This window comes from Daktulosphaira vitifoliae, unplaced genomic scaffold, assembly GCF_025091365.1.
Source record: "Daktulosphaira vitifoliae isolate Bord-2020 unplaced genomic scaffold, ASM2509136v1 Scaffold_2, whole genome shotgun sequence".
In the NCBI taxonomy this organism is placed as follows: domain Eukaryota; kingdom Metazoa; phylum Arthropoda; class Insecta; order Hemiptera; family Phylloxeridae; genus Daktulosphaira; species Daktulosphaira vitifoliae.
The window spans coordinates 38191000-38263088 of NW_026099573.1; the positions used below are offsets into that span (position 1 = coordinate 38191000).

The window sequence follows — 72089 nt, forward strand, 5'->3', positions numbered from 1 at the left end:
ATGTCATCTAATTTTTTTTTAAGGTCCTGAAAAAAAAACTAAAATTCCAGACGATGAAGCCAATAAAATAACAGCATATCATGAAGGTGGTCATGCAATTGTAGCTTATTATACCAAAGATTCTCATCCTTTACATAAAGTTACCATAATGCCAAGAGGATCGTCACTTGGCCATGTATGTGTTAAGAAAATAATCTTACTTTATATTTTTTTTTTATAAATTGTATGATAAAAAAAAAGAAATCCATATGTCTATAATCTAATACAATGTATCTCAACATATTGAGATCCCCTTTATTATATATTTAATTTTTTTAGTATGACATAACCACATGATAACCAAACCAAAATATCACTGTTTTGTGGATTATTACTATTATATTTTTAAATTTGACGTTTTTTATTTAATATCAAAAATTGAATATTTATAAAAATAACTAAAAAATATTTTTCCATTAACAAATTATATTAACTTAATGTTTTTTGCAGACAGCATATATTCCTGCTAAAGAGGAATACCACATAACAAAATCTAGAATGTTGGCTATTATGGATACTATGATGGGAGGGCGTGCTGCTGAAGAATTAATATTTGGTGCTGATAAAGTTACTACTGGAGCATCAAATGATTTAAAGGTTTAATGTTTTTTTATGCTATGTATATTTACTTAATTTTTTTAATGATTTTTTAAAAAATTATGTTCACAGCAAGCAACAAATATAGCCACTAGAATGGTAAAAGAATTAGGTATGTCTGAAAAAGTAGGTTTACGAACACATGATTCTCATTCTAATGAATTAATGAGTCGTGGTGATTTAAGTCCATCAACAAATGAAATAATTGATCAGGAAATTAAGAGAATTATGCAGGTAACATAAAAAATACTGAGTAATACTATGTAATATTTTATTAATATAATTATTTCAGGAATCATATGATCGTGCTAAAAATATACTAATTGCTCATCAAAAAGAGCATAAACAATTAGCTGAAGCACTATTACAATATGAAACTTTAGATGCTGATGACATAAAAGCACTCTTAAACAAGTCCCGATAATAGTAAACCTATTTTTTTTTTTTTTATATGATTATTTTTTAAACAAATTTTTATATTTTTCTTATGTTATAAAATTCGTTATTAAGAAAATAGTAAAGTTTGATGTATCTCATCTAATACGGATATATCTTTAAATTAATACCTAAGGTATTTTTTAAAATTGTAATATAAAATATGAATTTCTTTTCTTTTGATGCGTTGTAACTCAATAAATGATTTATTTTTGGTTACAAATCATGTAAAAAAAAATTTTTTTTAGTGATGTTAAAATTGACTTGGATATATCCTCATTATAAGTTGTAACATTAGATTATTTTTGTTTTAATGGATTATAAGAAGTATAGTTTCATATTTATTTCATTATTATTCAGATTTACAAAAAAGTTGTGTTTACCTCAAATTTATAATTATAAAAAATTTGGAAGTTTTATCTCATATGCAGGCATAATCTAATTTATTATATTGTTTATTGTTATTAACTTAATTCATAATTTTTTTTTATGTTAAGAAAATCATAATTTACGTTTTTATTCATAACAATATTGTCATAATTATATTTAGTAAAAACATCACCATAGTTTTCTTTTTAAAATTTTAAACTGTTGACTAGAAAAAAATATTTACAGATTACCTATTGTAAAATATTAATAAAACTTATTATAGACTTATAATTAAATTTGTCAATTTATTCTTATGATTATGGTTCAGTAGTCAAAATAGTTTCTAGTGTTAAGCTACGTTAGCTTCTGTAGTTTCGCAGATAATTTTTAATTACATTTATTTCTATTTTTATATTACAGTGTAACTTAAGTAAGGGTTGTTAATAGTATTAGGTCAAAATAATGTGAATTGAGTAATAATCTAAAAACAATCAAATTATTTCGAATAAATATTATTCTAATAATACAATTAAAAATTGAATTGATATAAAAATGTGTTTACTATATTCAAAAAGTAGTGACTCAAAACTGGCTATCTACAGGTTAATTCCTCAGCCAATCACATCAAAATAATTGTAAGTCCGATTAATTTTTAAAAGTAACCATTCAAATTTAAATCGCAGACAATATTTTTGTACAAAAAAAAAATGTATTCTTTATAAGATTGATAAAAGTGTATGAAATACATTTTGTTTGTAATCAAAATTATTTAACTTAAGTTAAAGGTAATAGAATTATTAGATCACATTTTTGTAGATAATTTTTCAATCTTAGGTTTCAAAGTTTTTGTTTATTTTATACATTTTAGAGGAAACAGATTTTTATTTTGTTTGGCAATTCAAATAATTTTAACACTTCTAAGATTTAAAATAAACGTGGACACATAACAGTTTTATGTTCTCTGATATTTTAACAATCCACAGTTAATGTTATCAGAACTATAATTTCAATAATATGCAAGGCCGGCGTTAAATTTTGCGGGGCTCGAGATAAATCAAAGTACCAGGAGGGGAGGGGTTGAAGTGAGATAAATCCCCCGTATAAAATAATTCAACATTTTTTTGTTTAGAGGAGATAATAAACATTTTTCTTATCCTCAATATCCTAAAAATCCACCGCTACGTGCAGAACTCATTAGTCACGTGGCCCGCTCATATCTATGGAATTATTACATACCCTAAATAAAAAAATGTATTTATACACTACTGACTAGAATGATAGTTAAAATATTGGATTAGGTTATTTGAACCGAAGAGAATGATTTCAACGATTAGTTGAGTAACGGGTATGAATGAAAGTCGGTAGTACGATATTTTTAACAGCTGACCAACGTTTATTAATACATACATTTTAATTCCCAATATGTTAGATCGCCGTTGGATAGTACAAAAGATACAGTGCTATTGGATTGCGGTGTGAAATTAGAGAGTGGTGGAAAAGAGGGATTTACTGAAAATGCTTAGTGCTGTCCGTTGTCGCCGTCAGGTGGGCGAGGAACGCGCGCGCGTTTGGGCCAACGTTGGATCCGAGTGCGGCTGAGCAAAGGCAGACAGGATCTCGCTATTCAAGACGGCGGCGGCATAGTCGAAAAAGAATTATTAACAACATTGACGCATGCGTGACGGCATACTTGACGCCGTCGCTGATGATCGCTGATCGGCGGCCAACATCATGCGGCGTCAGCAACAGAAGCACACTGCGTCTGAGCTTAATGGGCGCCCCATAGAGTTTTTATTTAGAACTTCGCACTACTGCCGCCGGCCAGTCGCTGTGCCACTGTCGTTGCTAACGCGCCGTTATCCGTCCGTAGAGTCTGTTTTGCTATTCATCTTCAACAATTGTGATTTTTTATAGTATAAAATTTTTTTTCGCATGACTCCAAAGACAGCTACCGCTATCTCAATTACTTTCCTCAACAATCATCATAATCTATCGGTTTGTATCAATTCATTAAAAAAATTTCTTATGCAGTAATAAGTAATAGTACAGTGAATTATTACCGTTATAAATGTTCTCGATAGTCATTACTGTTTAATGATATCTCTAGTTTGCAAGCTATTATTAAACTCATTGATTCCCCAATACTTGGTACTATGTAGTGAACAATTTTCTGGCAAAACTCTAAGCCTATAAATGCAATTAACAATGTTATGAAAATAAAACCGTTGCTACATGTGATAACGACCCCGATTAAAGATCATTATCAGGTGATTAAGTAATTTCCGAAAAGTAATATTGACCGTTCATGTGTATCCATTCGCCATTTAAAACTTATCTTATCGGTTTTGTGAAATTTAATTTTTTTTTTTTTTTTTTTAAAAACTAAATATTAACTTTTTGAATTAAATACTCACTTTAAGCAACTTATGGAAATTAAAGTGTCATTTATTTCGAGCTATTGTTAAAAATAATCTACCAGATTCACTGAAGTTGAATTTGATTACATTATATAATTTTTAGAAATATTCTTTAATTATGGAAATTACAGATAGTGATCAGTTGATCAAAACATCAAAGTTTTAGTTGTAAAGAAGATTCCTTCATTATCTGTTGGGACAAGTAAGGTAAAATACTTAAGGACAATCGACTAATATCAATTGTTTCGTTCCCAAATTAATATTAAACGCGCACAATCTACTTTTAAGGAAACCATAAGTTTTGTTAATTTACGATGTTAGAAATCCTCCTATTAGACCTTTATAAACAAATAAAAGCGTCTGTCAGGATATAGTTACAAACAAATACATAAATTTCAAAGTTTTCTATGTATTTGTACATAATGCGTTTTTTTGGTAGAATAATTAAAAAAAAATCCATTATTGTTACAGAGATCTTTTAATCCTACAATATTTAAAAAAAAAATTGAATTACTAAATAATATCACTTCAAAAGGTGTATTGTAAGTGGGCAGCTTCTCTTCTCAAAATAATAATATCAAAAAATCATTATCATCTATTATACTTATTGTACTAGTATTGTATAGATTGTAAAACTCAAAAGAAAAAGAAATTCATTATAAAATTATTTTTCACAGTCTCAACGTTTGGTAATACGGCAAATTTTACAAAGTGTGAAATGGGAAGTCAATCCTTACAGTAATATGCTATACTTAGACAAAAAGTATTCTAGTTATTTTTATTTTAGCGAAGTGGCATTAGGCGCACCTTTAGACTATTTATATGGGGGGGAAGGGTACAATAAACATCATTTCAAAAGTTTAATTATTTTTAATCGTATGACTTATTATTTTATTCAAACTAAACAGTACCTTTATAATTATAACGCTTTAAAAAATTAATTCAAAATATTTTAAATTCTACTATATACATGATCAATAAATGAGACATTCGTTCTTCGCCTATCTCACGAAAACGCCAAAATACTTCATTTGTTTCAATTCAAATACATGTATTAGTTAATCCAAAACATTTTGGACGGTAAATTAAGTTTTTTATGAATTGAACATTTGAACTATAAACAATTTACTTTTATTTATTTTAATAATAATTTGCTAATTATAAGTCGCTCAATCAAGATATTTATGTGACACCTTTGATTTAAATTATTAAGACTAAGTCATTTGTATGAGTTAAAAATTAAGTATTGATTCAATAAATTACTATTACAATTTTTAAGCCAAAATAATTTATTCGGTTATCTTTAGTGTCTCGTTTGTTATAGTTAAGCGCGTTTAACTTAAATAATAACAAAATTATTCTTTAAGATGATTTAAATTTCTAAAAAAAAAAAATCGTTATGCCAATTGTCTGGTAATTATTAGTATTAATTAAGCGCTTAGTGATACAAACGAAACGTTAAAACAAATCCTTTTATGGTACAAAAGTATGTATTTTTATTATAATTTTTAAAACTTACATTAACACTAGCTGAAATTAAAAAAAATGTATTTTCCAGCACCATTATGTTTTAAGTAAAAAAAAGAACATTTAGTTAAAAAAATACAATTAAAAATATTACTTTGAATTTTGCATGAATAAAATGCTCTTGATGGGAAAATACATTTTTTTATGAACAACATATATCTTAAAAATAATAAATTTTTATTAAAATTTTTAAATATTTCATCAAGTTTAACGTTAAATTAGAGATCTTTTAATATACCAGTGTTTTTATGTGAGGTTTTCTCAAGTATTTTTTTTAAATATAAACATTTCTTTGTTATATCCTCTTAACCTAAAAAATTATACTATTTTAGTATTTTCATCTCGAGGAGGATCTAAACCAAATACATTTTTATGTATTTTACATTAAGTGAAATACAAAATTAAATATGTATAGTATAAATTATTTTTAATTAATTAAGTAATGATATAATATAATCTTATATATTTTATATCGTTAAATATGATGGTGTGTTTAGATTTTACGTATGACAATTGTATAATTAATTATTTTATAATTATAAAAAAAGGTTTATACGCGAATTGCTGAATACGATTTGATATTTGATTTTTTTACTTAATTCACGTCAACTTACCGAATAATTTAGTAATAACTTTATCGACATTTATCCGACAGACATAAATTTTTACGACGTTTAGGAGAATATTTATGAAAGATGACGTGTATAAAGTATAAATAATTTAAAATAAATTTAGAAAACGATATCCAAAATAAAAGACTACCGTATTACTAGTGAGTGTTGGGAAATGACGAATATGAGATTGTTTTAACGTGTTTTTTATCAAATAATGTATTTTTTTATTCAACTGTCACGTAATTAGGGCGTATCCAGGAGTCTCAAATGGCTAATCCTATCCTATTGGCAATGCAAACATTTTAGAAAAAAAGTTCTAAAAAAATATCACTAAATTTTTCTTTGATATTAGATCCTCATCGAAAAATACTGGATACAGTATAATTATATACATAAATACAAAAAAAATATAATTATAATTTATCATCAAGATTATATCTGCTATATTCATTACTGACCTATATATTAAACTTATTCCATAAATATTACAGACGCTTTAACACCAAAGCACCTGTATCATTAACTATTATGTTTAAATTTTATAGAATATATTATAGTTAATGTAGAATTATGGCAATATGTATATTGATTTTACTCAATTACGGGCAATGTAACTAAAGCTCAACTTGGTCCGGTCAATGTAGTACTGCCTGGCGTAAAATTGATGCAATGTGTCAATATCATATTTTTAAATATTGTTGTATATTTAATTTTTTTATTTTCAATACAGTCGATATAATGTCGGTCGCCCTGGAAATGCCTCGCAGCAGTTCCAGGGCGACCGACGTCGCATTAAAACTCACAACACGGCGTGACTTCCCCGTTAGCCGGATTCAGAGTGGGACCGTCACACCACATGGAGGTGGGGGTAGGGTTTTGCTGTGGGTTGGCAAATAATTCACAAACAGAAAGACCAAATGACCTAGAGATACCTTAGAGAGGCTTTTCCGGCACTCCCGTCTTTCTAGGACAGTTGGTGGCCCACTGCTCTGCATACAAAGCACACGTGCCGATCCGGTCGGGAACCCTACATAATGTCTGCACATGGCCTCTTTTGAGGCACCTGTAGGAGTCGTGTCAGACCGACCAACAATGCTGTGGTCCTAATGGTCACCTTACACCATGTAGAACGGCCCTTACCTCTCTCATGCAGCCGAACTCAAACTGAACCGGTCGGTGCGGCATCATCCTCTTTCGAGAAGATAGTGGTCAACGTCTCTTTGACATCCTCTTCCACTATCCACTCCTCCATATTCAACCGCATGAATGCCACGGACATCGCCAAGTGGTGCACGTTGACATCCATGCCGTTCAACGCCTCTCTGATATTGCAGGCCACCAGATCAGCCTGAGCTCCGGTTCCTCGAACTTCGAGGAGCACGGCTCCCGTTTTTGTCCTCCGGGTGCCAGAAAGTATGACGCCCAACGCCTGGAAGTCAATTAATTATAATAGTTTAAAAAACACTAATAAAATAGCTCCCTTTGCTTAAAAAACGTTTTGATTTTAAAACGCTTATTCTCAGGGTTGGTTTTACAAAGGACAGCTTAATCAGAAAGTAAAAAAGAAATCTTGGTATTTCTAAAAAGGTTGTAACCGGTAACATTAGCAAGAGTGAAGAAGTTAAGTTTGACTAGCTAGCTCTAGAATATTCCTGAAACTTATTTATGGCAAATTAATTGGTTCATACCAGCAAAATACAAAGGGATATATATTCTTACACAAAGACAGGACAATTCAGTTAATACACGATTAAAATACATCTATGAAAATGTATTTTGAAACGACCTAATGAAAATCATAAACAAAATGGATTTTACACAAAAATTCATATTCAAGGAATTTACTATTTTGTATTTTTTTCATTAAGCCATATTACAATATCTATTTACCGGGGTAACACCATATTGCCCGGTCATGTAATCCAAATAAATAAATATATTACATTGAATAAAACACAGGGCAAATATATAATACCCGGTCAATGTATCACACTGTCTGTAATTCTATATTGATCGTAACATATAAGATATATTATATTTGAAAATAATTTTAAATATAATAAATTGTTGACGTTATTGTAATTATAAATCACATAACTATAACACTGAATTCTATAATTCATATATTCGCGCGTACTAAATCTGTTTTATTAACGATAAAATTATTAAAGATACGTCAGAAGTGATACGGTTTGATGGGCGAGTACCGCGAGTTTAGTAAAACTATAAAGGAAAATATTGAAGTTGAGTAAAGTAGAGTAATTTATTTTAAGAAAACTAAACATAACTTAAAGGATCGATAACATTATTATGAAGTGTAAAACCGTAAACGCTAATACTAATATTAACTTAATCTTGTACTCTAAAAAGCTTATGTGCACTCAATTTTAAAATTAATTTAAACGAAACAACCTAGGAAAACAAATACTTATAATTATTGCATTATCATCTATGTACTAATAGTGCAAGAATATTTACAAAAATAATACTTAACAACTGTTCAAATCTAAACAAAATCTTATTAAAATAAAGTCTTTTAATATTAATTTAATAACTGAGTTTTGCAGTCTAAAGGTGATTTATCATCAAAATCAATTGTTGCCAATCATACAAAAAATGTTTAAATCAGAGAAAAATTTATTTTTCATATATGAAAAATAAATAATCTATAAATTTACTTTATAGATCATTCAAAAAAAAATTATAACGAAAATAATAAATTGTTGACTTTATAAAAGTATACAGGCAGAAATTTAATTCATTATTTTTTCTAAAGACAAAGTAAAGAGTTGTATTAATTGTATAATTTTAATATTATTTTATCTCAGATTTTCTTTTCTATGACTAAAATACTCTGTTTTAGATTTAAAATTCCATTCATTGCAGGTTAGGTTTTGAAAAAGATTGAATTAAAATTATAAAAACCCATACATGGAATGTGCTATTTATAATAGTTATTCTAACAATATGTTTATAAAAATAAAAGTCGTGACAAGTAACTAATGATGGAGACTATCACAAAACGGAAACTATGCTCATAAATAACAGCTTTGCTGTCGGAAAGTAAAATATTCTCAAATGTATCGATTTAGCTTAGACAAGTTGACGCGGAAAGTCAAATGATAGGAAACTTATCGGGATCAGCTTAAAGTGTTTCAGTTAAGGACAGATATTTTAAATTATCAGTTTATTAGTTATTTTTTACTGTAATTTTTTTTTTAAATAACTTATAATCTTAATTTTACATTTAATTTTGAATATTAAAGTACTAAACTATGAGAGTATAAGTATTCACAATAGTTAACTAGATACAATAGAAACGCTAGATATTTGAAATATTTTAATAATCTTAAAATACTGAATGAATGAAATATCCACTTAATATAATATTATTTCTTATATCAGAATATTTTAGTTTTCCAATTAATTTTTACAATTTAAAATATATTTGTTTCCAAAAAATATAAGATGGTTAAATGTGAGTGAGAGGTGTATTTATTTTGTTAAAAAATGTTTTTCATTACTGCAATAAATTCCTTATATTTTAAACATGCACTAAAGGTAGGCTTTTAGTTTTTAAACAATACCCTTATTTTTTAATAGCAATTAGTATGAGGGATTCTCATTAAGTTAACGGCATTATTATTTATGTATTTTTAAAATAATAATATTGATATATCAAAGGTTATATTTAATCTTTTATATTGATTAAGCTCAAAATTAAATCTCTTTTATTTAACTACCCGTTAGCTGCTGTAATGATTTTTCATTAATTGAGAATTAGTCACTGAACTCTCTACAGAATTAAATTTCTAGTAAAATTGAAGCATGTCTAAAAATGTAGAACGCCAATTCAAATCTAATTCATTTGAAGTAACTCACTTTTTAAAAAAAGTCTTAAATCTATAATTACATTAATTTTTATTGCAAAATATTAATTTATTCAACTTGTCTTTATAATATTAACAAGTTATTTTATATTTTAGATTACATAAAGTACTTAAAATTCAAAATAAATGATTTATAAAGAATTATGAGTGTTATAAATGACATTAATGTCAATCCAAAGACTTCACTTAACAATATCACCAATAATAATCCAGCTAACAACGTCAATACCATTAATAGCAATGTCAATGCCAATAATAACAACAATAATGCGGCGACAAACAATCAGACCAAACAAGTGGTAAAAAGGCCTGCCAGGAGACCTGGAAAGCAACTACCAGACCGTCCACAGAGGGCATTATGCTGTTTGACTCTTAAAAATCCGTTGAGGAAGTTGTGCATAGATGTAATAGAATGGAAGTATCCTTTTTAGAAAACAATTATTAAAACTTATATAAAATCGATTCAAATTTTTTCATAAAATATTTCTCTAGAATATTATTATTTTTGACGCTTTAACAGATTGTTAAAGATAAAAATTGATTACATTATATTTTTCGTTTTACTAAAGTTTCGTTAAACTATATTGTATTTTTTTTATTTTATAGCAATTAATTATTTGTACTGGTTTCATTATATTTAGGTGCCAAACATATTATATGTATGGTTTCTCTGGGGAGAAAAATACATTTTTCTCTTTATACTGTCTGTGTGTTCAAAATGTTACTTTAAATAATAAATAATAATAAATAAAAATTTTTGAAATTTAAATACTAGGAAAGAAATTTCAATAAATAGGATTTTTTAATATGATTTTATTTTAAATCTCATTAAGATGGTTTTTAATAAATGATTAAATTTTATGTAATAGAAAAATGTTTTTATCTAAATATTTAAAAAAACACACGTGTCTGATGAAAATTACATGTGTTTATTAAAATATTTAATTAGTTAGTGTTTTAGCTGTTGTGTAATTTTAATAATATAGCACTTAAATAAAATTCTCGTTATTTAACTAATAAATTAAAGATGTCCCCTCTTAGAATAATACTAATTAAGTTGATAAATGAAAGTTTTATTTAGTTTGATTTATTTTCCTTATATCTATAATAAGACCATTCGAATATTTAATTTTGTTAACAATTTTTGCGAATTGTGTTGCTTTAGCAGTTTACACTCCCTATCCATGTAACGATTCAAATACAGTTAATGGATATTTGGTAAGTTCGTAAAACAATTTAAAAAAAAATTAATTTTTGCATTACATAACATTAATGTTTGTTAACAGGAAAATATTGAACGTGTATTTTTGGTTATATTTACTTTAGAATGTATTATGAAAATAATTGCTTACGGATTTGTAGCTCATCCAGGTGCTTATCTAAGAAATGGATGGAATTTCTTAGATTTTACCATCGTCCTTATGGGGTGCGTTTTATTTATTCGCAATTCATTTTAGTTAAAATTCGTGATTAATGTTATGTGTTTTTAATATATTTATAATTTGATTATTACAGAGGTATAAGTTTCATAAATAATTTCGATGTAAAGGCCCTGCGAGCTTTTAGAGTATTGAGACCATTGAGACTGGTATCGGGAGTTCCAAGTAAGTACCAATAATTAACAATAATAATAATAATATAAGATGATCCGTTTATCATGACCCACTCTATTACTTATAAACTATAAATAGTTTTGAGAATATAATTTTTGGCTCTTTTTGAGTTACATATCTAGGTAGAAGAAGGAGTGCGACGAAGAAATAACTAATGATATAATTAGTTATACTCGCACCTCATCTCCAGTCTACATTTAAAAATTGTAATAACTTCAGAAATATATTAGTTATTATCAACCAGTCTTTTTCTTAATTAAATCATTTTCTGTTTTATAAGTTAGTTAAATATGTATTTTGCCATTAATATGGGATAAACCGAGAGGGTACTTAATAATTGATAAATTGAGAAGTATATACACTGTAAGAAATGATCCAAAAATTCTCATTTGTCAGTATTATATTTTTATATACAAATGGGAAATTTGGCATATAATGTCGAAAATATATAAAAATATAACATTTTTATTACTATTTATTAAAATTTTCCTTTACATTGCATCTGTTAAAAAATTCTAATTCATGTAAAAATTAATATATTTTTTTTGAAATTAACATTTTACTGTACCGGAAAAAACATATTGATTATAATAAATTATAATTGTAAAATTTTAATAGAAATGTGTCGTACTCATTTAATATTTTATCTCGTAGGCTTACAAGTAGTGTTAAATTCTATTCTTCGTGCTATGGTTCCTCTACTACACATTGCTTTGTTGGTTTTATTTGTTATCATCATTTATGCGATTATCGGTTTGGAACTATTTTCTGGAGCATTGCACACAACTTGCTATAAAAATAATACAAGTACAATAGATGATGTAAAATCTTCTATAAAGTTTAAATTTTAAAATTTATTTTGTTGTCAGGAATGGATGATCCCCATCCATGTGACGACGGGCTTTCTGGCGAAATTAATGGATTTGATTGTAGTTCATACGGACCAAATTATTACTGTGACTACTGGGATGGACCCAACTGGGGAATAACAAACTTTGACAATTTCGGTTTATCTATGTTGACTGTTTTTCAATGCATTACACTTGAGGGATGGACTGACGTTTTATACAATGTAAGTTTAGGTTAAACGTAAATATTATGTCAAATTAAATCATTGTAATATTCCTTTTAATATTTTTAATTATTAAAGATCGAAGATGCATTGGGAAGTAGTTGGCAATGGATTTATTTCGTATCCATGGTTATTCTTGGAGCCTTTTTCGTCATGAATCTCATTCTCGGTGTGTTGAGCGGGTATGTTTCACAATTATACATTTATTTTTATTTAAAGAAAGAACTGTATTATCTTAAATTATTTTAGAGAGTTTTCGAAAGAAAGAGAAAAAGCTAAAGCAAGAGGAGATTTTCAAAAACTCCGAGAGAAGCAACAACTTGAAGAAGATTTGCGTGGTTATTTAGATTGGATAACTCAAGCAGAAGATATAGAACCAGATCTAGATGATAAAGACGAGTCTACTAATAGGCAAAGTAAATTCAATTACTTAAAATGACATAATTGTGTTTATAATTTTATTTGTTGAATTAAGATGTATCTCTATGTATTTTAACAAATATCCTAATTTTTTAAACAGACAATAATTTTAATGAAAATAAATCTACCAATCGAGTTGAAGGTGATGAATTGGATCACAATAAATCTTGGTGGAAAAAAAAACGAAAAGAATTTGACAAGTACCGTTTTTACTTGGATTTAATAAATTTCCAATTCATTATTTAATATTATGTATATTTTTAAGACTCAATCGTAGAGCAAGGAGAGCTTGCCGAAAAGCTGTCAAATCACAGGCATTCTATTGGTTAATTATAGTTTTAGTTTTCTTTAATACTGGCGTTTTAGCTACTGAACATTATCAACAAGAAGAATGGCTTGATGATTTTCAAGGTATTTAAGTGGAATTTTATTAAAAAAATTGTTTAATTTAATATATCTTTTTAATTATTTAGAAGTTACCAATGTATTTTTTATTACACTCTTTACAATGGAAATGTTACTGAAAATGTACAGTCTTGGGATTCAGGTATTTAATATCCTCTATCTTTTAAAAACTTCAATTAACACGAGTCACTCAAATGTCCTTTAATAATTATTGACAGGGGTATTTTGTTTCATTATTTAATCGTTTTGATTGCTTCGTTGTTATTGGAAGCATAACGGAAACGATTTTAACAAGATCGCAACTAATGTTACCGTTAGGAGTATCAGTATTACGTTGCGTTCGATTACTCAGGGTTTTCAAAGTTACTAAGTAAATATACCACTTAATTTTATAAATGATTATTTAACCATAAATATTTATTTATTTTAACTAAAAAACAAATAAAAAATAACGCAAGTGCATGTCATGTATATACACGAAAGTAGTCAGTAATTGTACTTACTAGCATCCTATAACAGTTTTATTCGTTTGATTTCATTAAAATTAGCAGATAATTTAGTAGTTTTAAAGATATCGTAGGAAAATATGTGCCGTATATTGTTTTATGTCCAAAATGTATTAATTTACTTTTTTTCGTTTTATTTAGGTGTCAACTTTCCACTATTTGTTAGTGCTCTGTAAATGGTAGAAAATTTCTGATTTACGTAGTGTCTAACGGTTGAAAATTTATTGTTTCATTGTTGATGAGGTAGCCTCGGTATCTTATATTACTTTCAATGTACTACATTGAGATTATCTCATCAATAACATAGAAGTATATAAAGATTTTTTGATTATATTTTAAATATTAATTCATTTAAGAAAAAGATTTGGTTGATATTTTTTTTCAATTATAAATATTTAATTAACGTTATATTATACATTTTAATAAATAAAACAGAAGTGGTTTAAAGAAAATAAATGTATATGATTTCTCACGAACGAAAGGAGTACTTTATTAACGTAATTTGGGATAGTTAGAAAATGAAGTAATACCAACAGTAGAAAACTCATTTCTTATAACAATTTGTCAAATATTTATAATTTGTATAAAAATTCCAAAACTGTCACTAACACATGCTATAGTCTTCTTATTAGTATAATTAAAGGGTTCTATACAAAATCTCCATTATTTTCAAAATCAAATTTCTATGGATCTAAATTCACATTAAAAAAAGGAGTACATTTATCCAAGAAAAAATTTTATGATAAATATGTTGAAAAATATAGTGTATTTTAAATTTACAGTATAAGTGTTAAAAATGTGTAGTTTATTCAGCTTCCTGGAAAATTTGAAAGATAGTGTTATATTGTTTTTGCAGAGTCTTTTAAATAATATTTTGAATAATATTTGTTGGTAAATTTTATCGTATATAAGAATATAAATATTTTCCGTTTGTTCATCAATGCGGCTAAGAGGGGGAACTAATATAATTTACGGTTATAAAAATGGGATTTGGTAATATTTCTTTAAGTAATTTTCATATTTTTGGAATGATAGTTACGGATAATATGTTTTATGATCACAAAAATCTTAAGCATAGTTAAAAATATTGTTTGAAATTCTAAAAATATCGATATAACTATTCAAACTATTACCACTATACAGAGTGTCTCAGACCTAAATAACAACGCTTATAACTTTTGATACAATTATCATACTATTGAAACTTTTAGCTTCGATGCTAAGGTGAAAAGATATTAATTTTGCTTTGATGTGTTTTTGTTCTTTCTTTTCCAGCTCTCACTGGAACGATATCTTTTAACCATACTTCAAAAAATCACAAATCTAATCTAGTTAAAGACATTGTTCTTAAAAATTGAAAAAAAATTCCCTCGTTCCCTGTAAATGGAGAAAATCTCCAAAAAAATTAAAATTTTAAAATTAGTAAACTTTGACATTTTTTTCCTTAAAAGTGCCATAACTTTCTTAAAAATGTACGAAGCAAACATTTTTTTTATATTGAAACATTAAGTATTTTCCATTTATTTTGTATAAATTTTTTGATAATCTGATCCTTTACCTGCCCACAGGAGCGGATTCAAAATAACAACTTTTTCACAAAAAACCGTTTTTTCAATTTATCTTTTGAAAATGTTCCCGAAATACTGCGCCTTTTGAACTCATTTTAAATGAAAGCTTATGTTACGTAGTATAAATTTAAAAAAAAAATTTGTCCCGACGACTTATTTTTTATTTTTTGTTGTTTTTGTGTTAAAATTTTTGATTTTATATTTTCAACTTTAAATTAATATAACTTTTTGAAAAATGTATAGATCAGCATACATTTTTGTTTCTAAATACTTTATAAATACTACTTTCATCCGAGATACTTTTTTTTAAATCGAACCATTTCCCTTTATATAGGAGACGTTTAAAACTTGAAACATATGTATAAAAAGTAGAACTTTTTTATCTTAACTTTTGAAAATGTTCCGGAAATACTGTGTCTTTTAAATATATGTTAAATTAAAACTTATGTTATGTACTATAAGTAAAAAAAAAAAAATTTGTCCCTATTGACGACCAATTATCTATGTGCGAATGGCCGTCGAAGTTGAACTAAAAAATAGGAGTTAATTTTGCTTTTGGATTAATTCACCAATTTTTAAAAATTAAACACGATCTACAGATTTTCATCGAATCGTTTTTTATAATAGTCATTTTAATCTCTGTTTGAACATTTAAATGTTATAAGAGTTGTCACTTAGGTCTAAAACATTCTGTATATAAGAGTGAAAGGCAATTATTGCTAAGAGCTCTTTGGTAGGGAAACAATTCATATGTTCTTTATATTCTTTGTAGCATTGAGTAAAAGATTTGTCAACTACTCTTTGAGCCCTTTCATCAATGGAAATCTTCTTTCGTTCTTTATATTTTTGTTACGTTGAGCAGGCTTTTTTATTACTGTATATTGATTTATAATATAAATTAATAAATTCTTATTAAACTGTTTCAGATACTTCCAGAGATTGATTTTGAGTTTTTGAAACTGTAATTTTTTATCTCTTGCCTCCTATTTTATCTTATTAATCGCATTTCGTTTGTGTGTAAAAACAGACTTAACTATATAGTGTAAATTGATAATTTTTTTATTGATATTATACTCAAAGAAATAAAATCAAAATTTTAATGTATAATTTTAACTACCAAATTGTTTTTGCCAGTAACTTATGCACATGATTTTGACTCTTATGCAAGTAAAAGATGTGCACTAAATTATTTTTTCTACTATCCATTAAAATTTCTATAAAAGGTTGTGCTTCAATAATATTTAATTTAATAAATTTTTTAATTTATCTCTCGATGATCATACAAAAAATAATGTTTTTCTATAACCAAGAATTTTTTTTTAGATACTGGAGATCTTTATCAAATTTAGTCGCTTCGTTACTCAATTCAATACAATCAATAGCATCTTTACTTCTATTGCTCTTTTTATTTATTGTAATATTCGCCTTATTAGGAATGCAAGTATTTGGAGGAAAGTTTAACTTTGAGCTTACTGAATATAAGCCCCGTAGTAATTTTGACACTTTTTGGCAAAGTTTACTTACTGTATTTCAGGTAATTATTAGTTATATACTTAAGTTTTCATAGAACTTATGTTTTAGACATAATAATACTTAAAATTTTTAAATTTATACAGATATTAACTGGTGAAGACTGGAATGTGGTGATGTATAATGGTATAAGAGCATACAATGGGGTTTCATCACCTGGCGTTTTGGCTTGCATATATTTTATAATTTTGTTCATATGTGGTAATTGTATCCTTTTTTACACACTTACTAATAAAATAATTGATTGATTTGATGCTATTATATATGTCATATATATTTCATGAATTAATCCTGATTATAAATTAGATATATTACTAAACGTTTTTTTGGCTATTGCTGTGGATAATTTAGCTGATGCTGAATCCTTGACGGCTATTGAAAAAGAAGAAGAAGAAGTAAAAAATTCTTATTTCAATCATTAATTATAATATAATCATCGTTTTTGTTCTGCAGCAACCAGATAACCAACCAAAATCTCGGAGTAACAGCCAGTCTATTGAGAGAGAGGATGAGTATCAAGGGGAAAATTCGGAGAGTATATCTGTCGAAGAAGAATTATCTGAAGAATCGTACGTATTTGTTGTATCTTGATATCTTCTAAATGGGTGCTTTTTGACGATTTTAATAAAAAAACATTAAAAGAGTAGATTGTTTCAATATTTTTATTTTATTTCTTATATGTTATCATCTTTTTGATACTGAGAAAACTTATTTTTAGTTAAGGGTAATTTATTACTAATGGTAATGCTCTAAAGGGGTCTCTTATGAACGCATATTTTGTACGTCTATAGTTCTGACCCAGCAAGGAAGAATATCTCCAAGTAGAAAAATAGTTTACCACTGATGTCCTTTACATACGTTGATATCCATGTGGTCATTTTTAAAATACGATATTACTTATTTTTAGTTCATCGAAAAAAGAAGAGGATGATAGCAGTAGTAATATTAAAATTGATTTAGAAGGAGATGAGTCTGACTATGAACCCGAAGAAAATCAAGGTATTTAAAGTATACACATTGTGTGTTGCACATAATTTTTTTCTTAAAACAGTGCATTAAGATTTATTTTTTAAATTTGTCATCTGTCATTTTGGTTTTTAAGCGTGCTAAGTAACTATTACTTTTCTGTATTTTTTCTCGTTCATAAGCTACATTACTCTCGTTTTTACTGAACCGACTTTGATCAACTATACGTTAAAAGACATAAAATGTATATAATTGAAACTATCAACGCCATAATTTTGATAAATTCCCCTCAATCAAAAAATAAATATCCCAATAATTTACAATTTTCATAAAATAATCAATATTGATATTTTTAGTTTTTATTTTTAAATTGAAATAACTTTTTCAAAACAGTACAAATTGTTGCAAATACTTTAAAAATTCTTCTTGCCAACGATATTCTTTTTTTTAAATTTAATCATTTACCAAGGTTCTGCAAGGGCATAATTATCATCAACATTTTTCCTTTTAAATTTTTATGATGTCTTAAAAAACCTACCTTCTTTAAACCTACATAAATTGAGAGTAATACAATGTAATTTAAGATTAAAATAGTAAATCTCGAAATCTCAGTTCTTAGGAATAATTGGCCATTAAAGCCAAAAATCACACAAGTTGTACTAAAATATATGTAATATTTTGCATAGTTATGAAATGCTTACATCATTCTAAATTATTTAAAATTAAAGCTTGTTTAAAGTAGTGTATGATTGAAAAAAAATAGAAGTTAGTTAACCTTGTGAATAATCAACCTCTTAAATTAAAGACCATGTATTTTTGATAGGTAAGTTAAATTTTTTGTTATTTGTTTTAAATACACTGGATGACCTACTGTACTTAACTATTTTAAACTTTTTATTTTAATTATAATAAAAAATAAAATATAGATGCATATAAATATTTATATCTATATTGACCTAATTTGTTGTGATAACTAACATCAAAATACACTCCTAGAAATATTCAATATCACAATAATAATACCAATATTATATTTGATATTTGTTCGAAAATTATATCTTTTGAATAAAACAATATTTCCTTTGTAATAAATTTATAAGATGAATTTAATATTAGTAAAATGACTTTTTTATTTTATTAGAGTATGAAGATAATGGTGAAATACGTTTACGCCGAACTTCTGACTTTAACGACGTTAACAAAACATTACCTATTCCTCCAGAATCATCTTTTTTTGTCTTTTCCAATACTAATCGGTCAGTAACTTTTTAAATTGAATTATTTCATAAAATGTGTATCATAAATGTTCTTATTTTATAGTTTTCGTGTTTTCTGCCATTGGTTTCATAACCACGCGTATTTCAGCAATTTCATACTGGTTTGTATAATGGTCTCCTCTGCGTTACTAGCCGCTGAAGATCCACTAAATGGCGAGTCTGATAGAAATAATGTAAGGAATAATTTACAAAATTTAAATTGTTTTATGTTTAATAACTATACTTTATGTTTAGGTACTGAAAGGATTTGATTATTTTTTTACGGCTGTTTTTACTGTGGAAATATTTTTCAAGATGATTTCTTATGGTTTTGCTTTGCATGATGGCGCATTTTGCCGTTCTTTTTTTAATCTTTTAGATCTTTTAGTTGTTGCTGTGTCATTGGTTTCAGTGTTTTCAAGAAATGCTAAGTCAGTTTTATACATATTAATTGTAAAAATTTATTAAAATTATTATCATATTTTGTTATGCTTTATTTTTAATTTCAGTGCTGGAACTATGTCGTTGGTAAAAATTCTGCGAGTCTTGAGAGTATTAAGACCTTTACGTGCAATAAATCGAGCCAAAGGTTTAAAAGTGAGTACTATACAATAAACTGATTAGCTAAAATATCAAAAACCAAATTAATACATTTGAACATACGCACTGTATAACCCCAGAGATACACACCATACTATTTTCTAATATTTAGATAATATAATAACAGGTAATGTAAAGTAAGATTCTATAGTAACCTATTTCTTCACACAAAAATAAGTCTACTTCTGTAAAATTTCATTAGTTAAAATTATTGAGATATTTAAAACATTTCTTTGGTATTCTTTCTATATAGAATGCTGAATCTATAAGTAAATTGACAAACCGAAAATAATATTATAATTGTTTATAGTATTAATTAAGGAAAATAAAATGTTGATCTTTTTTTAAATTTTAAAATAGATTAATAATGAAAAATTAGCTGAACTAAGTATGTATATGAAGGGTACAGGGAAAAAACCGACTAAGTCACTTTTTTTTTAAACAGAGTTAATGCAACTTTTATTTTTAAAACGCAATTACAATTAAACAATCAACTGAAATTAAGTACTGCAGTGACTTAAATGTCGATCAAAAATACGCCAAAACAGGGCAAAACATATTTTTTGCTTATAATTTGTTGAGGCACTGTAAATGATAAAATTGCGAACAAAACCCCATTTGTTCCGGGAAAAAACGAACTAAGTCATCTAAAACAGACAAGAACCAACTAAGTCATCTAAAACTAACAATAACTAAGTATGGCATTTTCATAACAGTTATCTTAGTTTGTAATTTATAGTATTATCATTGTTGTTAATATAATAATGAAATATTATTACCTTGTATAGTAAACAANTATTAATTTCTTACGGTGCTCATTATGAAGGTTCTTAATTTTCATTTAGTTTTGGTTTGAACTATAGTATTTTAGATAATACAACTAGAAATTATTTACACTAATACTTAAAATATTTATGCTTACCTTTGAATGATATATGAGAATAATGTCATAATTCTAATTTTTATTTTAAAATATCACTCCTTTTAAAAAACAATACATGTAAACTAATTTAATTAAAAATATAATATTTAATCTAAAAATATAAAGATTCAAAGCTTTTAACTACCCCTTTTGAAAATTAAATCATTTCTAAAAAATGAATAACCTTCCTTCTTTTTTCTTTATTTTGACCATTATTCTTACTAACAAAATGAACATTCTGACGATAAATGTCTGCTTAAGCTGTATTACAAATCTATTATATTTAGAGTTCTTATCGAAAAGTATTAAGTTGCAGACTTGCAATGAGTTTAAATTCAAGTGTAATATAAGAAAACTAATTAAAAATTATTAAGTTATTTCGATTATATGTATGAAAGACTGAAATATTAAACGAAACTACTCTGATGGTCTCCACTGTCGTGCTAAACATTTCAGTTAATAATTTTTTATAGAAGTCAGGTCCAGATTAAGTGGAACCATGGCCCCCATGTCTTAAGATTTTGAATTTTAATTGGGAAATTTTTATTGCGTGTTCAAAAATAATATACGATCTACTAAAAACGTAACTAAGTAACTATACTATTAAATTTTTTTTTAATTAATGTATACCCTACAAAAAAATAATATTTATGTGAAATTTATATTGAAGGGTATATGCTTACAAATCAGTGTATTCTTCAAAATAAAAAAAAACCGAGCACAATGGGATTACGGCGTCGTTGAAGTAAAATTAAATGATATCTATTAGTGATTAACATTGCTATATTAAATATGTTTCGATGCAAATTTCTTATATTTTATAATAATTTGTAAATTTGCAATTTTACACTTTTAACGTTTTTATTAAAATATACTCTAAAATACTATTTTTGTTAAATTATTTGCTTCTTTAAAATATGTTTTTTTTTTTTAAACTTGCGAATTTTTACAATGACAGCCAATTTTACAAAGTAGAATAATAGTAAGATTAATTTTTTTTTACTCTAGTACACTTCGAAAAATTAAATTTAATATAGTTTAAAAATTCCGGAACAGTTTCAAATATTGAGTTAACATTTTTTTTTTCATGAGTGGAAAAGCTTATTATCTCCAAAATACTTCAAAATTTTATTAGAATCATAATTTAAAAAAAAAGTTTTAGCAGTTTTAAAATGCAGATAAAAAAGTTGAAAAATAACATATTTATGGTAGCATAACATTGAGGTATTTTTATTAATGTCTAAAGATGAGTTTGTTTTTTCAAATTTTTACCGATGATTAGTTAAATTAGATTAAAATCGTATTATTTTGGTGTATTATTCATTAAAATTAGTATAGGATAGCTGAGAATTTTTGTGGGCAGACATAAAAAAAAGCACATCATATCTTGTCAATTTTGCATAAAAAATAAAAAGGTTATTGCGAAAACACTACTACTTAAACTATAACTAATGAAAAATATTAAATTTTTTTATAAGGATATAACATTTTATAAAAATGTGTAATTTATGTTAAAATATGTTTATATTTATACTATTGTTATTCATATAGATAAGGGATAAGAATACTTCCATGTCTCTTTTGCTAGTTGTGAGAGACCACTAATGAGGATGCATTAGGTTGACAGCTGGTATAAAATTTTGTCAGAAAGCATTAGGAATAATGAACAGAACTTGGGCGGATTGTCCTATCTCAGAAGTACGTGGTGACAACAGGTGAGAGGGAATAAAGTAGTCAGAGACTAAAAGATTTAAAGAATAAAGTGTTTGATACCCGCCGGATAACAAGATCAATACAAATAATGTTGTAGGGACAATAATGGATGAGGAGGTTAAAAGTAAAGTAATAGAAATAGTTAGGAATAGTGTCAGGATTATAATCGTAAATTTAATTTTTGAGGAAGAAGTGTTGAATGTAATAAATGCCTATGCAAAAGTAGGATGTGATGAAACAGATAAAGAAGTGCTTTAAAGAGAGATGGATGAAATGATGCAAAGAATACATGGTAATAAAGATGCAGTGATCGATGAAGATATGAATGGACATGTAGATAAGAGAGGAGATGATATGAAAGAGTTTATGGAGGGTATGGTTTTAGTGTGAAGAATGAGGCTAGAGAAAGAATCCTGTATTTCATAGTGTCGTATGATCTTGCTGTGGTTAATATTTATTTTAGAAAGAGAGATTGACATTAATTTAAGGATGTTATTGAATGCAATATGAGGACAACTGATGCGGGAGATCGTGTCAAGTGAAAGTTTAGGATAAGGTGGCGGACCCCAAATAGTTTGGATTAATGCGAGGAAAAAGAAGAAGAAGGGATGAATACGAAATAACTTATAAGGGTGGGAGTAATAGATCACAAATTGATTATTTTATGTGGATGAGAGAGAATGTAAAGCGAGTAAAGGATTGTAAATTTATACCAGGCGAGAGTGTAACTACACAGCATAGGCTGATGGTAATGAAATCATGATGTAGTGGTAAGAGAGTATACAGAAATAGGAAAAACACAGGAGAAAATGGAGGATCCGGTGGTAGAAATTGAATGGGAAAAAAGAAGAAGAGTTTTTAAAGACGGCGTGGAATGACAATGGAGACATAAATGAAGTGTGAAATAGATTTGTTAGTTGTGTAAAGAATACTGCAAAGGAGATTATTGGTGAGAGTAGGATTAGAATGTCAGGAAACAAAGTAACCGGGTGGTGTAATGAGGACGTTGAGAAAATCGTAGAGAGTAATAAAAAGAAGTTAAAAAAATATGTCAATAAAGCAAAAGGAGAAAAGATTGAATAGAGTATAAACGTTTATGTAAAATGCTAAGTGTGCGGTAAGTTAGACGAAGTTTAAGATATATGATGATTTGTATGATAGGTTAGTAACAAAGGAATTTGAAAATGAATTCTATAGACTTTGAAAAGCAAGAAGAAAACAGTTTAAAGATTGTCACAATGTAAGGTTTGATGAATAGTAAATAATAATGAGGGATGTTTTTGAATGCGATATGAGGACGGCTGATGTGTGCGTAGATCGTGTTTACTGTCGACAGATAACTATTTTAAATTAATTTTGATTAATGTTTTATTTGTGTTGTTATAAATAATATTTTTTTAGTGCATAGCTTTTTATGAATTTTTTGTTCATCAATATTTTGGTAATTATGGTTATACAGAGAAAGTTTTTTATGTACAAACAAAAAAAGTCTGTGAAAAATTATGCGCCACTTCTTGTGATCTATTAAAAAATCTAACCCTGGGGCTACAAATAGGATAATCTGGGCCTGATAGTAGTTCATCACCACAACTATTTTTATTTTTAATATTATTAATTGTATAAGTTTTATTTCCTTAAAAAAAATTGGCTATAAAATGTTTAGCATGTAGTTCAATGTGTCATCGTTGCGGTTAAAACGATTGGAAACATAGTTCTGGTTACGTGCCTCCTTCAATTCATGTTTGCCGTAATTGGAGTTCAGTTGTTTAAGGTACGGCTAATGAAGCAATATCTTTCTAAATCTAATATTAAAATTTCATACAAAATTTGATATATGATCGTATTTATGTTAATTTCAATTAATAATAATATTAATTAATAATAGAAACGTTGGTGTGTTTATAATATCTAACACTATAACAAAAAATACAAAGTTCTATTTTTTGACGTAATATATGTTGATTTAATTAACACAAATTTTTGTATTTTACTAATACTGACCGTTTGATTCAAATATTATTTAATCCTATGAATGCTTAAATTTTTTATTGATTTATGTTTAAAAATCGTTTGATGTTTTTAAAGAATATCGTTTTAACTTGAGTTAATAGAAATTATAAATTAATTTACACATGAGTTTATTTAATTTAGACTTAAGTGTTATCTACACGATATTAAAAATACTCACGTTATGATTAAATGTATTTGAAAAATTATTAGTGCACAAATAAACATAAGTAGTAGAACTAGTATAATTATAAAGATTATATTTTATAAAGATAATTGTCACTTTTGTTTTAGTTATATCGACTATTTTGTTCGAGTTATATTTTTAACTTCAAAATACATTGAGTACCTAGTATCTAGTACTTAATAGTCTCCTAATACTATTACCCTGTTACATAAATTAATATTGAGATTCTAAACGATTTAGAGTAGTTAATTGTACACACCTCTTAATTTATTTTATATTATAATGAGCACTGAAACTAAAAAAATATTTACAGTAATGTAACAATCTATAAATATATTTATCAACATTAAAATATTAATTTTTTTTTAGAAAGTTTTTATCTATTTTGTGTATTTTATGTGTTCTTTTAGTTGTCGATCAGGGTTGTTAAAAACATGTTTTTTTTTAAATCTGTATAAAACATAAATAAATAATTTAAAACGTCACATAAGACTAATGTAAATTTTGACATTTTTGATGTTTTAAACGTAACAACCCTGGTGTTGATTAAATAAGTACTTAATTTTAGGTTATATAAAAAAAACATTGATATTACAAATTATAATTTTGGTGTACAATAAAATTTTCGAGTATTTATGTCAATGCGTAATTTCCTACGTTTAAAACAGAACAAATTGGCCTTAAATTAATTTTATTTGATAGTTTCATATTTGTTTATAGTATGTAGTGAAATGCGTGATAGTTGCAATTAAAACCATCGGAAATATCATGCTGGTCACATATTTACTACAATTCATGTTTGCCGTCATAGGAGTACAACTTTTTAAGGTAAATCTACTACTTGTACAAAGAAACACGTAGATAGTTTTTCCAAGTATTTATTTGTCACCTTTAAATCGAAAAATAAATAAGATTATTTGTACACTTTTTTTTAATTTTTACTATTTATATGAATTCAGTAGATTTATTTTATGTCATTTTTTTACAAAATCATATCACCTATTTTAGTTGAAATGCGTTCTTAGCTAATATTTTTGCTCATTTTTTTATTTATTCCTAAATTGGCATATTATGTTTTTTTTATCTAACTTCCATGGGAATGTGTATTATAATTAGGCCATTGTATTTTAAGAACTTAGTCTATAATTTATTTTATTTTGTATACAAAAAATTATCTACGATTGATCAACATTTTAAGATTATGATTAGGTTTGTTTAACGTTTAATGTGACTTAAAAAGTGAAAAAACCGAAAAACAATTCATAGCAGTAATGTTTTGTTATTGTTTTTATGACAATAATGTTATTAAAATGGTTAAGAGTTAAGGAGTTGAAATCTTTAAGTTGTTTTTCGTTGGACCTACTTAATTATTTTGTTTAGATGAATCGATTGCTCGCCTACGCTTTATTACCCCGAAGGCATCATTTATAATATCTTATAATAAATTATTCTCTTTAAAGAAAACAAATAAGTTAAACAATTACAACATTATTTTTAATAAGTTATATTTATTTTGGATATGGCTGTATAAAAAAAATATACATTAAGTATATTTTAGGTAATTATGCGTAGTTAGTCTGATTTTTTTTTTTTTGTATTATTACAAAAAAATAAGTATATAATTTTTATTTATTGTATAAACATACTCTAATTATTTGTTTATCTAATATAATATCTATAAAATTTTAAATTTTAAATCGATAGTTGTCAAACAAACACAAATTTTCATTTAAAGTAATCAATAAATTTTGTCTGTGTTGAAAATTGTTTTCAACTTCAAAAAAAAAAAGTTATTTAAAATATAAAAATATCATATACTATATAATATATAACAGTGTATGTACATGAGTATATATATTATGTACACAGTGGTCTAGAATGTTTTGATCTAGTCAATATTTTGGTATTAAATTTTTTTTTAAATTATTTTTATAATTTCGCATTATAAACATTTTATAATAAAACATAGTTTTTTTTTAATTTACGAAAATCGTAAAGAAAGTTTCAAGATAATCATTTTGTAGAGTTGATTTAAAGAAAAAATATCTTATTATTGAACTATATGATACTATTGAATAGTAGTAAATTATTTGTAGTGTTTTGAAGTGTGTGAAAAATTTAATTTTTTAATTTTTACGATATAAAACATTGAAATATGAAAAGAAATGGAAATACTTTTTAGCTAAATATTATATATGTATCTTTTTCCATTCAAATTATCTACGGTTGGAAGAGCGCCTATAGTTAAACTTAAAAATGTAATAGTTAGATAATGGTGGATCTGTTTGGTATTTGTTTCTTATGATTCAAAATAACGAACGAAGATGAATTGACTGGACCAATCAGGCGATTAAGTTTTGTTATTCATTTTCTGTAGAAGGGGGAATTTTCATGAATCGCATCAATTAATTGTTGGGAATAATTGTTTGATTCACATTATTCCACATGATCATTACATCGATTATTTATAAAATTAACGTTGTTTTTTTTAATCATTAAATCGTATTTGATTACATATAATTGTAATATTGTTTTTCTATTTATATACTCTGTTCTTATTTATTTTATTAAATTTCATAAACTGAATTTAATGAAGTGTATTACTTATAAGTATTTTTTAATAAGGTAAATTTATTAAGAAGAAAGCTGTAACATGTTCATTCTTTTTACATTTTCCACTAAAATAATTTATGTAAAAAAGTTGTTAAATTTCTTAAACAATCATTATTCTCTTTAAATCTATCAATTAATTAATATAATTTTCCAAATATAATTATACTTATTTGGTTAGTTTTGTGTAATGTATATAAATATATAAAAAAAAGTTGTAGAGAAACTGATATTTTTTAACATTCAAACATTCTAATCATTTTCTCCATTCAAACAATACCAATGAACTTATACCTTAAAATATTATTAAAAGCAAATATATTTATTAATATATTATATTAATTATATAAATTTATTAATATTAAAATGGTTAAAAGATCCATAATATTAAAAATTGTTATAAACTATTGCCTTATTTTCTATAAATTATTGAAACAAAAGTAATGCTTGATTGATATTTACCTTCAAACGTCAGAAATCATTTATAAATGTTGGTAAGAATATATTATAAATTGATTTTTAGTATTTACTTTGATCGATTTGTATGTTTTAATACTAAAAAAAATTTAGTATTAATCAACATTATACCATTTTTTGTTTCAAAAAAAAAAAAAATTAAAGAAAGAAAGATTTGCAAACTATACAAAACATTTGTTATTATCTACGATAGAATGCATAAAAAAACATAAATAAGATATTTTATGAAATTAATTAAACTGTAGTTTTAATACTTTGTACTTGACATTAGTAATAGTAGAAAAAATTTCAAATTTTGCATTACTTTATTTTAATAATAATAAATATAAGTTTTCGAGTTTAATAAAAAAAACATACCTTTATTATAATGCACAATTTTTATTCTTAACAAAATAAGTAGTTATACTGCTTGAATTTTTATGTTGAATTACAGGTGTTCATTTAAGCGTACATAATTTTTATATAAAAAGGTTTAATAATTATAACTAATAATTTGCGTGAAAAGATTTTGTTTTCTTTAGACCTTTTTTCAATTGAATATTATAATGTTTGATTTTATAAAATAACACGTTAAAAAAAGATGGTACTGATGAGGAAGTAATACATAGGATTAAGTGTGGATGGTAAAGTGGAAAGAAGCATCTGGTGTGTTAGAAAATAGGAAAAAAATTAATCAAAGACTAGAGGTGTAGAGATCAGCTCCAGATAAGTTCTGTAAGGCTGTAGTAAGGCCAGCTATGATATATGGTTTATAGTATACAAGAGGTTTGACAAGAGAATAGAGCGGAGAATGAGTGTAGCAGAGATGCTTAGATGGATGAATGGAGCGACTAGAGAAAATATGATAAGAAACGAAAAAATAGGAGGGAGTATAGGTGTAGCGTCAATCGTGGATAAGATGAGAGAAAATAGACTTCGATGATTTGGTCATGTTATGAGGAGAGAAGAATTGGAAGCTGTAAGAACAGTTATAGAAATGAATGTTGAAGGAAGAAGAGATAGCGGAAGACCAAAAAAAAGATGGAGGGATGCTATTGAATGCGATATGATTACAGCTGATGTGGGAGATCGTGTCAAGTGCAAGTTTATGATAAGGGTGGCCGACTCCAAGTAATAGGTATATAGGTGAGGAAAATGAAGAAGAGTATCATCAAAAAGCACATGAAAAATTCAAATTTTCATAAACTATAAAATCCTGTAGATTACTTGCTACTGGATATTAATAAGATATATTTAATCAATTTTTTTCTGATAATGGCTATCTTGAAATTTTATTAAATTTTTTCAAAAATTAAAATTTTAAAAATTATTCGGGTTATGTTATATTATTTCATATTTTCGTGACTCTCTTAATATATCCCATATACTGTATATTTTCTACAAATAGGGATAGGGTTTTTTTCGTTAATATAGTTAAAAAACATTTTTAAATTTTAAAGACCGTAATTTTAATATCGTGTAGAACAAGCTTAGAGAGCATTAATTATTGATTACAAATTATTTGGATCAATGTAATGATTAAGTCATGAAATCATTTTTCAGTTTAAAAAACGTAAAGAAAACTACTAATACTATTTAAAAAAAAAAATATTAAATTTAAATTAAAGTAAGGTGGGGTAAGCGTGTAGGCTTTTTTTTATCTTTAATGGTAATAAAATAATTTGTGAACTATTCCTTCGTTAAATAATTATCATTCATAAAAACTCTTAGAGTACCTGTATCTATAATAAAAAATCAAATAAACTAAAATTCAACTTTCCAGTGCTTATTAAAGTAAAAAAAATAAATATCACACTTTCCCTTTTATTAGGGCAAGTTTTATTTTTATAAATATATTATTTACTTTATATTTAAAGTCGTAATAAAATTAAATATAATATTGTATCTTAACCTTATGGTTTAATAAAGTTCAAAAATGATCTTTAGGTTATAAACAATTTGAACTCAACAAATTGAATTTTCCGTATAATAAAGGTTGATAGCATGTGATTTAATATAGATTAGGTACTTTAAGAATTTGCATGAAATAAACATATTTTTATGTATTTTTTGTTTTCTTTTTATACTTGCATGAATAAGTTTGTGTAAACCACTAATACGTATATGTTTCATAATAACTGAGGTTAGTGCCTATCTTCTAGTATAATTCTATAAAAAAAATGTTGGTCTAAATTTTATTTTAAAAATGCAGTTTCTTAACGGATAATTGGACACGTTATTATAGTAATAATGGTAGTAGAAAAATTATTTCTAGTATTGATTTGTTAGAAATATATACTCTGTTAACTTGTAACTGGAGCAAGTTTATTAATTCAGATTCATTAGTACTAAAGTTTATAATTACAGTTAGAGTAAATCTTTGAAAATCAACATTGCAAAAAGATGAAGCCGATAATGAGGGACGACATAGGGACGACCTTTGTATTAAATAAGTTAACTATTCTTTAATATATCATTTATTAATAAGTTCATTAATAATGACAGATTTCAATAATATGAGTCTATTTCTTTTTTATGAGAACAGCATAAAGTTCAAATCATCATAGCAATTTAGTGTATTGAATAGAAAAACTTGGTCAAAAATACCTATAATGTGATAGGATAGAATTTCTTAAATTTCCATAAATGAGTGATGATAGTTTAAAATAATTTTACCTCAAAAGATGATCATAAATACCACAAAAATGCTAAAACTACTTTATTTAAAAGTTTAAATAATCATTCAAACTCTGAAATTCAAGCACTACTCTCAGTATTTTGGAACAACCTATAAGTTTGGTGAAAGTTTTGACAGTGATAGTTTTCATTTTATAAATAAAAAATAGTTCTACAATTTCCTTTTTATTAATGCTCAAAACAATAAAATGTAAATACTTAATTTTATTATAATACTAATAGTAAATTGACAATTTTTTAGGGAAAATTTTTTAAATGCAATGACATTTCCAAAATGACAGAGGCCGAATGCCAGTTAGTATTTTATCTTTAAATAATGGTGCAGTAGAATGTTAAAATGCTTACTGTTCCAAAATATTATATAAGAAAATATTAATATATTTTAATTATTAAGATTATAAGATTGTTGTGAAATTATTTTAAGTTTTTGATAATATATTGATGTCCAATTTTTTTTTAATTTCAAAGCTGGTAATATCCAAACTGTTATAAAAAACTGCCTTACTCTTCAAAATTAATATTATATAATATCAAAAGTAAATTAAATTCTATAGTTGATAAAAGATATAATGATAAGATTTAATGTAAATTTCAGGAATTACAAGAATATATACAGGGTGTTCAGTAAGTCAGGAAACGGGTTTCTATTGTTCTCATTGTTACAAACAATGAGAACAATAGAAACCCGTTTCCTGACTTACTGAACACCCTGTATATTNAACCCGTTTCCTGACTTACTGAACACCCTCTATAATATTATACATGTATTTACACAGAATTTTTAAGATGTTTTTTCTTTTGAGTAAATATATATATATATTGCATGTCTTTTATCTCATTATTTAACTTCAAATATAGGCAATAAAGGTATATTTCGTAATATTTTACATTTTTGTGAATTTAATAAGTTTTAAACATTAGCTTCTCTACTGTTGAATAAGTTATTTTTTTTTCTTTGATGTATTTGCTTATAGTGAAAGTCACATGCTATTGTTACACTACTTATTAAAGTCTAATAGATCGTTTAAAATAAAGTATATCTCAAATTATATGTATCCTTTAAATTGCCTATAGAATTGCTTTTTGTTAATTTTTCAGTTATTTTAGCATTCTATTGCAATTACTTAATTTATTTAAACTAAGAAGAATTACTACAATCAAAACTTTCTTTCTAATTTAACTATTATAACTACACAGAGGTATTTACTTGACATTTGAACAAGGTGATGTAGAGCATCCTAAAGCTGAAGATAGAAAATGGGAAGCAAATTCATTCCATTTCGATGATGTTGCCAAAGCTATGCTTACTCTCTTTACCGTATCAACATTCGAAGGATGGCCATCGTATGATTTAAAGCTATAAATTTTAATGATCTTTTCATACCAAACTGGAATGTAAATAAACTAAATAAAATATCATACTTTTTACAGACTTCTACAGACATCAATGGATTCAAATGAAGAAGACCGTGGACCAATACATAATTATAGACCTATTGTAGCGGCTTATTACATCATATATATAATTATTATTGCATTTTTCATGGTCAATATTTTTGTGGGTTTCGTCATAGTTACTTTTCAAAATGAGGGTGAACAAGAATACAAAAATTGTGAACTTGATAAGAACCAAGTAAGTTTTGTAGTCGTATATTTCAATACATAAAAATATGTTAATCGTTTAAAGAAATATTATTTTAATAGTTATATAAAATTATTCAATGAAATAAAATATATTTTTTATATATTTTAGAGAAATTGTATTGCGTTTGCGCTTAAAGCTAAACCTGTTCGACGTTACATTCCTAAACATCGGTGTCAGTATAAAGTATGGTGGTTTGTCACGTCACGACCTTTCGAGTACACTATATTCATGTTGATAATGGTCAACACAATTACGTTGGCTATGAAATTTGTCAATCAGCCTGCTTATTATGATGATATACTGAACTGGCTAAATTTGTTCTTTACAGCGGTGTTTGCTTTAGAATTTGTTTTTAAACTGGCGGCTTTTCGTTTTAAAGTAAACTATTTTATAAAATTATATTAGATAACGAGTTTTAATAAATAAATATTTCTTTCAGAATTACTTTGGTGATGCGTGGAATGTACTTGATTTTATTATTGTATTGGGAAGTTTTATTGATATTGTAGTTGAAAATCTATCAGTGAGTGGTGTAAAATTCAAGATTTGTCTTTAGATGATCTCCATAGTACCTAAAATAATATATTTACCATTGCTAAAATTCTATAATATATACTGAAATAAATAAAAACCCAAGCATAGTGAGGACGTAGTAAAGTATAGATGATGTCTAACAGTGATTAACATTACTATAATAATAAAATGCATCGATGTAAATGTGTAATTTTTTTGTGGAATATAGTGCATTATTGTCTATTATTATCAAATTAATTACTCTAGCTACTTAAAATTTAGCGTTATAAATACTACAATGAAAGTGATACACTATATTAATAACTTATGGAAATTTTGGCTTTTAATAATCAATATATAATTTTTTTTTTTGCAAAAATTGCGTTTATTTTTTACTTTGACGGTCAATTTCTCTTAGAAAGAAGGTGTTAGGAAATTTTTTTTTTGACCATTAATTACGTTACAAAAGCTTTAGTTTTAGATAAGTCTAAAGAAAGCAGTTTCAAAAATTGAAATTGAAAGTGATGCAATCAAATTTACATTAACACTTCTATAAAGTCTTAACCCCATAAATAACTAAATTTTAAACACCTTATGTTTTAATGAAATATTATATTTTTAGCCAAATACTGACAGTGTACCTAAGAAAAAGGGAAGGAAATTATCAATTAATTTCTTCAGATTATTTCGTGTTATGCGTTTAGTAAAGTTGCTCAGTCGTGGTGATGGTATCCGTACTTTGTTATGGACTTTTATTAAGTCTTTTCAAGCTCTTCCATACGTAGCTCTTTTAATTGTCATGCTCTTCTTCATTTACGCTGTCATCGGAATGCAAGTAAGGATTCATAGTAAATCTAATCTAAAATGGTATATATATAAAATATAATTATTTTAATATTTATTATCATTCAAATATTAAAATTTATTTTATATGAATGAAGCAAACATAATTAAAGTAGGGTTTCATAATATTATTAAAAAAGGTTTATAAAAGGTTACCTGGAAAAAATGTCATTTGAAATTGAATAACTTTTCTAAAAATTATTTAACTATAAAAGTATTAATTAAATATTTTAATTATTATATTTTTGTAAAATAGTTTCACAATCATTTATAAATTTTATTTTTTAAAATCCTATAATGAATTTTTCGGATTTTTGATCTATTCGAAAATGTTTTACAAGTTGTAATATATATATATATGTGTAATATGTGTATTAAAATGGAGACACAATTAATGGAAAAGTTGAAAAAGTAATACTTTGGGGCGTCTGAGTTTCAAAGTCCTAAAAGATTTATAGTACTAATTATGTCTAGTTACAATAATATAATTTAAAAGAATGGGCCATTATGATTTACCCGCGTATCTTATTATGTTCAATGTGTAATGGTCTAAAATTTATATTTAACCGGTCTGAAGTACAATTTTTAAATAGTTAAATAAGTTTCTTTTTTGCAAATAAATTTAATCATGTTTAATTATATTTTAATATAACGTGCTGAAGTTAATTATAACATTTCAAACTCTTAAATCAATTTTTGCAGACTAAAATATTTGCCTTGCTGATGGCATGTATTTTTAAAAAATTAATTACTAATAAAGGTTAAATTTCTATTTACAGAAATTGAAAAAATGCGTCATTTTATTGGATACCAACTTTACTTTTTTTTTAATTTGATTAAATATAAAATATTGGTTATTGGAGATAAAACCTCCTTCCACAAACTGTATGTCAAACTAGAAAAGTGTTTATTATTTATCTATGATTCTCTTACTACCATCCCTTACCCTGTGTGTATTTAACACACACACATATACCTGTAAGATATTTAATAAGGGCTATATGATTAAATAACGTGATTCTTTTATTATAACTATAATATACTATTTTTTTTTAATCAGTATTAATTATTACAATATAGTATAATTATTATTATTAATTGTATAATAAATAAAATTATTTATTTTTTATAATAATATTTAATTGTATATTTTAGGTGTTTGGTAAAATATCAAAAAGTGGAGAAAATGATTCAGCTATTACAAGAAACAATCATTTTCAAACATTCCCACAAGCAGTTCTCGTTTTATTCCGTTCAGCTACGGGTATGCTTTACAATATAAGAAATAATGTAAATTTTATAGCTAATATTTTGGGTGAATGAGCATTTTTGTTTAGGTAATAGTTCTTATAAAAACCTTCTCGAGTTCGATCTTCAAATATTTCAAAGTTTATTATAATATTTTTTACTCACACTAAAATACTAACTGTTTAATTAATAATTTAACATGACCTAAAAATAATTATTAGCGTTTTCATAATAAAAATAAATATTTCTTTTATTAATAAATTCTCAGTCTTTAATTCATATTTTTACCTGATTATTTGTCACGAATAGGTGAAGCGTGGCAAGACATTATGATGTCATGCTCGTATAGACCAGATGAAGTTAAGTGCGATGAGAAATCTGATATGTATAATCAAGTTCCTAGTTGTGGTTCAGATTTTGCGTTCCCTTATTTTATATCATTCTATGTACTTTGCTCATTTCTCATCATCAATTTATTTGTTGCTGTAATAATGGATAACTTTGACTACCTAACAAGAGACTGGTCTATTCTTGGACCTCATCACTTAGATGAGTTTATTAGACTTTGGAGTGAGTATGACCCGGATGCCAAAGGTAGAATAAAGCATTTGGACGTAGTAACATTGTTGAGAAAGATATCACCGCCGTTGGGTTTTGGAAAACTATGTCCACACCGTGTTGCTTGTAAGGTATGTAAAACTCTTTTGTTACATAAAAGTGCTTGTACCTAATTTTAAAATATTTACCATTTTTTTGTGATTCTTAGAGATTAGTTTCGATGAATATGCCTTTAAATAGTGATGGAACTGTACTTTTCAATGCCACGTTATTTGCGGTGGTCCGAACATCTTTACATATCAAATCTGAAGGAAATATTGATGATGCTAATGCAGAGCTTAGAGCAGTTATCAAGAAAATTTGGAAACGAACAAGTCCAAAACTTCTCGATCAAGTTGTTCCACCGCCCGGAGGTGAGATAATCTATTTTAAGAAATAGTTTTTTATTAACACGTAACTAATATTTTTGTTGTCATAATATTATCAGTCGATGATGAAGTAACTGTGGGCAAATTCTACGCCACGTTTTTAATCCAAGATTATTTCCGGCGATTTAAAAAACGCAAAGAACAAGAACTGAAAGAGGGCGACAAAGAAGCCCGAAATACTGTTACTTTACAGGTATAAAAATTAATTTATAATATTGAAAAATAGATTGAACAAATAAATACTAGAAATTTTTAATTATTTTATATAATATAATTTAATTTTTTTAGGCTGGATTAAGAACTTTGCATGATGCTGGACCAGAAATTAAAAGAGCTATATCCGGTAATTTAGATGAGTTAATTGATGACAATCCCGAACCGTCGCACAGGGTATTTATTTATTTTTATAACAGTTACTAAAAATATGCATAAAAATTTATTTTACTTCTCCTCTTATTGGTTGATAACCAATCATTGAATGTTAATCACACAATTTTATCGGTCTGATGTTAATAATAATCAAATTTATTTAAAATTTGAAGAGAAATCACTCGTTATTTGGCAGCGTGTGGTCGTCAATGAGACGTAGGACAGGAAGTTTAAGACGGTCATTTAGAATAAGCAATACGCATTCCAAAAAAAACAAACACGTAAGATACATGCATAAAGACAGTATAAACCTAACCACAGCTGTCATAATGATATTTACTAATACGAATAGTTTCTCTATTAATACTAAAATGCGTGAAAATGTTTTCATTTAAAAATAATAGTTATCAGAGTCATTAGGACTTAATTATACGCATATACAACAATCTATTTTCATTAGTAACAATATAAATGCCATCATAACTTATAACATATAATATAGTAAAATTACAGGATTAGCTTTTTTTTTGTTTTACTTAATATCAATTTTGCAATGTTTGATTATTTTAGGTCTTTAAATATAATTGGTTGAATGAATAATTATTGAGAATAATATTAATTTTACATAATTGAAATAAGACTGATTGTCTGAAAGTTACTGATCATATTTATTAATTAATAATTTATAAAGTATAGTTATTCAATCTATTTCAGCTTGTAAATAGCTAGTTTGCATAGTATATTCTTATGATATACTTGTTAGTCAGCTTTATAATATAAAATCAATTTTAATAAATTATTATAGCTGTCTTTAGTTAAATAGTTGGTTTATATTGGAATGTAGTAATTTAGATTATATTAAAATAAGAAAATTAATAGTAATAATAAATATAATTTAAAAAATTTTTATTTATAAATTTTAAATTAAAAATAATTATGTATATTATTTTCTTAACATTTATGAAATAAATAAAAAATTTTTGGTGTTATGTTTAAAAATAAGTTAATATTTTGATATATTTCTATTGACACGAGAAAAATTTCATGATGAATTTCATATGAAAAACAATTACCGGGCAGAACAGATCTAACTAATACTCTTATAAATTTTGATACAATTATTATTTCACTGCAATTTTTTTGTCGACAATTTTTTGTATTTTTTGACTACGTTAAAAACATATTTTTTATTATTTGTTTTTAATAAAAAAATTAATAAAGATTTAAAATAGCCACTTTTTAGGAATTTTCTTATCGAAAAAGTGAATGGGTCAATAACAATCTTAGAGCAATTACTTAATATTACAAGCATTTTAACATTTAAAGTATGTATGTAACGCGGGCAGAGTATAATTTTAAGTGTACACCGGTATATTATTGCAAAACAGTTTGTATACCGGCGCATTTTATTTTTAAATAAAATTGCTAAATCATGGCTAATTTTAAAATTTAAAAAAATTCCAAAATAAAAAAAAAATACTTTTATTTATTTTTATTTATTTATTTATTTATATAAGTTTCAAACGGGACAAGCCCAATTACAAAAAAATTTTAAGTAAAAGTAACATCATTCGTAACAATATTATTAATAAAGAAAAACAATTTATTTTATTATTAATGACAAATAATAAAAGTTGTATTTAATGTATTCTAAAAAAGAAAAAATTAATAAAAAAGAATTACAGTAAAATGATAATGATATCAAAAGTTATGAAAGTATCGTTAGATCTGTTCCACTCAGTATATATGTAATTGTATTATAAATTTAACGAATTTAACGTTTCGTAACTTTTATAATAATTTATACCTTAAGTAATTCAATAACATAATAAAACATTAAAAAGTATACCATAATTACTCAATATATTGGTACAAACATAAACATTGTCTCCGCCTTAATATCAATGTATGTTACTTTATACACTTATGTTGTATTTATATTTTCTCTAAATCATATCAATTCCCAAATATTATGATACAAAGCATAATATATCAATATATATTACTTCATCATTCATGTATACCTAAAAAATATTGGCATGGGATTTGGAAAAAAATTTTTTTTCAAAAAATAACATGACTCGTATTTGAATTTTCAACTAGATAAATAGTATACACTTCAATATAATACTTAAATATTGAACAAAATTATGAAAAATACTTTTCTTTATTTAACAAAGTAATTGATTTTTTTTAATGTTTCAGTATAAAGTATAATTATAGTAACTAATAATGATACTATTAAACTGTTTAACAATTAATACAAAGTGTTATAACTGAATTGAACAATGTAATATATTTTTTATATAATTGATTGACAAATCATCCAAAAATTCAATATTTTTTATTTTATTAATTAAAACCAATTGTTTAATTAATACTATGTATAATAATAGTAACATTACAATTCACGTATCGTCCAATCTAATTACGTAAACACTATCACTTATATTCAATAGGATTTTCGTATTTTAAGCAATGAAAATAATTATCTTTATTACTTTAAACAAAATATTATTATTTTTTTAGAGATTTTATAATATACTTTTTCGGATTTTTTGAAGTCTACGATTTTCTGTTTTAAGAAAAAACAAGTAGTTGTCATTAAATAATACTTAGATTATTTGGCGTAATAATAAATTTAGTTAAAATGTTTCATTAAAAAACAAAAGGAATAGTAGAAGATAATAATTATAGTTATTTTATCTAAATATTTTTTTTTCAGAAAAATTACTTACAAGTTTCTGGACGAAATATTGTCAAGGTATATTTATCATTGTATAAAATAATAAATTTGATGGCTTAAGCATTTTTTTTTTTTTTTGGTTTATTTTTTATCAATATTATATTTTATAAAAAAATATAAAAAGAATGCTTAAGATGTTTATTAATTTAATATAGTACGTTGTAAATCAAATTATTATAATTGTTCTCTAGTTGTCTCCTACAAGCTCAATGGAAATAGATTACTTACCCAACAATTTTACGAAAGAACAAATGGATGCCAAAATAAAAAATGGAGCCGTTTCGCTTCATAGGTAAATCTGATTTATTTAAAAATTGTTATTACCTATTTAACAACTATAAATCAATTTTTACAAAAGACCTATTAAAATTCATTATTAAAAAAAACTATGTCTATATTAAAGTTTAAAACAAGTTAAAAAATGCCTCCCAAAAAAAATTTGGTCAGCTTTTACTAAATAAATTATTGAATCTATACATATGTATAACGATATTTTTACCATTTATTATACTAGTATATTATACTATAAATGCTTTTTAATGCACAACTAAATATTTCAGTTTCATTTAAATCTTTCAAATTAATTTCAAATAACATTATAAATTTACTGAATCAATATGCTTAAGTAAAACATAAAGATTAAAATATTTACAAATATATATTATTTATTTATTTTTAACAATTGTATACAATATTTTATCAATTTCATTTATTTTTCATATCAAATTCCATTTAAGATGTCTTAAGTCGATACTCTTAACAAAGGGCACTTTATCTTTTAGAAAAAAGAAATAATGTTTTTTGTAAACAATTGACGCAAGATTACTACTTATGTGTGTATATTTCAGACGTTTACCCGTTCAAATGCGTAATTATAATGGTAAGAACTACAAGTCAAACGCGGTTTTTTTACTAACAAAAAATAACACGTTTGATAATAAAAAATCTCTCTAAATCTTGTTTTATTCAAAGTATGACAAGAAACATTAATACCATCCCATTTGTTTTTTATGATCTGAAATTGAGTATTTTGACACTCAACCATAATACCATAAACATTTGTTCCATTTATGTACAATAAAATATTACAATTTTTCTTAAAATTTAAATCTATAATTTTTTATCTTATGAAGGATGATATTTACCTACTTAAACGACAGTATTAAAACAGCTCTAATCAATATAAGGCATTATTTTTTTTTATTTAATGCTAAATCTATTTCTGCTTCTTAAATGAAATTTAAAAATATATTTGCGTCTTATTTAAAATGTATTTACGATATCTCAATAATAGTTTTGTGCACAATAGTCTATTAGTATATTATTTACAATATATACTGTTACAATATATTACTGTTTATATTCAGTGTTGAATTTAGAAATTATCTTCAGGGAGGCTTATAAAACATTAACAACAAAAAAGAAGTTGTTTTTCGGTTATAATTTAATAAAATTGCTTCAAATCGATGTCGATGACCAAGAAGAGTCACTGAGTTAGTGACTCTTTATTTATTAACTCAATTATTGAGTTAATAATTAACTAAATACACTTAACATCAAAAATAATTAAATTAATAGAGAGACCATCAAAATTGTTTGAGATTGGGTTGCTCTCCCTGAAATATACTAAGTTTCAACATTGTATATATTATATAACTATATGCACGTAATGCTAACAATTAGAATTTTTGTTGTGCTTTTTTGTGACTTGTTTTGCCAATGCTATCATTAGAGGATATCCTCGTAACAAATGGCTACTAAACAGAAGCTCTCATGCCGATGATAACTTGTCCAACATAAGCAAGCTAAGTGTATCAACGCCAAAAAGTAATGCTGCTAAATTGCTAATTGAACACCGCAATAACCGACGATCCGTTCACATATATCATCGCGCTTCGTTTCATTTTAAAGGTATAACAATACTAAAGAAATTTAAGGGTAAATACTTTCTTTTAGTGAATGCTGATTGTTACATTGATCTTACAATTATACAGTAAATTTTTACTATATTATAAACAATTCATTGTATATAGTATTTCACTTGTAATTCTAATAATTTTTTTTTTTTGAAAATTAAATATTGGTCAAAATTATATTTTAACATTTCAGATTTTAAGCGGGATAAATTTCATAAATTTCATAATACCAATATCTATATTAAATTTAAATAAAAAAATTTTCTTCGTTATAGTTACACTTTTATCCACTGTTATTTTAAATAATTATCGTGTACTTATTGCTTTGTATTATTAAAATGCTATGTGGCTGAATACACATTAAATTATTTTTGCTGTATAACAATTTGTACTCACAATTTATAACTATTTAAATATATTAAAGAAATATTACAAACTGGAAAATCTGGAGTTGGTAAAATATTTTTAGTTAAATAAGAATTTATTACAGGCTTGTGTTTAAAGATTAAAGAAACTCAGCTATGAGCCACGTAGACTGTCTAAACGATATAAACTTCTGTAGTCAAAAATGTTTTTCGTGAAATTTAATCATGTTTTGAATTTTGGAGTTTTTCGATAGTAGTTAATGAAAAATTCAATAATATACAGAGTAATTATTTATTATAGCCCACTCAACTACTCTCAAAATAAATTGAATATTGCAAAACATTATTTTTTAGCCGTATCATTCCTTAAAATTTTTAGGGATGTCAAATTTATTTTCAAATTATATAATAAATAGTTAACGATTAGTTCGTCGTATGTAGTTATTGAGTTACAAGTATTTTAATACATAGAATGGGTATGTAGCGCGAGTGATGTGCACATATATTTACCCAAAAATACACATAGTGTACATTCCCTGTGGTCAATATAATTACCTTTTTTTAACTCCATTAAGTTTTTCAAGTTTGTTTTAGATTAGAAACCTTGGAATATATGTTTATCATTTAGGTACTAGAGACGAAATGAGCGAAGCCGCAATTCCTTTAACTAGATTATCTCATTCGATGCCTGGTAGTCCTGTAGATGACGATGGGTTAAATGGAACTGGAGTAATTGGGTCTGCGGAGAGTCTTGTAGGAAGGGTGAGTATTGTTTATACTTTAATAGGTATAATGTGTTTGTGTAAAAATCATAAATTGCGCATTACGGTGTATATTTCTATTTTAATATTTAGATATTAGTGGAACATGGTCTTGGAAAATATTGCGACGTTGAGTTTGTACAAAATACTTCTAAAGAACTTCGTGAAGCGTTGAACATGACAAAAGAAGAAATGGATTCTGCTGCCCATCAATTGCTGGTACGGGAACAGCAAGGCCGTCCTATATCTTTCCACGATGAAGACGGCGAATACGTTTAAAAAATAGATTTCATCTTTCCAATTATACTTAAATTATAAAAAAAGAAACGAAAATTAATTTATTAATATTAAGGAATTAAAAAATATGTAGATAATTGTTATAGGCTAAGTATTCTCTATTCATAATAATCATTCAACCTGATGTGTCCAATTTAAGTGCCTAACAAAAAGAAAAAGAAAATAACAAAAGTAGGGATCAGTGGTTAATGTGATAATGGATTTTTTTCCATAAAATAGTATTAAATTTTTTTTTTCAATTATCTTAATTTTTGCTTTAATCCACTTAACCCATTCGAATACGTAATTCCGTATGGGTAAATTTTACCATGTGTGCCTAGTCATACGTTTTTCGTTAAAAATTTTGAGTTTTATTCGGATATTATAAGGTATGTTGTTATTATAAATATATTTTTATCGTGATTGCTAATTTTTGTAAATATATATTTTATTGGTTTGTACTGTGATTTTTAATTTGCTTTACTGTATTCATTAAATTGTTTTGGTGCTGATAAGTATAATATTATACATTGTATTAGGTTAATGAATAAATTAGTATGTTATTTTGTTGTTTATATTATAAACTTGAAATGTTTAAAAATTAAAAAAGAGTAGTAAAATTTGTTGTAACTGCCTTTAACCTTCTTTAAAATGTAAATATACTTTTCAAAACATAACTTTACAGGTAATGAATAGAATTTTGTATATTATATAATGGTGTTTGTGTAAAATTTGTCAGTCTATTCGAAATATCCATGAAATTTAACTCGGTTTTATTGAAACCGTTATGATATTGGGCGTCTCAACGAAAATGCGTTATATCATATAATGTGATGTAACTATCATGCAAGTGTTTAGTATGGCCACAATCATATTTTTGAATAACCAATAAAATAAGGCTGATATAGTTAGAATTAGTTAACGTGGATGTGTGTATAAGGCCATTTTAGCAGGTAGGTATGTGCGTTTCGTCATTGCATTTCCTTTCATTAGATTTAATACAGAGATTTTACACCAGCTTAAGTATGCTCAGAACTCAAAAATCAGAACGAAACCTCCTGTGGATAATACTATGTATGTGGGCATATCCCTAGATATTCATAAAAGGGCCCCGTAGCCGCCGGAGATTTGGGTTTGTTTTGCACATTTGGCTTTTCAATACAACGATTGATAGTTCAATAATAACAACAATTTTTATAATGATATGTTTCCTTCTGGCACCGCCGCTGACATGAAACTCATTCAACAATGGAAATTATAACACCTTATGAAAATACATTATAATACGTTTCCTTTATGGTTCAATTTTTTTTTTTTTAACGATGAATAACGGATTCATTTTTTATGAATGATGCTTTTTATAAAAAATTGTATCATAGTAGTTTGTGAATTTGAAATAAATCTCTTCGAGAGGCGTATCTATAACATAAAATGATTTTTCATTGAACTGAAGAGATAACTTTTAGTCAGTAACTCATAATATGTTAAAAAATATTCTTATTTTATGTTTGTATGCGTTTATTATGACTGGAGTTTTGGCAAATATCAGTTGTATATTGTATTAATTAAAATATTTAAATATAGTAAAACTTAGTGAGAAATTTAAACAGATTCTTCTAGTAATCATGTTTAATAATTTCTAAAACTAGTTTTATTTTGCGTGTAGTCAATTGAATTTATGAACCTTGTAAAACTTGACATACTAATACAATATTTTTTAAGAAATTGCTATGGATGTCATTGTAACAGTTATGATTTATACATTTTACCATAACTTCTGTTTAGATTTCTTGTACAAAAACAAATACACTGTTGTATTCGTGTATTGATAATATCTCTTTAAAATTCTAGGACAATCTTTATACGGTGTTTCCAATTGGCTCCGACATGCGGTGTATTTGTCTCTTGCCACTTCATTGCACATTACGCCAACGGTTTGAATATCAAACATACAAAAGGATTATTCGAACGCACGCTAAATGTTATTATACGGTTATTTCAATAAATTATGATAATCGACAAAAAATAAAGCAGATCGTATTAATCCTATTAATGCTAGTGTCGCCGTACCAACAACTTGGGTTTAATCTTGTGTATTAATTTGATTAGCATAATATTTTTTATCGCCTCGCAACATTAATCAATCGTGTCAAACGATCGTAATCACTGTTAGGTTCCAAGAAATACCCCCTCACGTTAGTGATGTTTCCTAAATATTTTCGTTTAATTATTGTCATTTTTTATCAATTTAAACAAGAATTTCTAAATAAACTCATTATATATTAATGTGTGGGTACCACAAGATGCGGAAAGTTGAAGCGGTATTTTTTTATTCAGTGAGCACATTAAAAACCCGAAATTTATGTTATCATTATTTCACATTGAATTTAAGCATTCATTTTTCTCTGTGCATTTGACGGCCGTCGTTTATTTATGGCTCTATAATTTTCTGTAATTTAACAATAAAAATTGTATCAACGCGGTTGCAGGCACTATATGGTTCACGAACTCCACATGTTCGTCTTTTATTCGAACTTAACCTATCGCAACCGTTAGTCTGAAGTGGCCTAAAGGGGTATAGTTTTTAACGGACAGCAGCCGAGCAATATGAATATATTTTTTATGAATTATTATGTAAAATAACTGTGCTAAATATGCCGGAGTATATGTTTTATTATCTCTGTCGAAGAACTCCGATTATTGAAATCAGGCACTCAGACCCGTCTATAAGAACCCTGTCCACGGGCTGTGCCCAATCTTCAATGACATATTATATGAGCCGAGGGGTCCGCTTACACGTTAAAATATACATAAATTCGTGTGTGGCATTATGCGGATAAATATGATGTGCACTTGTATACACAATAATACACGTGTACATTATACGTCTAGATATTGACGGAAACAATTGAAATATCCACTTGGCACATGTCACGTTTCAGAGTCATTCTTTTGCCACCACGTCCTGACTGCTTTTGTTATAAATCATAGTGATCGATGTTTTGCGGTATCTTATTGAATACATTTTGTATTCGTCAAAATCATACCAATGCACAAACCGTTCACTTTAAGGTAAAACGATTTTATCAATTTAATAACCTTTTTTTGACGTTTGCATTTTTGTTTTAAATAAGTCACTTGCATACTGTTAGTTTTAAAATAACATTTTAATATTTTTATTTTATAACATTTCGTTATAAAATAAAATACTTTTTTAATTTAATTCGTGTATGTTATAATTCAATGGGGTGTTAACTGTAATCTTAAAAATAATCAAAATATTTTACTCTAGGGTTACAACAATTACTTATGCATTTATTTTATAATCACGAAATTTATAATTACCTTCAAGTACATCGACACTATTAACACTTGCAACCCCTTAAAATATACTACATTATTATTATTATTATTATTATGAACATTTTACTGAATTTGAATACATTCATTGATAAAAACAAATACTATTTTTCTACATAAATATTGTTTACGGAGAGGAAAAATGAAATTTCTTAAATATTTTCATCATTAACGTCTTTAGCAAAGAGCTTTCGAAGTAGCTGTATAAGATTAATATAAGAATATTTATCGTTTTGAGAAAATTTTATGTCAAAATCAAGTACATTTCTGCTCGAATCGACATTAAATTATTTACACGTGACATAATCTACAGAGCAAATGAAAACAATTATCTATTCTCGATAACCGTTGTGAACAAATACGTATTCAGATTTTATTTATTGTTTTTTAAATACTTTTGGCTGCGCGCGTTGACGGCCAGAGAGTTAACAGCGCAATGACGGAATGGAAGTAATTCATCACAAGTTACCATAAAACTTATAGTGATAAAATATCTTCATTCGAATGTTGGAAAAAAGTCAGCACTTTGAATGTTGTGCGTTCGTCGGCACTTGTGGGCCGTGTACCGCCGACTGGGCATGTACAATTATAATGTGTGATACTCGAACTGGCGGCATCTTTGGGCTGGTCGAGGCAGTTTGTGCGGACGGCGCAGATGAGATGCCATGTATATTATGACGCGGTGGCTTTTTTATGCTCTGCTCGAACGACCTGTGCACAATCGCGGCCCGGAACGGTTAAATCTGCGGCGGAGCACCTCCAGAAACCGGTATGCACCTAGGAACGCTTCAGGAAATTCCGAGCGAACAGAATAAACGAGTGGGAACGTTTGCTCGCCATACATAATAACATAATACAAATTTATAATAATACGTGTACCGCGAGTTTTTTCTGTGGCCGATTTCAGACAAACAAAACAATAACCGCCGCCGCTTATTGTCAATAATTCACTTCACAATTATCATCACGATATATTATCCCACAAACGAGTAGGTCATGCCATGTATATTTACATGAACATCGCAAGAATGGACAAACGTTGTTCTAGTAATTGTTCCGGCAGACGGTACACAGCACCACCAAGTGTTGGTCGTATAATTTAATTAATGACACAGTAACACACGCTCGTACACACTCGCCGGTAATCGCTTAACTTAACGTTTGTTGTATGTACGCGCGCGCGTTTGTGTGTGTGTGTGTGTGAGCGCATCAAACGATTTTTTAAGCCGGGCCTCTTGTCTCTCTACCTGTAACTTATAAGATCACATCAGCCGAACGTAACGTTTTAACATAATGTATCGAGTCTCACGCCGTTGTAATGCATACGTCCTAGTTGTAACATATTTTTCGGTCATGGCCGTCACAGGTCGTTTTTACCAAAAAGAAAATGATAAATAATGCACAAAAAGTATATATCTGTTACGTTAGATTATTGTATGCGAAGGGAAAAGGTTGCGTGAGGAGGGTGCGTCTTGCGTATATGCATTTAACGATCAACAATACACCAACAAGAATGTTACTAAAGGTGACATAAAAAAAAAAAAAAAGGTCAAGGACCAGGATCAATTCTTTTATTGTTCCCGGAAATATGTACATTGATCACAGTTTTAAACTGATTGCTTCATAAAAAGACAGTGTCATCCAAAACTTATTACAATACTCCGGCGATCTTTAAGTATTTGCTCGCCGTACCTATTTATCACATAAAACATACATTGTATACGTCAAAAAAATCACGGGTTACCACCATTTATTTGTCGACTACAGTTTAGCCGAAGCTCAGATTTGGTTAAATAATGTGTTAAGAATGTTGTCGTGGAAAACGGCACAAGAAAATGGTGTACCTCACAGAAAGTAAAACTTGTAAATTCTTTAGAAATATTAAAAATAGAATTTGAACTGATGGCCAATCAATTTAGCATCAGCTGAAGAATTCAAATGGTGTAGTTAGTGTAAAAATTTAAGACATCAGAAAACATTATATTTAGTCGCACTCCTACGTCCATGACCGCAGTTCGAACATTTCAAACTTTGACACATTACAAGTGTGCCAAGACTATCGAATCACGAGAAGAGTATTTATTTATTTTTTAATTTGTTGTCTACCCCGTTTCAAAAATTGCTTGTACGCCTGTCAACAATGTTGCTTCTTCTAGGCGACAGTGTATTTCGATTCGGTCCATTCCAAAAGGACCGCCCAACAGTTGTATCGAAAAGAAAGGAAAAAATCCTGAAGAGATCCCCAGAAACGTTTCAACTCGGCTCGTCCGGAGACCTATAGGCTATGGTGTGTCCTACGGAAAAAGGTACAATTCATTGTTGTACGGAACGGTAACGCGAGCGGCAGTAATGTGGGTATTTTATTATTATAAGCCGAAAGCCTATTGACAGCAGTTTGATTTTAAATACGACCACGGTCCTTAATGAATACTACACCGTCCGCATATAGTACCGGTCAGTGTCGGTGTACGTAATGTAATGTGTACAACTCATCGATTCCGATCGCAGACACCAATAAGTCAAAGTGCTCCAACTCTGTGTACAGTATTAACACCGTGAACAATGAATACTTTACAAAATAACATTTTTCACTCGAGACGTTTTGTTTTTGTTTACGATTACATCTTCTTATTTCTCGAGGGGCATAATATAACTTCCCACGTCGAGTTATTATCGAACTTCGGAAATCTAGAATATATAAAAACTGGTTTGTCGTAATACAGAAATAAAAAATTAAAGAAAATATAAACACAAAATTATTGTTAAACGCATTTTAACGATCAATTAACCCATTACCAAAGCAAATTTTTATAGTCCCCTATCGTTAGCTACTTATTGAGTATTCAGGCGCCTATTGTCGCCTTTTTTTTCTTATTAAAACTTAACATTACCGAATCAACGTGTTATATGTATTTTTTTTTTTAATCAAAATAGGAGACGAGTTAACCGTGAAGAGAGTTTATTTAAGTGTTGTTTGGGCTCTTCAAAAGAAAACGCGCGGTCTAAAACTACATTATAACAACAACCATTTCTGTAATAATTTGTATTACATTGATTAAAAAAAAATGCAAGTTCAATTCCTAATTATTTTGTAATTCTACACTACAGAAACATAAGTATCCAAGATTGTTTTTATCGAATATACTTTTTGGTGGATTCTCATATGTATAGTTTTATGGCTTTGTTTCTTTTGCCTCTTAAAAACGGAATTTACAAAAAACACTTCTACGTAAAAAGTTGATCTCATTCCTAAAACTCCTTTTTTAAAATTACTTTATAGTTAAATATTTTAAGTGAATTTTGTCCAGTTGTAACAAAATGTATTTAATTTCAAAAATTGCGATTTCATTCTATTTAAAATCTATTTTTAATGATTTATTCAACGTAAATAACTATTATGTAAACATTTTTGAAGCTTAAAAGTGAAAATAAAAATATCTCTAAACATTTTATCGAAAATGCACAAAAGCATACTTAAAACTCTCAAGTTTTTTATCAATAGGCCAATATATCAAACATTTTATGAGTAATAAGAAAAACTGTCATTAAGTTTGAATAAAATTAGCAAAATTATTAATTCAATTCTATATAGGGGAACTATTATTTATTAGTAAACTAAACGAAAAAGTAAGATACTAGTGCATTTTTTGTAAATCTTTTAATATTTTTAAGTTTGCAATAGAAAGCAGATAAGAGCGCCAGTCACGTTGGTAGTTTTGTCGAATTCCGGTAGCTTCTTGTAGTGATCTTTGGCTGTTCGCGCGGTCGTGTTGGCCGACGGCAGTAATGGTCGAGTTGGTTTACAGACAGACAAAAATACACGGTCCAGCGGATGCCGTTCGCCACGCTGTACGGTATTCCACCTCCCACCACGGAAGACGTTCGCTTACATGCTGTGTGTATTAAAAATAATAAAGATTTAAGCGACTGTGTATTATCGTAAACGGTCCGGAGCCAACGAATGACACAGTACCAACTGCAGTCTAATTAATGTTGGCTACACTGATACGACTACGGCGCGGTAACCCGTCGACTATCCCCTCCACTGATCGACCGCCCACGATAGCCTTCAATTATTCCATAAGCTACGCGCACCGCCGCCGTAGCCAACAACACACTAAAACGCGTACAACAACAAATACCTGTTGCCGCCGCGATTGTGTTTCGTCTCGTTCGTGGTTTATCAATAAACCATTGTTTTGTTTTTTGTTTTTGTTGTTTATTAACAATTTTAATGTTAATAATTGTTACGACAACGACAGCTGTCATGTTTGTGTTCCATTAAACGCTAAAATTTTCGTCGTTGCGTTGATTATTACGGTTGTTTGTGTAGTGGCGTGCACGCTGAGTATCTACCAACGCTATGATGCAGTCGACCGATGACGGATATTTTAACTGTTCATTCCACATTTAGCAAGGTGAGTTGTAATAGTAATTGAATTAAAATATTATTCGAAACAACATGATCGACGTATCATAAGAAAATGCATCTTTACTGTCAAAATGACTGTACACAACATTTTACAATATGGAGGTATGTGTAACACCAGAAGCTATACAATATGGCACCGTACTCCAATGATTTGATGTATTTTTTTGTACATTCATCTTAAAGGCAACTGTTTTAGCTTTTTTCATTTATATTCTTCTATTAGGCAACTTTTCAGTGTTAACTACTCTTACACTTTTCTCTGTAAATTAGTTATTATATAGCTTAAACTGATATTGAAATATTAACGTAGACCTTGTCTGAATTATTGAAATGAGCTATCTTGTATTGTATGTATAAATTGAAATTTTATGAACGATAATAAAATAGTTCAGTGTTATTCATATTAAATATTCTGTGTACTTTATATTTTGATATTTATGAAATTGCTATAATTATCTGGAACGGAAAATTTCTTTCTAATTTTGGTAAACTAGTAGCTGTTTTTTGATAAAGCAATTGTTATAGAAGTGGAAGAGTGAGTATTAAGAGCAGTTTTTTATCTTATTTTCCTAATAATAGTAATGATTGTTTAAAACCAATCAATTTAATTATGTAGTCATTTTCAAAAAATTTGTACAGTCAAACTGAAAATTAATGTTCCTTTAAAAAAATATTTTAGATGTTATACTATTCATAATGGTTGTTAAAATTAATTTGTTTTTATATTCAGGATGATTTTTTTAATACTAGCTACTCAATTTATCTTAAAATATTATTTTATTTATGGATTTTGTTAACTACATACAGTAGTGGTCAAAATTATAAGACACCCCCAAATCTTATATTTCATACGTATAGATTTTGGGATTGTACGGAATCGTAAATGTTTAAATCATCAAGTAAATGCATGAAACTTTTTTCTTTATATAATGTGTTTATAAAATGAAAGAAAACCACTTATTTTGCAAGTGTTCCATTTGTAACTTAATTTTTACTTACATTTTCGTTAAAAATGTTATCTTGCAAATATCAGTCATAAAATAATTTGAAAGGATTTCTGAATAAATTTTAATAATATTTAACTGTGTAATTTTATACATATTAGTTGGATAATTAAATTTGATAAAAAATATTTTTAAGTCAATCCAGTTAAAAATATTCAAACCACAAGCAAATAATACAAGTTTTTAAGGAGGGTAAAATATGTTAATTTTTTCAATATGCTAGGTAAAAATCACATAAAAACATATATTTTATATTATTTCAACTAATTTATTTAGAAACGTAATATAGTTATTTAGAAACTTACACAATAAAATAATAAATTATATTTTCTTAAAAATTTACAACATTGATAATATTTAGAAACCAAACTTATTATAATTTAATAAAATAAATAAGTTGAAAAAAAAATTACGCAAGTAGATGTTAGTAAAAAATTTTTAGAAAGCCTTTAAAATGATTTAATAACCAAAATTCTCAAAAATAAAATTTTTAACAAAAATATAAGTAAGAATTAAATTGCAAATAGAACTAATGCAAAATAATCGGTTTTCTTATAATATTATGAACACATTATGTAAAGAAAAGAGTTCCATTTATTTACTTGATGATTTAAACGTTTACGATTGCATACAATCCCAAAATCTATACGTGTGAAATATAATATTTGGGGGTGTCTTATAATTTTGACCACTACTTGTATGTATTTCCAACTATCTAACATCAAATATTTTTTAAACCTTATAAAGTTGACAAGTTTATTTTTTCATAAAGCAACATATATAGTTAATTAATTTATAAAATAGAAAATTTTGCAATTAATAAAATGACTGATTGATAACAACTTTTGAATTATTATTCCAGAAGTTATTAATATTTTTTTTTATCTAGGTGGGTAGAGGAATGAGACTGAGTAATGTCTAGTTAAAAAAATAGCAGAACCTGTGATTAATTCCAGTCAATACTTTAAATTGTTTATAACTTTTGGAATACTGGTACAAAAGTTGTTATCAACCAGTTCTTATTAATGAGATCATTATCTATTAAATAAGTTAAATAAATATATACGTTACCATTTAAAAAATAAAATTGATAAACCTAGTGAATAGCATTAAAATAATCACTTTGTAGGCATATAATATTTTTTTTTCAGTATTAATTATGGTCTAAAATTAAGAAATGTTATTTAAGAGTATATTTTTTAGAATAAAGATTCCTAATACTTAAAATAAAAATGTATTGATTTAACTTTCTATCTCTAATAATCCTTGCTAAATATATTATATTTGCACATGAATTAAATTCAATTTCATTTAATTAATATTTCTCTTATTAATTTTAAAATATTGTTTCATTTAGGTTTTTATCTGATTGTTTCAGGATTTAAAATTATTCTGAAAAATGGAAGAACAAGAAAGTGTGAACAAAACATTACCTCTTGCCAAAAAACAAAAAATAAATGACAATGAGTATCGATTGGTAGATTTAAATATTGATACTGTTAGCTTAAATTTAACCAAACATTGTTTATGTCAACTACCTGAGACATGTATGTTAAAAGAAGTTTTTCAAGTCTCTGACATAAGTAGTTGGAATAAAGATCGTTTGTTAAACTTTTTGAGTTCAGCTAGGTTAACTTGCGATATTGCTCTCAAACAACAAGCAGAAGGTACTATATGTACTAGTGTAGAGCGTCTTAGCAATTACCTAGTATCCAATAGAACTGGAATTGTAAATGAAATAGTAACTTTATTGACACGTTCAGATCCATACATTTCATATGCAGCCAGTTATGCTTTGTCAGATATATTTATTTGTTCAAAAAATCAATTGGACAATTTATGGGTAGAACAGCTTACAGATTTATTTCTTAGGCGGTCACCAGAAACTTTATGTCCTGTTATATCAGTTTTTAAGCGTGTACTGTGCTGGAGAGATGCACAAATGATTGATTCAGAGAAAAATATTAAAATGGCAGAGAATTGTATTAGTAGAAAAGTTATTTTTGAAGATGATGAAATTGAAATGGATGATGAATTTGGATTAAGTATAGTTAAAACAAGAGTTATAGAAGTTTTACAACCTCAATGGAGAATGATAGTATTAAAATTCATAAGATTCATGTCATCTTTTGATCATTGTACAGATTTAAGTAATGAACTATTTGAGCACAAAATGGGACATATTGCTATTATAGAGTTCATTAAATTATGGACTTCAATGGTCTCTATAAAAACGAATTTAAATGTAATGAACATCAAGTACTTTTATGCTGATTTGGGTCAAATGTTAATACTTTTGAGAAGACCAAAAGTACAACCTGTTATTTGGAAAAATATAATCAACCTTTTTAATGAAAGTTTATGTTATACTAGTACTTTAGCGGTTCAAGGTACAATGCAAGAAGAACCGTGCATGTTGGCACGGGAGTTAGTTAAAGTGGTAAAAACTAAAAATATGTTGACTAACATGCCATTCAAAAAAGGATCTGGTGAATATGGTGGAGGTGAAGGAGATGGAGATAAGAAGTTGTTACAAGATACTGTGCTATTAATTTTAAAAGCTGTAGCAACTATAATTAAGGAAACAAAAAATGAATCATCATCTAGTGATTCTTCTTCTGAAGAATCTGAAGATTCCGAAGAAATAGATGCAGAAATGGCTATAATTGAAAGTAGTGTGAATGATGTACTCCGTAAGTTGGATACTTGTGTAAAGAAGTGCATGTCTTATTTACCTGAAACCCCAATAGCACAATGGATTGTACAACTTTTTGCAGATCGAAATGATGTACTTATTGAGAGTATGATTTGTACTATAGATATTTCATTAGTTTTATGTTATCGTCGAAACTCATTGCCTATGCTAAGACATGTATTGAATCCCACTGCAAGTTTAGTTGAATTTTTACAAATAATTTCTTACAATAATGATATTAATGAATTAATATTAGATTTATTATTGGGTAGTGATACTAGTTTTCTACTGTATATTATGAGAATTTTAAAATTTATATGCAATAGATGGACTGAATTCTGTTTGTGTTGTGACACAAAATTACAGAGTACAATGGCCGTATTGATGGGCTTGCAGAAAAATCTTGTTCAACTAATTAGAAATAACTTGACTCCTTACAATCTAAATCCAGTATTGCGATTATTAATTAGGTGTAAAGAGTTGTACATTGGAGTAGGTACTGTTAATATTTAAATTTCTTATCATCCTTCTTATTTATTCAAATGTATATATCAAAGAAATATCATGGATGATATTGTTCTTAGGTAATATTTTTGCTTTTAATATGGTATAGTAAAATTACCTCTATTTTAAAACAAATAAAAATTAGTTAAATTGCATATTAAAAATTAATTTTATCTATTCCTCTTATATCATAATAGACCATCATACTGTTATATTACAATAGTCATCAACTGACATATCCAATATTGAAATATGGCTGACAGAGCAATATATACCTGTATTATTTTCAGTATGTTCACAACCAAATATTTATATTTTATATAAAGTCTATTTTAATTTTTATTATATATTAAAAAATATATATTAATAATTTTGTATTAGCTATCAATTTTTAAAAGTAAATAAATTTACTTTTTTTGTAAGTTTAACATTATTATCAACTATTTGGGACATAATGATCAGGTTGACAAACTTTAAGTCTTCCAGTTTATAGTAATTTGTTTAGAATATTTATTTTGTATAAAGAGAAAGTATTATTAACTTAAAGACTGATAAATAAGGACTATTAATAAATAGCATAAACATAAGTTCATTTAGTGTAAGAGCTCTAGCCAAGTTTAGCCATTGGATAATCAAATTTTATAACACTTAGATTTAATATTAATTTAGCCGAATTTTTATATTTTCATTATTGAGTTGTGAATTTTTTTTACTGAAATAAATATATTTATTTTATATAATTTATTTAATAATCAAAATGTGAATAATTTTCATTGATAATAAAAATATATTATTCATTAAATTGAGCTTAGCCCTAATTTAAAGTTTTTATGTATTTTTTTAAATGTGTGCTTTTTATGTGTTGGATATTTTATACTCAAATTACAATTTTCATTAGCTTTGGTTTTTTATTTTTGAAATATGCATTTTATTTTGTATTAGTATCACTAAATAACAAATTTTTATATGTGAATTATTATTGTTATACGTGTATACTTATTTTATTGTATTAATGAATTGTCATTAGGGTACTATTTCATTTGTAAAATAATTTTACATGTATCAGTAACTTTGATGATAAATAGTATTTGTCTTTTAATTCAAATTGTTTACATCATTGAATATCAATTAAAAGTAAAAATAATTTGTCAACAATTTTTCATTTATGTAGTTATTTTGATTAATACAAATGCATTTTTAAAAATACTATTTATCCAAGTTAAATGTAATGATCTTGCCATAATATAATTTTAAAGACTTAATTAACACCTGATAAATAAAAATAATTTTTAACAACTGAATTTGTATATTATAATATATATTTTTACATTTACTGTAATGTTATATTCTCTCCTCTTTAAAAACTTTATTTCAAACATTCATTGTATCATAATCCGTCCAAAATTTGTATGTATAATATATATTTGTCTTATGTTTAAGAACCCGTATCAAAGACTAGATAATAAATGCAATTTTTCTCAATTTGTATATCAAATTATTTATTTCTTTTTGGCCTATTTTTTTATTATTTATGAAATAAGCCACTGATGTAACACATGGAATCATAGTGTTTAAAAATCTCTTGACAAGAGATTAAATAGAGATTTATTGAGTGCTTTAATAAATATGTCGTAATGAGTGTTAGTTGGAAAAATTTTCAAATGAAATATTTACTTCTTACACATTTTAAACTATGGAAAAAATTAGTTTGATGCTCTAAATTTTTAAATGAAATAAAATATCTTTGATGAGTAGAATTATATAAAACTAATTTCAATAAAATTATGCATTTTCCAGTTCACTAATTATTTACTTTAGTAGCTCAAATATATTTGATCAGTATAATTTAGAGTAAAAATTATAGTCTATTATGTCCAAAGTCGGAATTTAGTAACATTAGATCCTAATGACTCCTGGTTATAGCCTAAAAAAATATTTTTTTAATACTAAAACATTGTTACTTATTTTATATGGGAAGCTATTAGTTATATTCTGCCAAGTATTTTTTTTTTTTTTTAGCTAAACGCCATTAATCCACTCTTAATGCACTGATAGTACTGTATATGTCAAAAGATCACAAAACGTATCTAATTGAAGCTATCGGCACCATAATTTTCAAAAATTACCCTCAATTATCATAAAGGATAATGTCCTAAAAAATGACACTATATTAAGCAATGTTGATAATTTTCTTTTTATATTGATAAAACTTTTTGAAAACAATGGATTATTGTGAAATTTTTATTGATAATACTTCAACATTTATCTTACTTAAAGCATACTTTTTTTAAATAATTCGATCATTAACCAAGGTATTGTGGGGGTTTAAAAATCATCTAAAATTTTTTTCATTTTTGATAATTCTCCAAAATACCTACCTTCTTTAAACCTACATTAAATTAAAGCTAATAAAGGAATGTGAGGTAAAAAGAAACAGCACGTTGTCTCAAGGATCGAATAATTATTAAATGGTCTTTAAAATGATTAATGTTGAATTGATCATTTATAGTATAACTTTTATGATGTGTAGTACATGATGCAATATTTATCAAGCTGTCTGGTGAGTAGAAACAAGAAAATTTCAAGTTTAAAATGTAAGTTATATAATTTTCCTACTCGAAAATTATAATTAACTGTTTATAAACATGTACGAGTTATTATTTTGAATATGATTTGTTTATTTTATAAATTTTATATTCATTAGTTTCAAAAACGTAATTTCATTTGATCCAATATAGTATATACTAAGGCCAATACGGAACTGCCAAGTTTCTCCCGCACGTATACTTTCTTCTTCTTTTTCTTCCTCGCTTTAATCCCAACTACTTGGGGTCGAACACCCTTATCCTAAACTTGCACTTGACACGATCTCCCACATCAGCTGTAATCATATCGCATTCAAAAGCATCCCTCCATCTCTTTTTTGGTCTTCCGCTATCTCTTCTTCCTTCAACATTCATTTCTATAACTGTTCTTACAGCTTCCGATTCTTCTCTCCTCATAACATGACCAAATCATCGAAGTCTATTTTCTCTCATCTTATCCACGATTGACGCTACACCTATACACCCTCTTATATGCTCGTCTCTTATCCTATCTTCTCTAGTCACTCCACTCATCCAACTTAGCATTCTCATTTTTGCTCTACTTTCTTGTCAACCGCCAAACACTGAATCATACATCATAGCTGGCCTCACTACAGTTTTAGCGAATTTACGTTTCACTGCACGTATACTTTATAAATCTTTAATTTGATTTTGAATTAAATAGTTTATTAAAATTAATTTAGGATTACTTTTAGTGAATTAATTTTACATTTTTTTGTAACTATAAATAAAATAGTGATTGTTACAACAATCACTTATTATTGAATTAATAAATTTTATTCATTAATATATTAAATACCAAATTTAAAACAACAAAACCTAAAAAATTAACTAAGTGCACTCAAACTTATCTAATATATAAAATATGTACAAAAATAAAGAATGTATCCAGTGGCGTAGTCAAGGTAATGGAAAATCATTTAAAAATTATTTAACCGCTTATAAATTGAAAAATACATACTACTCAACAAAGCCGGATTTTTTTTTTTTAACTTTATTATTATTTAAGGAGACATCTTGTAATCAATGATAATTCAATCAATCTGTATGTCTTCTTTTTCATAGTCTTTATCTCAACTACTTGGGATCGGGCACACTTCAATCACTCTGTATATAAAAAGAAAATTTAATAAATTAAATACAGTAGTTTATTTAAATAGTTATAGTTTTAAATTATCAATATGAACACGTAAAATTTAATAATAACAGACTTTTAAAATATAACTTAGAAGTCTTTAATAATATTTTTGTGAAATAAGAACTCAATAAACTTCGATGGGAAGCTGTGAAGCTATTTTACTATGATGTNTTTTTTGTGAAATAAGAACTCATATAAACTTCGATGGGAAGCTGTGAAGCTATTTTACTATGATGTGTTTTTTTTGTTTCTGTCGCCATTTTTTCTCAGCTCTCATCATACAGATTTCTTCCAATGGTATCTCAAAAGATTTCATTTGTATTTAGTTAAAAAAATTGTTTTTATAATTTAAAAAACATTTCCCTCGTTCCTCATAAATAGTGCAAATCGCCCAAAAATTTCGATTTTTTAAATCTGTATATTTTGACATTTTTAAACTTTATTTTCTTAAAACTGTTATTATTATTTGAAAAAAAATTAATTTTTTTTTAACATATCTTAAATAATTTCATATCATTTGGTATATATTTTTGGAAAATCTGACCGTTTACCTACCAACAGGGAAGAATAAAAATGGTAAATTTAGCACAAAAAATTTAATTCTTCAGCTTAACTTTTGAAAATGTTGTAGAAATACTGACACTTTAATATTTAACTTGAATTAAAACTTAAGTAATATAATTTAATTTAAAAAAAAAAATTGACCTCTAGAGTTGTGTTAGTGGGGAGAACAAACATGAAGTAATAAAAAAAGCACTTTATTTGTGTAAAAATTAGAATATTAGAAAAATTTATTGTTTTACTTATAAATTTAAGGACTACTAATTTATTTGTTTTATCTTTATGTATATTGGATAATACCTTAATTTATAACTAATTTGTGACAAAATGGAAAAGTAAAAACTTTTATTGTTTAAAAACAAAAAAAATTAATTAACCTCATGTTATTCTATAGTTTTGAATCAAATATTTTATTATTTATAATAAATAAAAAAAATTTTCAATTGTTTTTAAAAAAATGAGTGTCTAACCCAATTGATCATTTTCTAACATAATTAAGGCAGTACTTTAGTCTCAAGTAATCAAACTAAATTATGCTACATTACAGAATTTGGTTAATATTATGTTTTTAATTATTTTTTAATATATAATTTTTAAAAGTTGTAAAAGTGTAAAATGACTAATAGTTAAGTTAATATTTTAAGTGATAAAATTTGCTTATGCAGCAAATCTTACGATTTCTATCGTACAACGTCCTTTTGATGAACTATTGTTATCAAGTTATTTTTGAAATTACACTGACACAGCAAAATTTAGTAATTTATAAGTAAAAGAATTTCTTCATAACAAAAAGTGAAAAGGAAATTGACTTATGATAATTACCACTATAATTATTTTAAAAGCTATTTTGACGTCACATACTACTTATTACAATTAAGACTACTAGGAGTGATGTCTTTAAATTTCATTATACGTTGGGCTTTATGAATTATGACTTAATTAAAAAATCCTTCATCAAAATTTCCAAGAGAATATTGGCATGATTTTGTTTTTTCTATTGAAATATAAAATATTACAAGATCCCCTCTAAGCGTTTAATAGATTAATGTTCGTTTAGTATGAACGTTACCTTGATTTACCACAGCAGTGCATCTGTTATCACATTACATACTATTTTTGTTATCGTGAACATAAAGAAAGACCTTATATCACAAATAAATGAATATAATTAACACTTCACCATTAAATTATTATTGTTCTAATAATTTTTTTTTAATTTTTCTTAAATTAGAAAATAATTGGTTTCGCATTAATTTCTATTATATAAATTGCGAATCTATTATTTAATTATTTAAATTTTATTAGTGTCATTACAATTTATATGTTTCATTTTTTACGTTTTAATATTTTTTTTTACATTCCATTGACTAGAAGGACATTCAGTTTGTTACAATAAATAATTGAACAATTTGTTCATAGCAAGTAAAAATAAAAATTCAATTTATTTATTTATCATCATTTACAATTTTTTTCCATATTAAAGTTCATAATTACATTTGAGTAATAGGAAATTGCAAAGGAATTTAAAAAATGTAATGGTTACAACGTAAGAGATGCTCGTCGATTTTGTTGCTCTATCAATTCAAACACAGCAACAAGTCGTTCGAGTTACATATACTTAAAATAAATGTAATCAATTTTATCTAGCTTTGTAAGTGTCATTATATGTGTTCATTTGATTTTTTTGATCATTTCTATTTGCACTATTTTGTAATAACGTCTCTTTATGTACTTTATGAAATTAACAACATTTTTTCTTATTCTTCTTTTTACACATTTAAAATAGTAAAAAGTAGAATTCTCTTTTGTATTTGTTTGCTAATAATTATCTGCATTAATGTTATTAGTAATAGTATTTTATGAACATTATTATTTATTTTATAATCTGGTAAATTTTAATTGAATAATTATAATTGAAAATTTCAAGATTAATTTTTTTTTTATTAATATTAATATTTTATAGTAATTTAATAGTTCTAATTTATTCCAGTTATGAATGGATTTGAAGAATTTGATCCAGAGACATAGTCGTAAGATTTTGAATAGAATAAGCATGGATTTAATGTTAGAAGCTTACTTAACTCATGAATCGAGTTTATTGGAGTTAGAAGATATACCACAAACAGTTGAGCCTGTTTGGATATTAGGAAAAAAATATAGTGCAATTATTGGTAATTTTATTATATGTTGAAAATAACTGTTATTTCATTTTGTTTTTTCTATACTATTATAAATTTATAAGATTTTTTTGGAATATATCAAAATATCAGAATTCTTTATTAATTGAATTTTTTATTTAATATTAAAAATATATTTTCAAGTTAAAATAATCTTAGTCACATATGATTAATTTTTGTTTGCCAATTTTGAGTCTTAAGCATACACTGTTATTTTATTATCTTATTTTTATTAAATATCTTTTAATGTATCCCGTTCTCAGCTATTCATTAAATATTTGTCAACTGAGCTATTGTTAAATATACTTATTAATCACAAAATTAATATAATTTTTCTGTTTTTACTGATCTTTTATTAATTTTTATATTTTTTTATTTTCCATTGTAAATTTAACAGAAACATTTTTTTAATTTTAGTTTTTTTAACATATTATTTGTTAATGTTTACTTTTTAGATATACAACAGATTCGAAATGATATTCAATCTAGATTATGGTTTACTTATAGAAAAGGTTTTTTACAAATTGGAAATTCAAATTTTACATCTGATAGAGGTTGGGGTTGTATGTTGAGATGTGGTCAGATGGTTATTGGTCAAGCCTTAATATTTTTACACCTTGGTAAATATACCATTTAATATAGTTAGATAATTTTAAAAATAAGTTTTCATATTTTTATTAATATTTTATAATGTTAAGGTTATTATTAAGTATTTGTCTATTTATAATAGGACGAGATTGGCGTTGGAATCCTGATAAAAGAGATATTGACTATTTAAAAATATTGAGAATGTTTGAAGATAAAAGATCTGCGCCTTATTCAATTCATCAAATTGCCTTAACAGGAGTTTCTCATGGTAAACAAATTGGAGAATGGTTTGGTCCAAACACAATTGCTCAAGTTTTAAAGTAAGCTCTCTTTGTGAAAAAAAAAAATTAATATTTTTAATGTAACAAGTTTTTTTTTTAGAAAACTAGCCTCTTTAGATGAGTGGAGTTCAATTGTTTTTCATGTAGCATTAGATAATACACTAGTCATTAATGAAGTCCGTAAGTAATATATATAAAAAATTATCTGGTTCCATGCTGTGATTATTATTTACTAGGTGTTTTCAATGATATAATTATTCAAATCAATATCAATATCAATTAATTAATTAAAAAATAATTCAATATCAATATTTTCAAATCTCATGATATTTCATATCATTGATTTATCAATAAATATATTTATTTATTTTATTAATCAATAAAATTTATTAATAACATTTCTTGTTTAAGATTGAGTTGTTACATTAACTCAACACTAACATAAAATTTGAAAATTTGGTATGGTATTTAAGAAGTACATAGTCTTACTTAAGTTAGTACACTTTGTGTTATTAAATATAAAAATGTTCTTAAATAAAATTATATATAACATAACATAAAAAGTATTTTAAATACAATGTTAATTAGTTCAAATAATTATAATAAATTTGAGTAATGATACAAATCAAATTTGAGACTTCATTTAATATTTTCATCATATAAAAGTCATCATTCTGTTAAAATTTAAAATAAAAAATTAATACTAGTCAAATAGTAATAATTAATAAATAGTAGAAATGATTGATTAAATAATATGTATAATACTTCACTAATTACAGAAATAAAAACATGTTATTAAAACCAAATTTAGTTAATTCAGTATTTTTAAGTCTATTATTATAAATGTTAATAAATAATACTTAGTATATCATGAAAAAGTTGATTACTGTTTATAAGAGTAATACTTACATTTATTATTTTGCCTTCAAATTTAAAAAGATTTAAGAATTAAAAATAGCAAATCATTCATTTTACATGTTAGTAATCTAGTAATTAGTTATTGACTAATAGATTAGTCCTGCTTGGCTTATTATTAAGCATGTATTAAGTTCAATTCCCCATTTAATTTGTACCAAATAGATAAAGTTATAATTTTTATTTTAATTTTAGTTAAACTCTGTAATACAACAGACCATGTTAATAAAGCTTGTTTAAATAAAAAAAACTGGAAACCATTAGTTTTGGTTATACCATTGAGACTTGGAATAAGCACAATTAATCCAGCATACATAAAAGGTGTTAAAGTAAGTATTTTTATCATATATTTTTTATACCCTTTATTATTTTATAATATTTACTTTTTCATTTTTTTTAATTACATAACAAAAATTTAATTTAAGTTTTATATTTTTTCAATATAGATTATTGAGGGTTTTATAAGGTGTTTTGAATTTAGTATATTATATTTTACATGAAATGTTGTCCAAATTTTTAGGCACTGTATTATGCATATATCATTTGACAATAAATAGTATATTATTTAAAAAAGTAATACATTAAACCTCCTTGATAGAATTTTTTTTTTTTTTATGAATTACGAAAGTATTGAAATTATTTATAAAATTTTTAGATGTGTTTTACATTTCCTCAATCTCTAGGAATAATTGGTGGTAGACCAAATCATGCATTGTATTTCATAGGATTTGTAGGTAAAGTTAAATTTACACTGAATTAAAAAACTGAATATAAAATTAATTTTTATTTAATTTATCAATGAAGCTTAAGAACATTTTTTTTTAGGTAATGATGTGATATTTTTGGATCCTCATACAACTCAACAAATAGGAATGCTGCCCAATAAAGACATCGAAACTGATCTTAAAATTGATAACTCATATCACTGTCAACAAGTTAATAGACTTCCAATACTGAACATGGATCCATCTCTTGCAGCAGTAATTTTTTCATATTTCAACCATTTCTTTTAATTTGGTTATATATATTCTTTAATTTTTTTTTTCTGTATCAGTGTTTTTTATGTAAAACAGAAGATGATTTTCATTTACTTTGTCATGAATTAAAAGTTCATTTAGTGCAATCTGACCAAGCATCACAATCACTAATAACAATATGCGATGATAGACCAATTGATTGGACTTTAGATAGTTCTTCTAATTTATCAACATTGACTACTTCTTATGAGGCTGTAACTGTATCATTATCTAGTAAGTTTCTGTGTACAGTAAAACATTGTTAACTTTGGATTCAATTATTTACAATTATGACAAGATATGGTTATATTAGAAAGTAATGCCAAACAGTACTCAAACGTTTGAAGTTATTAGATATTTTGGTTGGATTTTGGCTCTAATATAATTTTGTCTTGTCATATTGTACATAATTGGGTCTAGATTAATGAGGTTTCATTGTATTTATGAAAAAAAAAAAAGAATATATTTTCTAAAACATGGTTATTTTTTATTAAAAATATTGATTTCATAAAAATTATGCAAAAATACAAGGTAGTATTTAATAATTTTAAATGTATCTATCAGAACAAATTTTAGTTGAATAATTAAATTTTTTTGTATTAATAAAAATATAAGTGTTGAGTTATATATAAATATAAATCTCTTACACAATAAAATAAAAAAAAAAATTTTATTTACCTGGTAAATTATAATTATAATTTGGATCATAGGTTCACATCATAAGTAAACTTAATTTTACATGAATTCCATCTATCATATTAGAATATAGAGGTGTTCTATGGGAACTATTTACTATTTCTGTTCGGTCCATATTAGAACATGTTCAGATTAAATTTTTTCAACAAACTGTCTACACTCCAAATATTTCACTTCCTTATAGTGAATATTCTTCAATACAATAAACTTTTCTTTGAGTTCATTTACTGATTGCCTTTATATGGCTAATTTATCCTTCCTTTTTAATCTTTTAGATAGCAAGATAGTCTCAATCTCATAATATCCACTCTTCTATACCTCTATTTACTCCTTGAAATACTAATTAAGTACAATACTAATAAATACTATTGTACTATGTACTAATATAATTATGTAATTGGACTAGCCCAATTACATATAACAAAATTAAATAACATTTGACATTCAATTTTTAAAGGGATATAATTGTAAGTAAAAAGTTACATCTCATAGGAAATGTATAAGTTACTGTAGAAGTAGAATCTGTGATGTCATGAACCTATATTGCATCTTTCAAAAGTCAATATGATTTTGTTTTCTAGAAATCTTTCTTTTTTTTACTTTATTTGTTAAGCATAAGTATATTTTTGTGTTATTATTTATTATAGAACCATTTCAATTAAAAAATAATTTTTAATTGTTTATTATTCCTGTTAAATTAATTTTAATTTCTCAAAAAAAGCTTTAGGAAATCTTCAACATTAAATAAAAACAATAGGATTCGTTGTGAACAAAATTTCATTAGTTAAAATCTTTTATAAAATTCTATTTCCTACCCTTATTCTTATCTTTTAATCAATAAATCAGTCATATTTATAAATAATATGAATTAATAAATTAATCTAATTAGCCTACGAATAAAGGAATAATAATAATAATAATTACATTTTTAGATTTGGAGCTGAATGATAAAAAACTGCAAGTAGATTCAGATGATGATTTTGAAATATTGTGATATAAAAATTTTTGTAAGTTCATGTTTTAGACTAAATTTTAGTCATTCATTTGTTAGTTACTGGATTATAGTATTATTTCATTAACATATGACAGTTTAAATAAATGTAAAAAAAGTATGCCTATTTTAATGCAGCTAAAATAAATTCTGACTAAATGTTATAATTCATTATTTATATTTTGTTAAGTTGAACTATCTACATAAACATTGAGATTTCAATTCTTAATGAATGTTAACCTTCTATAATGAATTTACTTATTAATTTGTAAAAAAAAAATTAAAACATATCCCCATCATGTGTTCTGAATTTAATTTTCGTTATTACTGTGAAATTATAAAATATTTTTATAATTTAGTATAATCCTAGTCTCTTTCTATTAACTTAATAATTTTTTTTTAAACATTGTTTACAATTAAAAAAGATTATTGCTGTATTATCTTATGTCTATTTCACTTTCTGTGACCTACTTATATTATATTGTTTATGTTTTTCATGATCATATTTTATTATTATGGTGTTATTTTTGTTATAATAAAAGAAGAAATTCTTAATTTATGTAAATGTTAATATGCATTATTTATTTGCAATAAATTGTAATATATTTGTATTTTATGTACTTATAAATATAACCTAAATAATAAAACTATTTTTTTTAAACATAATATGTACATTTAATATGTTAAAATATTTGTTTTATTTTAGTTTTAAGATTTTTTCTGAGATAACTCACACCATAATATAAAATAAAACTTAAATTTTGTTAATTTAAATTATTTATTATTTAATTGCTGTAAAATTAAATAAGTAATTAGTACTATCACGAAACAGTTTTCAGTTATTTTATAGTTTTAAAATAAATTATACCTTGTATATTTAGATTATAATTATTTAAACATACTTAAAAAATGTCGTGCTTTTTTAGACTTCCTGATACATATTTTAGTTTTGATGCGAATCTTAGAAGATATTAATTTTACTATGATTTGTTTTTTTTTTGTTACTTTCACCATATTTCTCAGCTCTTAACGGACCAATTTCTTTTAAAGATATCTCAAAACATAAATCGTATTTAGTAAAGAATTGAAAAGATATCCCTCGTTCTCTGTCAATGGTGGATATCGCCCAAAATTTTCGATTTTTAAAATCGATAAATTTATACAATAAGTGTTACTTTTGTGTAAAAAAATTCATTGTTCATTGTATAGTTTTAATTTTTTTGGTTAATTATTAATACCTATATTATACGTCAAGCATAGTCAATGCGGGGTAAGTACCTCTATTTAAAATAAAGTTCATACCTGTTACGTCACTATTTAGGGGTTGAGCCTACATACCCGTCAACAGTATTCTAAGGGAACCTTTGTTCCCTTAGAGAGATAGCTGACTAGGCTATACCTATCTTAGGTATTAAGGTTTCTTATTTAATTTATATTCCCTTAGAAGAACTACCAAGAGTGTTTTATACTCTTGGTTAACAACGACATAAATATTTATTAAGAAACGAAATATTAAATAAGCAATACAACCTGCTGGACACCTAGAGATGACAATATAATAGGGAGATGACACACACTATCTCGATGGTAGCGATGATGGTAAAGTCAACTAGCGTTTGGGACATTCGTATTACGACACGGTAGTCGTGAATTCCAAATGTGTTTATGTGTGCAGTCCACTTATAGTAATACGTGTGTCTCTGTGTCAATGTTTTAAGCCTAGTCGGCGGTACAATAATTTTATGGAATATGATCATTAGGGCTCGGATTTTTATGCAAAAAATATTGCTAAATATGCACATATTTATGCATATAAAAATGTGAAAATATGCAAAAAATATGTATATATGTTTTTCTAATATATAAAACACATTTGGGTGGTTAAAAAAACAAAATATTGAAAAAATTACCAAACGGGTGATAAAAATAGATAATCCATTTAAAATATCTATATATAAAATAAATGCAATGTTAATGTAATTATTAAAACAACACAATACAAACAAAATTATTATGATATTAATTATTGAACGAATAGTAACAATAACAAAATTTAATTATAAATTGTCAAATTTAAAACTTTTTCTATTGTCACGGAGCATTGATTTATATATAGAAAAACTTCTTTCGACGTCGCAGGATACAATAGGAGCATATTAAAAAAAAGAAATTTCTTCAGGGAACAACTCTTCAATACTTTCATTACTGCTGTTCATGTCTCCTCTTCTTCTTCTTCTTCCTTGCCTTAATCCCAACTACTTGGAGTCAGCCACTCTTATCCCAAACTTCCACTTGACACGATTTCCCACAACATCTACGCTCATATCAGCTGTCCTCATATCGCATTCAATAACATCCCTCCATCTCTTTTTTTGGTCTTCCTCTACCTTTTCTTCCTTCAAAATTCATTTCTATAACTGTTTTTACAGCTTCCGATTCTTCTCTCCTCATAACATGACCAAACCATCTAAGTATTTTCTCTCATCTTATCTACGATTGACGCTACACCTATACTCCCTCTTATATGCTCGTTCCTTATTCTATCTTTTCTATACTCTGTTCCACGAAAGAACGTACTCGATCAGCGCATCTGACTGACGCCGGTGACAGCGCGGAAGTCAAATTTCTTCCACTTCTTACGGTCCGACGGCGCGCAACATCGGTTATACGGATTTTTTTTTTAATATAAATTATTAATAAACACATGTTATCATAATAACACCATCGAAAATGATGGGGGATGCGCAGCGACGGACGAAAAAGCAAGTACGTTCTCTCGTGGACACAGAGTATAGTCACTCCACTCATCCATCTAAGCATTCTCATCTCTGCCATGGTCATTCTCTGCTCTACTTTCTTATCAACCGCCCAACACTCTGAACCATAGCTGGCCTTATTACAGTCTTGTAAAATTTACCTTTCAGCCTCATTGGAATTCTTTTATCGCATAAGACGCCAGACGCTTCTCTCCACTTCAACCACCCACACTTAATTCTATGTCTTACTGCTGTTCATTTCTCCGCTTAATATTCCACAAATGTTTTTAATTTGAGAATATCCTGGATTTTTTGTTAATACTTGCATTAGTTTAAGTTTAGCAAACTCTATGGCTATCCCTTCTTCACTTAATTTATTTTGAATAATGTAAAAGTTTCTCTGAGATTAGCGCCACATTTTTCTATTTGTTTGATTGTTTCTGTGATACATTGAAAATTTGATAGCATAACTGCAAGATCATTTTTTATTGTATTATCGTTAAATAATTCTTGAACAATTTGAATAGACTTTGCATCATTTTTATTAAAAGTATTGACAACTTCTTTGACTCTATCACAGTTTTTATCACAATAGAAAGCCGCATCAAGCCATGTTCCCCAACGAGTAATTACGGGCTGTGGCGGTAAACCTAAATTTGGACACATTTCTTTGAAATTATTTACCCGAGCAGGAGCTTTTAAAAATACTTTTTTTGTGTTAGAAATTAACAAATCAACTCTTGGAAAATGAACCCTAATAGCTTCCGATACCCTATGAAGGCCATGGGCCAAACATGTTATGTGAACTAGTTTTGGGTAAAATACTTTCAGCGCTCCAGATTTATTCATGTAAGGGGCAGCGTCTGTGACATAAAGTAATACTTTATCATGAAATACTTTTTCACAGTATACTCATTGAATAATTTTGAAATTGTTTGAAAGCTGGCCTTTTCTAAATTTTTTAACAGTTAAAACAATTGGTATCGTTGACTTACCTGAAGATAGAGAACCAATTATTACACTTGCGACGTTAACGCCCTAGGGCATCGAAAGTTTCGTCTATTGATACTCAGATAGAACAATCCTTTATTTATTTCCTGATGCATTGTAATACGTCTTTATAACACAGTGGAACATAATTTTTTTGTAGTGAAGATTCATCAGATAATTTTAATTTAATATATTTTTCGAAAAAATTATTGAAATCTGGGTTTTGTAGTTTCCAGATTAGAATATCATTTGCCACCAGAAAGGTACAGATATCTTTATTAAACTCATTTAGATTTTTATTGCTTCTTTTGGTTTGATCAAACGACTTTTTAAAAACTGTTGACTAACCTAGTCTTTATTTGATTTTAACTTCTCATTTTCAATGTGTTTTGATGTTTTTGAATGAGTAATCTGCGATCTTCTGTCACACGATACATTAGTTTCACAAAATAATAAAGCTCCATCTGTACGAAAGACACAAGGGTGATCTCCACGTAACAATGGGTTTTTTTTTACTTCGGCATTTAAGAAATTTCACACTTAATAAGTAATATTATTTGATTCGAATAGCAAAAGTAGGTACGGATAAACTACACCAACGAATATCCGTCACTAACTAACTAAAACTATAGTCGTTGTGCGATAATCAGTAAACCTAATCTGTACAAATTGTCTAATTTCCAATTTTGAAAAATTGAAATGATACGACAATAACATTTAACCTCCAACATTAAAATACACAACTAATGTATAGAAAACACTAATACCGGAAATGACTGCACTCAATAATGTTTGAAGTTTGATGCATAGATAAAAATATAAGGTTGATCGACATTGGCGACGCCAATTATTGCTCAAAATAACTTTTTAAGAGAAATACACTTGTGCAGTTACAACTTACATGATATATATATATATCTTGTGCGGTCGTAGTAGTGGAATAAAAATGTTGTATTGGTCCATACACTTTTCAATAAGTTATAGCATTATAAAATCGATAATTTTCACACGAAAATAGCATTCGGTAACTATTTTCACTGTGAAGACAAAATAAAGTCCGAAATTTTGTTTTTCCATAATGAAGTATATTACATTATCTTTAATTTAAGATATATATAAAAGTGTCCGGAACATTTTCATAAGTTAAGTTTGAAAATTGTCATTTTGAATCGCCCCTGTGGGCAAATAAAGGGTCACATTTATAAAAAAAAACCAGCACAGGGGGGTCGCGGCACAGTGGTGACGTGGCATAGTTGGATCAAGTATTATGATATCTGACAGTGATTAAAATCACTATAAAAAAAAAACGCTTCGATGCAAATCTTTAGATAGTGTTTAATTTTAAAAAATTGGTGGAATATTCCAAAAGCTACATGATCTGCTAGTTCATTATTAATATCCTAATTAAGATAAAGTATGTCGAATGAAAAAGGGATTATTAAAAAATATTATTTCTCATAAAAAAATAATGTTGATCCATACACTTTTCCATATGTCATAGCATTATAAAGTTAAAAATGTAAAAAATAAAATCGAGAATTTTCACATAATAATAAAATTTGGTAGCCATTTTCATCGTGAAGATAAAATAAAGTCCGAAATTTTTTTTTTGCATAATAAAATAAATTACATTAGCTTTAATTTAAGATATATATAAAAGTGTCAGACTTTCCGGAACACTTTCAAAATTTAAGTTGAAAAAGTAAATTTTTTGTGAAAAAGTTGTCATTTTAAATCCTCCCTTGTGGGCAGGTTAACGGTTAAATTTATGAAAAAAATATACCAAATGAAAGGTAATGATATTATGCATCTATATAAAAAAGAATATATTGACATCTTCATTTTTAAAAAAGTTATGGTAGTTTTAAGTAAAAAATATTAAAAAAATGTCAAAAATTAGCGATTTTTAAATTTGTAATTTTTTTAGAGATTTCCCTATTTACGGTAAACGAGGACAATTTTTTAATTTTTGAGGGTAATGTCTTCGACTAGATACGATTTGTGATCTTTTGACGTATCGTTGAAAGAAATTGGTTCGATGAGAGCTAAGAAAGTGGTAACAGACACAAAATTAAAAACACATTATAGTAATTAAAAAATGTTTTTATTGACAAATATAAAGACTATTTTAGTATTTAATAGGTAAATATAAGTATTAAGCATATTTAAATAATATATATATTATGGGATAATCCCACATTTAAAATAAATAAATTTTTATATTTTATCACTTCACTTAGAATGATAACATTACCTACAACAAAATAGCTATCAACTTTTGTTTACTTATTTGTCCAAGACTTAATATTTACATCTTTTAGAGGTCATGGGTGATCAAGAAAGATTTTCTGCCAGCATTATTTAATTTTATGAAGTAATTTTTTAGGTTCGGTTATAGTAACTTTTTCAATGAAACTAGTACTAGTTAGAAGAATTTAGATACTAGATAAATTTTTAAATTTACAAATAAAACTATGGTATGATGACAGAGCCATACAACAAAATAACGATTTATCATTATGTCAAATAAAAATAGCGAATAATAATCCTTTGAATTATATCACAACTGTTATTGAATATATGATTGTAAATTAAATTATCTATATTAATTAATAGAAACGATGAGTATTTTAGTGTTTTTACGTTTTAACAGATTTTGAACAAGCTATCATTAATGCAGTAAAATCTATTTACCATAAAGTTGCACTTCAAGGGTGTTATTTCAATTCTCCCAGTGTATTTGGCGTCTGATTAAAAAACTGTATTGGTAAAAAAGTACATTAGATACACAGAATTTGCTCAACATACATGAATGTTGGCTGCTTAGCACATATTTCTTTAAATTATGTAATTAATGCCTATAAGCACATAATTTTTCTTGAAAAATGTTTTTCTATATTTTCTTGACTACTTTGAGGAGACTAGGATTGGTTGTAAAATATATCAAAGAAAAACATGTATGTAACCTAAATTTCCTATTGAACTTCGGAATTATTATAAATAATATTTCAAAGACAAATATTTATATTAAAAGATATCATAGAGATTTTACAATTTTAATATCTTGGTATCAATAATTAAAATTTTTTTTTTAGATACTTATTAAACATTAAAGTTCATTGAAGCTCTACAAAAAAGTCAAATTTAGGAGATATATTCTATATATATTATAATATTAAGCAATTTAAATTATACTTCAAAAAAATATCAAATAGAACAAGATTATTTGAACTACACACGAAAAAAACTTCAAAAGAGAAAATAAATCAATGGATTACTAATACATCTGCTAGTT

General features: G+C 26.2%; 4 protein-coding genes across 17 annotated transcripts in view; all 4 read left to right on the forward strand.

The window, feature by feature from the left end:
• Positions 1–1340, forward strand: part of LOC126898622 (ATP-dependent zinc metalloprotease YME1L) — a 7400-nt gene extending 6060 nt beyond the window's left edge. Inside the window, exons 11-14 of the mRNA XM_050672868.1 lie at positions 24–175; positions 490–636; positions 709–870; positions 929–1340. Coding sequence (XP_050528825.1) covers positions 24–175; positions 490–636; positions 709–870; positions 929–1060 — 593 coding nt within the window. The 3' untranslated portion in view covers positions 1061–1340. The remainder of the gene's footprint in view (positions 1–23; positions 176–489; positions 637–708; positions 871–928) is intronic.
• Positions 1341–3246: 1906 nt separating this feature from the next.
• Positions 3247–42701, forward strand: LOC126898617 (muscle calcium channel subunit alpha-1-like). 10 transcript variants are annotated; one of them, XM_050672857.1, is made up of 42 exons: positions 3248–3435; positions 8885–9156; positions 9985–10306; positions 11001–11106; positions 11175–11314; positions 11404–11492; positions 12156–12308; positions 12371–12573; positions 12652–12755; positions 12823–12989; positions 13094–13193; positions 13259–13404; positions 13467–13540; positions 13617–13768; positions 16796–17006; positions 17089–17209; positions 17309–17397; positions 17456–17571; positions 17910–18001; positions 19110–19224; positions 19289–19418; positions 19480–19655; positions 19734–19821; positions 24123–24230; positions 25374–25481; positions 30658–30710; positions 31614–31760; positions 31848–32049; positions 32170–32439; positions 32501–32584; positions 33197–33409; positions 34573–34681; positions 34975–35354; positions 35432–35636; positions 35711–35844; positions 35940–36041; positions 36194–36301; positions 38746–38784; positions 38958–39058; positions 40499–40677; positions 41676–41809; positions 41902–42700. In XM_050672857.1, the coding sequence occupies exons 3-42, from the start codon at positions 10032–10034 to the stop codon at positions 42085–42087; spliced, it is 5709 nt and encodes a 1902-aa protein (XP_050528814.1). In that variant the 5' UTR covers positions 3248–3435; positions 8885–9156; positions 9985–10031; the 3' UTR covers positions 42088–42700. The 10 variants fall into 10 exon arrangements, 8 of the variants coding, with proteins under 8 accessions (XP_050528819.1, XP_050528820.1, XP_050528814.1 ...); XM_050672861.1 differs by lacking the exons at positions 8885–9156; positions 40499–40677 and adding an exon at positions 39615–39646; XM_050672856.1 differs by lacking the exon at positions 8885–9156.
• A 6833-nt stretch (positions 42702–49534) lies between these two features.
• Positions 49535–55561, forward strand: LOC126898626 (protein lines-like). Its single transcript, XM_050672874.1, has 2 exons — positions 49535–49862; positions 52259–55561. Exon 2 carries the CDS (start codon positions 52280–52282, stop codon positions 54086–54088), a length of 1809 nt encoding a protein of 602 aa, XP_050528831.1. The 5' UTR covers positions 49535–49862; positions 52259–52279; the 3' UTR covers positions 54089–55561.
• A 4018-nt stretch (positions 55562–59579) lies between these two features.
• Positions 59580–65487, forward strand: LOC126898639 (cysteine protease ATG4B-like). 5 transcript variants are annotated; one of them, XM_050672894.1, is made up of 11 exons: positions 59580–59806; positions 59892–60013; positions 60375–60555; positions 61017–61181; positions 61292–61469; positions 61531–61610; positions 62541–62674; positions 63001–63079; positions 63171–63325; positions 63400–63595; positions 64990–65487. In XM_050672894.1, exons 3-11 carry the CDS (start codon positions 60381–60383, stop codon positions 65049–65051), a joined length of 1224 nt encoding a protein of 407 aa, XP_050528851.1. In that variant the 5' UTR covers positions 59580–59806; positions 59892–60013; positions 60375–60380; the 3' UTR covers positions 65052–65487. The 5 variants fall into 5 exon arrangements, with proteins under 5 accessions (XP_050528851.1, XP_050528848.1, XP_050528849.1 ...); XM_050672891.1 differs by having other exon boundaries at positions 59868–60035; positions 64990–65484; XM_050672892.1 differs by having other exon boundaries at positions 59886–60035; positions 64990–65484.
• The last annotated feature ends 6602 nt before the right edge of the window (positions 65488–72089 follow it).

Coding starts and splice junctions, on each gene's coding strand:
- LOC126898639 (XM_050672894.1), top strand. CDS start 60,381: ATGGATTTGAAGAATTTGATCCAGAGACATAGTCGTAAGATTTTGAAT. Junction 62,675..63,000: donor CATACATAAAAGGTGTTAAA/GTAAGTATTTTT, acceptor TAAAATTTTTAG/ATGTGTTTTACATTTCCTCA. Junction 63,326..63,399: donor TGGATCCATCTCTTGCAGCA/GTAATTTTTTCA, acceptor TTTCTGTATCAG/TGTTTTTTATGTAAAACAGA.
- LOC126898626 (XM_050672874.1), top strand. CDS start 52,280: ATGGAAGAACAAGAAAGTGTGAACAAAACATTACCTCTTGCCAAAAAA.
- LOC126898617 (XM_050672857.1), top strand. CDS start 10,032: ATGAGTGTTATAAATGACATTAATGTCAATCCAAAGACTTCACTTAAC. Junction 11,107..11,174: donor ATACAGTTAATGGATATTTG/GTAAGTTCGTAA, acceptor GTTTGTTAACAG/GAAAATATTGAACGTGTATT. Junction 32,585..33,196: donor TTGTAGTTGAAAATCTATCA/GTGAGTGGTGTA, acceptor TTATATTTTTAG/CCAAATACTGACAGTGTACC.